The sequence below is a fragment of the Chaetodon auriga genome, chromosome 8, assembly GCF_051107435.1.
Source record: "Chaetodon auriga isolate fChaAug3 chromosome 8, fChaAug3.hap1, whole genome shotgun sequence".
Classification (NCBI taxonomy): Eukaryota; Metazoa; Chordata; class Actinopteri; order Chaetodontiformes; family Chaetodontidae; genus Chaetodon; species Chaetodon auriga.
Window position 1 is genome coordinate 20,826,997 of NC_135081.1, and position 72,089 is coordinate 20,899,085.

Sequence of the window (72,089 nt, forward strand, 5' to 3'; positions counted from 1 at the left end):
TGGCCTGCTGAAGATTTTTGGTTTTTGATTAATTTGGTGAAGTGTTTGTTCAGGAGGAAATTGGGGTGATCTTGCTGCTCTCTCAGACTTCCCCTGGAATGTCGAATCAAATCACCGTGACAGTCTGAGCATGTCTCGTCCAAGTTAAAAAACATTTTATTTTCACAAGAATGCTGCCAGTGATCCATGTTAACCCCACTGGAAGACAACGTAGAACCTTGGAGCCTTAGAGTCCTGCACTTGTGTACAGTTTCTGTGATGAATAAAAAATGAGTTGCAATAGGAAGGAGGTGGTATTTCTCAAAGTATAAGAGACTCTTACCAAATTACAGTCTTGAAGTTCAGCAGCAAAGATGATTTATATCAGGTCTATGCAGAAAATATATCTGCGATCATACACTCCAGTACCAGGAGTCTGTTCTGTCCTGTAGGCCATTGTGTGAAACTCAGTGCAGCCCTTTTACACCTGAACATCCATAAAATATGTGATCAGTCGCCTGCTGGTTCAGATCCTCTGACCAGCAGTGAAGATCTGAACAGGCGAAGTAAATGAGCAACTCTCTGCTCTCCCTCAGCAATTATCGCACATGTGCCCTTGATCAAGGCACTTAACACGAAGGCTCAAGGCTCCAATTACTTCGGCGGAGCAGCTGAGTGGCCGGCAGCAGAGGACTGTGGTTGTACCGGGCAGCTCCCAGGTGTGAAGCAGGGCATGTAAAAGAGCAGGCATGTGTAGCCAATCTTTCCTGGTCAGAGAAGGTTCAGCTTGCTTGTGGTAAGATTTGTACAAAAATAATCTGTCTGCTTTGTCTCTATAAGTCACATAATTGGGCTGCAACAGAGAGAGCGCAATCTCATTCTTGCTTTTTTTTTTTAAAGTCTGTTTCTTCCTTCAAGAAGTAACCAAGAAAAGTTGAGTACAAAACATGACTAAGCCTGACTCCCGCTAAGATGAAGCAGGTGATTTTAAAAAAAACCGAAGCATTACCACAAACTGCCATTGGCTACTGGGCTGCGCTGTGCTGTCGGCTGTAACCATAAAACATGACTCATCCCCTTGCATCACTTCAGCTTCCAAATGCCAAACTGAGTGTTACCAACTCGTTTGGTGCCTCAACATTTAAAGTAGTTTGAACCTTGCTTCGACATGGTGATGGGCAAATTTTCTTACCTTTGGACAGAACCAAACCAGCTGTTTGTAGTTTTTGTGCTTAGCTAAGCCACCTGGCTGCTGCCTCATATTTAACTGACAGGTATCAGAGTGGTATTGATCACCCCATCTAACTTTCTTCCAGAAGGTTAATAAGCATCTCCCCATAATGGCAATCTGTTACCTTAAGTCTGAAAAAGAACCACAAAATCAACTAAAGCTGTAATTATGGTAACGTCTCTGGGAACCTACGTAGAGAATGGTATTATGGGAAACCGTAGGTCACAAAGGCGTGCATCGAAGCTAATGAGCACAACTGTCAGATCTGAACAAACAGAACAGATCTGAACAGATCTGAGCTTCAAGCAAGCTGATTGGCAGATACAACATCTGCCAGGAAGCGCATTTGAAAGACAAGAAAATACTATATAAGTTGTACATACAAGTATAAAATGTACACTTAGAATAAAGCGTCTTGATTGTGTCCAGTTACCTCCCACCATGTTTCAGCCTTAAGCCCAGCTACAAACAGGAAGTTTCAGACCGTTAAGTTAAGAAGGTGTTAAGGTTATTATGGAACACGTTGCATCTCAAAATTCCTCAACCTTTTGCACAGCTAGTAAAACTATGTGTCGAATGAAGCCTTATTTTGTGACTGCAGGCCTGTGTCTTGCATTAGACCTCTTCTGTAAATGATCCATTGAACAGTCTGCTTCAAAAGGATTCAAGCAGATGCCTGTTGAGCCTTGACAGACTACAATGATAGAAGCTACATCTTTGTCTGGCATTAACCTCACTCTGTTGCTCATCTGAACTGGTCGTTTTCTCTATCTTTAACCCGCTTTGACAGGGTAAAAGAACAATTGTGCTTGTGCTTTGCTCTTGACAATGAGCTTGTGGTTTGACGCTGCCTTGCTTCTGGTTAATCACAGCTTGTTAGAGTTTCTGGCACATTGAAGAGCCAGACCACACCGCTGTTTGCCTGTCAAACAGTCTGCAAGAGCAGGGCAATTACAAAAGCAAACTTTGCTCACACTCCTTGGCCTTAATGAAAAGGAGGTGAGTGTGTGTGCATGTATGCACTTGTGTGTTTGTTCGTATGCCATAAGGGTGGAGGTGTTCTTGTTCTGGCAGTAAAATGTGATCCAGTCTCCAATAGGTTAGTGTCCATCTTGTCATGTTCAGTTCTTAAATCAAGTGTTTGAACTAATAAATACATCAAATACATGAAATTCACCGCTTATGTCTGACTTTGACTAAGGCACTGGCTGGATCTGTGAAGAATGCTCCAAGTAGACAAGTCTTTTGAGCTCTGTTATCTTTTGGACAAGAGAACAGCGAATGTTACACTGTTTGTGACTGGTGCAATGTTTTAGTGTGCTGAGAATTTACCATTAAATTCATCAGCATGTACATAACATGCATGTAAAGGATGTGTAATGCACTCAGCGAGGGCTTTTGACCACAGTGGCTGTGAATAATCCATCATGATTTAAAACATGCAACTCATCCTGGAGCAGCAGGGATTGTACAGCTTGGCCATTTCAGAGTTCAGTAGACATCTGATTGATTAGTATCACAGAAATATTTTTGACTCCATAAGCTTCCACTAAGTCTGATAAGTGTATATATTAAAAAAAAACACAACAGTAATCACATCTGCAAAGAAAAGAAAAAAATGTCAGGCTGCTTTCAGTAGTGTCACCTTTTCTTTAAACATTAATCGACTGGAAACAAAGGGTTGTTTGTGTCTTTTTAAGAGGCTGTATTAGGCACAGTGGAGCAGTTTCTCACTGCTAGCTGACACCGCTAAGGTTAGCCTGGCATTTTCACTTGATTTGATGCTTTTCACAGGTTGTTGAAAAAACCAGGAGGGGTAATAGATCAACCAAAATGGCAAAAATATCACAGTAATGGTAAGAAAAGACAATGTCTGAGAGAGTAGCTTCAGTGAAGGGAAGGACAACATAAAGCCCAGAAAAGTCCATAAAAACAATTTACATACTGCGTTTGTGGAACATTTATATTGCAGATTAGTTTATATAGAGTATGACTTTCTCTGGGGTGGAAATTCAGCAAAAGAAGTCAGTGAAGCTGTGGGGAAAACTTATTTAAACTGCAATGAAAGTGAGATGATGTTACAGAGTGTAGGCTTACATTTCCTGAAGCATAACTGCTAACAAACAGGAAGATGATAAAGACGGGAAAATCAATAACAACAACAAATTCTCACTCCCAACTCGTCACATACAGATGCTTGTTCAGGGACTGGGTACCCCTTTACGGACATTTTTCAACACGCAGGGCTCATCTGTCAGGTTAGCAATGATAAATACACAACGTCTGGTTACACTTTCAAAATAAAGCCTGCTGAGACTGATAATAAACATCTGGTTAATGTTGTGAAATGGTTGCACTTTGGTTATGTTTAGGCAACAAAACTGCTTGGTTAGGTCTTGGAAAAGATCATAGTTCAGCCCAAAATAATTATTTAATGTTGCATTAACTTACTGAACTTACAAAAGAAATCAACCTTTATTTTTGATTTCACATGGGACACGAACCCCGAGGTCCAGGGTGAAAGTGCTTTGTTTATCCCAGCTGACCACCCCGCCTTCCTCCAAATGTGGACTTTTCTTGCTCTTTATACTGCCTCATTTGTCCCGTTGGGAGTGAGAATGAGCTGCATGTAGTGCCACCCTGCATGCAGGACAGTGCATGTTCATGAACTTGTATATATCTTGATCTCAACAAGTTTTGTCTGCTTTGGAAACATTTATCCTGATATAGCTGTCCTGCTTGTGTGACCTATTATCAGCACCTGTTTGGGCTGTTTTCATGATTCATCCTCTCCAAAAGATAAAGAGAACAGCGAATATTAGAAAAAATATTGTTATTAGCGCCTTCGGTTATTCACTTGAAGTGGTAACTCACACGATTGATGTTTTGTTGTTGGTTTGTATGGCGGTGTGTTTGGTGCTAGGTGTTGATTGCTGTGGTGTTTCTGCACTGCAGCTCCCCAGAGATCACTTGTCACTCAAGCAGTGAGGTGTGCTGTTTGATTGACATGTGCTGGCATACTGTGATGTCTTTTGTTCTTTCCTCTGATGAAGTTAGGAGAAGGCAACAGGGTGTTAAGAGCTAATGAAGACTTTTCTGAACTAACTTTAGCATGAAGCAGTAGAAAGTAACACTGCGGTATGTGTAATAATGCATTAAAATACAGCAGATATTTATGTAAATGATCAATTACACACTTCTTTATTTAAGTACAATGTTAACGCAGTAACACAAATGACATGATCGCTTAAAGAGACGTACATAGCTAAGTTCTGTAGCTAAGATGTGATGTGTTTTGGCTTTCATACTGTAGTGTCCAATTCAGTTTCTCCCCTCTGACAGATGTGATTTTTAGAGATTTTTCACCACATTTAAGTCACATGACCTGGACCACACAGACATATGCCACACAAATTGGATCACATGGCGTACAACATGCATGCAACTCTGTATTTCAGGGCTATAATTTGAGTAGTTGCCATGACGGTAATTAAATCTTACATCATTCACATGAGACTGCGGTCGTAATTTTTGGATCATGGTAAACTTGGCACATAGCCTGGATAAGAATGAGAAAACAAGTGAAAGTGTTCTACTGAGTGTGTAGTTCAGACCAAACTCAAGCACACATTTCTATAGCTACAGCTGTTTTCTACAGTCATCCAGCTGTTTTTAACCTGACTGTCAGTGTATTCCTAATATAAAACAAAAGAAGATGTAAACACCAACTGTAGGACTGCAACAAACGATTCATTTCATCATAGATTCATCTGCTGATTGCTTTCTCAATGAATTGTTGAAAATAGTGGAAAATGCTGCAGTTTCCTAAAGCCACAGTGAAGATTACAGATAACTTGTTTTGTCCATCAAGGCACGAGAACCTGGTTCGAGGCATTGTTTGGCATTTTACTCTTAAAATGGTTACCTTTCTGTCAACTGATCAATGGATTTGTTGGTTTCAGCTCTGGATTTATGAGAATGTTTTGCGAATGCTTCCTTTTTGGTGATCCTGCAGCCTGGAGCAGCCTGTGCTGAGTGGGACAGTGGTGGAAAGACTAGAAGCTCAAGGCAACGGAATCAGTTTTATCTTCATTAAGGGAAATCTTTGTCAGTTTTGCAGTGCTGGTGTCTACAACTCCACTTCCTGTCTGATAACAAATGAGCGCACACCGTCACAGTATAAACCTGCTACCAGTGGCGACGCCAGGACCATGAGTTGTTTCTCATCCATATTCAATCCCGCTGAATTGGGGACGGTGACATATGGTTGGTACTCGCGCTACATCTCCCCCTCCTCTGTACGACAGATACAAATTCAGAATTGGATTTAACACTTCAATTCCCCACTGACCAACAAGGCTGACACAATTACTATGCTGGATATGCCACACACACACACACACACACACGCACACGGACGCACACGGACACACAAACACACACATTCTGGTGTAATCCAATTAGAAGACAGCCAGTGTTTATGCTGGTGTGTGTGAGACGGGATGTGTGTTAGAGACAGTTTATTAGGAATTCAAAGCTGAATGGAAAAGTTTTCACGATGTCTGTGTCTGAAATGGAATGAAATATAAATTGTACTCTAAACTGAAATATATGTTTGGTGGTCATGTGACCTTCTGAAGCGTCACTGAGCAAGATAGTGAATCTGAGACAGCTCCAAGGTCAGTGATCAATAATCAGAGCTGACCTCTGACCTTTCTCTCATGGCATTGCACCGTTATAGTAGAAAAATGTCCGAATGTGATGTGTTAAGTACTGTGGCACTGTACTGTAGTACTGCGCTCTGTACTGACAGCGCACTGTGGCCTCATTGTATTCCCAGTTTGTTGAAATCCATTAAAGTCTGAGCAGATTTCTCCGCTGCAGCATAAGTAATATCAATAAAACTTTCACTTCCAACAGAACAAGTGCAAGTCTTGAATGCTAAAATGATATATGGGCTACTTTTACACAGAAACAACAATGTGCATGTCTTCACTATTAATTATGAACAGATGCTTTGCTATTTGTGCCTTACAGTTCTCTGTATTTCCTCGAGGACATTACTGGAAACTTTACGACTGGAAGCGTCCTCAAACGTCCCCTCAGAGATAAACACTGAGAGATAAAGGAAGGGCTGAGGATCAATATTGTCTTTGAACTGATCTTTAGTAGTTGGTGTCCATGAAGCATCAGCTAACAGGGATCCAAATAAAGACTGAATGTGCTGATTTAGGGAGTTTTACAGCCTGTGCACTTTGTACTCTCTTCAGTTCATCTTCTGTCACCCCTCCTGTGCTGACTGTTGTTTTAAAGGAGAATCGAGCACCAATCTACAAGCAACGTGCATTTTGACAAACTTCCCCTCGCACGCACCGTTTAGAAGCCCAGGCTGTGTGATCTGTGGCCACTATGAAGGGCGTCCAGCTCAGTTCAGTTCCCCGCTGGGTGATAAAAATCACACTGTCTTAAAAGTCACTGTGAGGACACTGTTCAGGAAATCTGCCACCGAGGCATCAGCTTCGGTTTCACAACATTACATCACCTGTCTAATTGATCCGCTTGTTTGGGCTCATTTCATACCTGCAAGGAAGTGCTGATGAAGGGGGTCTGGTCTCCCCCCCCCCTTGGCTGTGTGTGTGTGTGTGTGTGCGTGCAGGGAGGCAGGTATTAGCCCTGACAGATCGCACTGTTAATTGCTAATTGTGTTTCTCATTAGGAGCAGGGGTGACAGGTGTTGTTAGAGTGTTGTGAGTTCTTCCAGCGCTCTCCCATGAATTGTGCTCGCTCCCTGCACTCCACATTGCCGATCCGCTCGCTAATGGTTCCCCTGAGAGCTCCCATCAGCCCCTGGGCTCAGTGCAGCGAGGGGTCGCCTTTAGATACTGTGTAGCAGCAACAGCCGCATTGGGAGGTCTCCAAACAGAGAGCTTTGTCAACTAGCATGTCCTTTTATCACACTCGGCATGGTACTGTGTATGTACAGTATGTGAAGTGTATTTGCTCTGTATTTAACAAGGTACTAAATGAAGTGAAAGTACAGAAAGTTACATGTATCAGGAACATTTCATAGATGCTACTGTGAGGTGCTGACATTATCTTTGTTTCAAGGTTTTGGACATGGCCTTACATCGAAAGGGTAAATAAATCAGTGGAAGACTGTTAAATCAAGAATTAAGATACCTGAGCTCAGGAAATATCCTGGTATGATGTTTGCTAAAACTGCTCTGTATGAAACGGGGCTGTTAAATTTTCAAAAGACACCAGAATATGACAATAATACATTAAAGAAATAGATTAGGATGAAAGAAAGGGGCTTCCAGTCTCCAAATGTGCTGAGCAATAAAATTTTAACTTACAGGGGACAGCTCAAAATCTCAGTGGATAACAGCTTTTTGCTGTGTGTACACAGAGCTCACTCAGGATGAATGTCTTGATGGAAAATCTATCATATCATGTCATGTTACATATCAATCAGCAGCAGTAAGCTGCCTTTCATCTGTTGTTCCTGTCGTCTTTCTTTAAAAGTTTACTTGGCGACAGAAGATGTTTGTCAGAATGTGGAGAAATGAGATTAAAATGTTCAAACATCTTCTGTGGGATTAAAACACAGTTAGAAAAAAGACTGGGGGTCACTTCCCCGTCCTGTCTACTTTTGTTTAAAACGCGTTTGATGTCCTTAAGACCACATTTACTTCCACATTACAAGACAGAGAGGATTCTAATGTAATGCATGTCGGACGTGTTGCATTCATATTTAAAACTACACTCAGCCAGTTGAGCATAGCAGGTCAATAATTCCACAGCTGAGTCTTGTGCACACTGGGGACAATGAAATATGAAAATGTCTGCTGTTTTATTGGATGTGGTAATTGCATCTTAGGCCATCAGTGAGGACACAAAATCGCGTCTTAGTAAAGGCCTGATATGTGTTTTGAGGAAGGATAATGGGCTTCTGCCTCATTTTTGTTAGATGGCTGCTAAAACATTTGCACTTGCTATGCCGTCATTTCTGTTTTCATCGCTGGAAAAAAAGCCATGTGGTGCAAAATGAACAAACAGTGGCACATCCAGATGTCACAGAACATTGGTAGGTTTTTCTTCATTTCATCAAATTTTGTGAAGTTGCTAAATTTGGTTATTATTTCACACGTATCACAGTGTTATTTTTCTTCAACCTTTATCGTAGAAACAAGAGATTCATGCAACACTGAAAGTAACAACATAAAACAGACGATGCAGAGTGCAAAATCATCAAGCCGAAACCAACAATTGGTTAGTCCATCTCAATACCTTTTGACTTCAGCATGCCAGGCTCTCCAGCTCATTGGTTCCGACTTAACCAACATAAATCTGACATAAATCTCTAAAAGTGGGCACATAGTACATTTGCTTGGGACTGTTTTCAGCTGTGAATTAATACACATTTGTTGCTCAAGTGCGTTTGCACGGCAGCAGGACGGTGTGTGTAACACAGAGTAAACCGCAGTGCCCGTGTTCGTCGTAATGAAGGAACGTGTCACCCAGTGCAACAGTGTGGCTCACTGATGTGTTTTTAATAGTTTTTGGACAACAATGGAGCTCTATGGCACAGAGGAGTGAGTAAATCACGCTTTGCCAACACAGGCAGTACTAGCTTGTAGAATAATTAGTTGACAATGAGAAAATGTAGAATATCGTTAGACTTAAAAATGACCATACAGCTGAATTAACACCTCTGACACTATCCCAAAAAACGAGTGTAGGCTTCATGAAGCGCCATAAGTGCATTATATTAGATTAGTATGAATTATCAGCATGAATAGAATTGTCTGTTTTGTGCTCATTGTGGCTGTTGAAGTGTCTTAGTCGGTTTTAGTGTGCTCTACTGTGAATGGTTTAAACATTTATTATCTTTATCACCGAGTTTAGGCTATTGTCAGAATTTTACTTGTTTAAATCACGCTGGTCGCCTGCACACACAGATGTGTTCACACGTTGTCACCACATACTCGCACGGAGAGATTGTTAAATTACCTGACTAAGATTGGTCTGAGATCGATGCGTCCATTAAAATAAATTTGTTTTGCAATCAGTGTGCAGGTGTTACTCTGTTCAGCGATGTTTGAAGAAAATTCATTGTAAAAATGAAAAATAATACAACTTGACCAGAGAGAAAAATACATAGCTGAGATTACACACAAGTTCTGACTGTAGCTACAGCTAATTTAACACTCAAACTAACCATAAAATAGGATTCGCACAGAACAATTGTTGATCTCCTTACCTGTATTACATTAGATTAGTTTTAATTATCAGTATTAATGAATTTTTTACCCATTCACCATGCTTTGAAAGTTTTGTGCTGTTGTTTGCTGTCGCTGAATTTGGCCACAGTCTTCACTAAAATCTTAACACAGTGTATGTAATAGAATATTGAGCAGTGGGGCTTGATTGTTTTGGTGACTGGTAATTATTGTTGTTGTACAGACCCTTGTGTACCTGCTTGGCACGCTGCTTTTCCTCTGTTGAGCCTTGTTGTTACTGGCTACTAATTACAGCCTGAGGACGAGGCCTCTGGACGGCCAAGTTTGAGTGAGGCGCGTCCCCATGGTGGCACCTGCCTGTCCCTCACCGCTGCTATTAGCTCAGCGTTAGCTCCTCTTGGCAGCCATTATTAGCCTGGGTATTAACGTCGACCTGGCTCACTCTGATACCTAGATGAGCGCCTGTCACATCACCCATGTGGATCTTCATTGTTCTGGAGACCTCGTGGGGACGCGCTACAGCTCGGAGTGTTAATAATAATAATTACCCCTCAGAAGACAGTTGGGTCCCCACTTGGCAGACATGTTTACAGTCAACTGCGTCTGGGTCCCTGAGCGCTGATAAGGCGTTGCTCAAGGGATGGTTGACACGTACAGAGGAGTCAGATTGATGTCAGTGTACCGATATTGGCCCTTGAATAATGGACAGTAAGACTTGTCCTGATTCCAAAAAGTTGAAAAAACAGAAATCAAGCAATCAACAAACAAACTGTGTTCACTGAGAGTTTTCCAAAGTGTTCCTGAGTTCATGTATTAATATCCTTCATCCAATCATGTGGTGAACATTGCTGCACCCTCGCTTGTGAATGACTGGACCTTTCCAGGATGCCCCTTTCATACCCAATCATGACACTATCACCTGTTACCAATTGCAATCATAGTCATTTTGCAGACCGTTTATCCAAAACGACGTAGATATGAATTCACACACCGATGGTACAGCATCAGGGCCAGTTTTGGGGTTCAGTATCTTGCCCAAGGATACTTCGGCATGTGGAGGCCAGGAATCGAACCGCCGACCTCCTGATTGGTGGACAACTGCTCTACCTCCTGAGCCACAGCCGCCGCTGTTTACCTGTGGAATGATCCAAACAGGTGTTTTTGGAGCATTCCTCATCTTTCCCAGTCTTCAGTTGCTCCTGTCTCAAATTGTTTGAAACATGTTGCTGCAACAATTTCAGAATAAGCAGATATTTACAAAAATCAATGAAGCTGATGAGCTCAAACATTCAATATATTGTCTTTGTGCTGCGCCAAACGCTGTGCAGCGTTCAACAGTTTGAAAGTCCACGTTTGACCTCTCTTAATGCGTCTGTTTCATTCACGGCTTCCTTTTCCCAAGTTTCTTCTGCTACATTAGCAACTACACCGCTGAGAATACACACACGCCCAGCACACGCACCATCCCACCATCTCCCAGCTGGAGGTGTGTCTGGGTCTCTCAGGGTCTTTTTATTTTCCAGCACACACAGCAGATCTGTCCGGTGCCAATTATCTCGTTATCTACGCTAACAACTTACGCACTGGTTGGCTGAGTGAGCGACGTGCAGCCGAGCTTTTGTTTCAGTCTGAATCTGAACGGGTGGGGTGGCTGGAGGCTTTGTGAATGATAGCCTGTAAGCGTTTGTATACCTGTAGAGCTGCACTCTCTTCCTGCCTGTAAATAAATCGGCAAACAGAGCTGATGATGAACCATTTCAACCTTTGGGCTTTTAAATAATGCTGAGTTTTTCAACGCGTCGAGCCTGAAACGGTGACGCTGACACCGATCCTTACATGAGCACCGCTGTCGGCCCGTAGAAGGTTCGTCGCCCCTTAGTGAACCGTCCTCGAGCAGCGGCTGGTGTGAACGCGCCGCCCTGATGATGGGATGTGACAGCAGATCCCTGAGCAAGGCTGAAGTGTCCACACACATCTTTGTCCCTGTCACACACACAGGAGTGCAGTCACACCACACAAGCAGTCAGCTGGGCTTACGTTTCTGCTTCTGTGCATGCTTCTGTCTGTCAGCGGGAGCATGTGGGTGTCTGCATGTGCCTCACTAAATGCTTGATGTTTTACAAATTAAATTAACTTGACATGCATATTATGGACACTAATACCACAGTACCCCTGAAACTGTTGACGAGACAACTTTTCCTCGCCAACCGCCTGTTAATCGTTCGGTCGATCAGCAGAACTTTACCTGATAACTGAATCATTTTTTAACCAAATACTGAACTTTGGCTGGTTCCAGCTCGCACATTTGCAGATTTGCTGCTGTCAAATACTTCACTGCCCGTTTGATAAATGAGCTGCACTTTGGCTCCATCGTCAAGAGCCTGAAGACAAATGCTTCTTTTTAGATGTTGGAAGCTGCAGAGTTTAAGAATATATTTTCATATCCATTCAGGATATGCCAAATGATTAAAAACAAGGACAATCCTGGCTTTTAAAGAAAAAAGTCAGTGTGTTTGGTTGGTAGTAACACGTGGAACTGTTTACAGGGCTCATAAAAAGTCCTTAAAGTTTGGAAAATGCTTTATTGTAAATACACAAAGTGACTATTGATCTCTGTAGGTATGATGTAGTTGTAGAGACTTTATTTTTTGCCATTACATTTATAGTAACAATGCAGATATAACGATAAAGATTTGAGTCTGAAAGTATTTGATTTAGGTAACTTTGCTCTTAAAAAGCTCTAAGAACTCTGTTTTTAAGTTACCATGGAACCAAAATTCAAGAACTTCAAGTTTTAAGTGAAGTTACTCGAACAGTTAAACAAATGATGGAGATCAAATTAGACAGTAAGAAGTATTGTTGCAGAAAACGCAGATGTAGAATCTGTGATGTTCCACATGATTCTGGAGGTTTTGAAGTCTGAATTTAGGATCAACGGTTGCTGCCTTCTTGGCAGGTACCGACTCCAAAAATTCCAAATTTTGGCAAAAAGGGAGGGAGCTGAGTGGCCGTTTGCACATGGCAGTCATCATAGCTGAGTATCATTTGCTGAGAGACCTGTCACTCAAGGTGTAAATAAAAAAAAACGAGAAGTGAGAAGCGAAATGCTCCCGAGTCAAAGCGCTCAATCACCACTGACCTTAACTTTTCATCCAGCTCCATCAACATGTCTAAATGTATATTTTTCCAGTACTTTCTCCAGTCCTGACCAAATACCTGCTCATTAATATAATTCCCATCAGCCCCGGCTGTACTCTGTGTGTAGTGGAAACTAGCAAAGCATGCTAACATGCTACTGAACAAAGGGTTTGAAATGTTTATGTACCAGCACAGTCGTTTAAACCTCACTGAACCTCGCTCTTTAAAATGCAGCCATGTTTACTGTAGTTTCACTGTAACACGCCTGAAGTCACTGCCAGCGACACCGTGAGGCGTCGAGTGTCCAGAAACATCAGCGCCAACAAAAGGCTTGAAATGTTTGATGGCTCAGAGCAGATCCAGTTTCTTGCGCCTCCTCCTTGTTTTTACCTGACTTCACGTGTCATTCATCGTATCGGTCCCTCCTCTACCCGCCATCAAGCAACAGTCCATCTAGATTCCATCCTCTCTCCTCCCAGCAAATACTGTTTAAACAACCTGGTAAACATGTCTGTCTTCATTCATTACCCTGCTTCTCATCATGATCAAGCCTCCCGATTTAATGAGGCAAATAGATATTTCTGCGGTGATTGTCTCGCTCTCCCACAAAGTATTAAGACTATTAAATGGACACATCTGTTTTTAATTAGGAGCTAAAGTCACCTCGACGCTGCCTTCCATGTTAATGGACTCTGATTCCATCAAGGCTCCCTCAGCCTGACAAACAATGCTGCGCCGTGTGGTTTGCAGTAAACAAAGGGCCGAGGATGTGATAAGAAAGAAAGGACGGGATACTGTAACTCTCCTCAGTCCACACAGAGATAATCTACTTCACCTCAGAAGCCTCCACATCATCTGAAATATCTCTCACATTTATCAGAGGGATTAAAGATGATGATGATACTCACTTATTCAAATATTCTGCTTGTTGCAGCAGCCTAAAGAAAGGTGGTATGAGGCCCAGGCTTTAGCAGGTGTAACACTACAGCAGCAGATGTTGATCTGCAGTGAAAGTGGCCAATCAGGGTCCAGCATTGTTGCCGTTAATTCATTCAAGAAATACACTTACGGCCGAATTATGTTTGTCTGGGCGAGCCAGGTGTGACTGAGACAAATATAATAGATAAACAAATCCTTCTCTTGTGGATAAAGATTCAAAGAAAGCAAAGATCTCATGTTTTCTGTTTTAGTCAAATGAATCAGGATAACATCCAGCTGCGCAGCTTCTCTCAGAGGAGTGATGGTTGAAGAGCTTCACTTTTATTACTTCTCAACAAGAAGTTTCAAGTCCCGCTTTGTGCATGTTTGCATATGAAAACGAGCTCCCCCGAAATCCTCAAAGGCAAAGCTTGAAGTGTCTAAAGGTGTCGGCTGACGCTCCAGAGCCTTTGCCTTTCCTCGCTCGCCGCCTGTCAGCATTTACACACAGCGTTTCACCGTAAAGGTTCAATTTTGACTTACTTTGTTTTTGTTTTTTTAAGAAAATGCCATATGCTCACAGCACCACTACACTGCCTCCTCACAGAGGGGAGCTGCAGTGCATTGTGGGAGCAGGTTACTGCATTCCCCTGGCATGGAGGCAAAAAGGAAGTGGGCAGGTGTGATGCTCCCGGAGGCAGATCCCAGCAGAATAAGACATGATTAGAAGGAAAACTCAGGAGCAGCTTCAGGGGAAAGAGGCCGAGGCGGCGAGTCCCTGAGCTCGACCTGCCATCTAGTGGAAAATATATCAATGTGCACATTTAGATACACATTACTCTGATCTACTCTGAATACACATTTTTATACACAATCAATCAGAAGAGGCATTGTTTGTCTCTCAATGGACTCAATCTATAGAAGAATAATCAAGGACAAAGTTTTAATAGGCCACAAGAAGAATTTCTGAGTCATTGGTCAAAGCAGGATCTCTGTGATGCCTGTGAAAGGCCACCTGCGCTGCAGACATCTGGCTGCATCTAAAATATGCTGACGGTGGTCTGAGCTTGCCAGGAAACAGCAAACATTAAACATTAAAACAGGTCACGGCTTCATTTAGAGCAGGAAACGCTGATGTATTCAGCTGTGCATAAGTGTCTGACTCCCCCTGCGACTGTGTTACATTTACAGTACTCCTCTGTCACCACTGGGTGGCAGTAGACTACCACTTTAAAGTGCACACATCCCCAAACAACACTGGCCTCTGCAGTGAAGCCTGCATCACAGGAGGCTTTTCAGGTGCTTCTTCAGTACATTTCTGTTTTGACTGTTGACAGTAAAATGGTTAAATGCAATTTATCTGAGCAACACGAAACCTCACAAATACTCATTTTCTTTTTATATGAATATGTGAGCAGAAGTTCTTTAAGTGGCACTTGATCGTAAAGATCATAACCTCGTAACTAGTTCTTATCAAGACTCAGTCAGCATGCTTGAGATCTGAAACTGCTCCAAACTAACATGTATGAGTTCAAGGGAAACAGGCCCTCAGCCACAAAGTACAATAACATACTCGTGATTCTTGAGCAAAGTTTTAATGAGAAATTCTTGTGTTTGCTGACATTTTTTCTCAAGTCCAATAGAAACAGTGTCTGAATGAAATTAGGAGTCCAGTCTCTTTGGAAAGACCTTCGCCAGGACAGTTGTTAATGTTGGACCGCGAGAGCTCTCAGGTTTGATGTGCAGCGACGACTTCGCTGAAGGGGAGGCGGCAGTATTTATCAAAGTAGAAAAAAGGCCATTTGGTTGTTAGATAGAAGCCGATAGCCTTCACGCTCAGCCACACCTCGCTCTGTCTGTTGTGCAAACACGATGTGCTGGACTTCCTCTTTTTCTCTTTCTTAACAAATGGTTATTGTACCATACCGTTTCCCTCCTCTCTCTGAGTCCCCTCTCTCTGCCTTTTTCCCCCCAAACAATGGATCATAACGGAGACAGGAACCAGCTGCTTCAGCAATTACATTAATATCTGTCCCGGAGTTTATTAGTTCGCCGACCACTCTAATCAAGTCAGAGGAAACGAGGCTATCCCTCTTCGTAACGGATAGCACCCCCTCGATCTGCTTTGACTGAGAATGGATGTCATTCCCACGCCATTAGTGCTGTAGCGTACAGCGTTCCTCTTAACCATTACATCCAGGCAAGGCCAGCGTGAGTTATGGTGTCAGACACAGGCAGCGAGGAGAAATCAGCGGCTCCAGGCCCTGCCAGCGTGCCTCTGAGCAAGCCAGGCGAGACGAACGGCCTCGGTGACCGCAGCGTTACATCAGCCGCTGTCACTTTACGTACTTTAGCGACCGCATTGTGTGAGAAGAAGGCTCCATTATGTGGCAGAGGGAGGCAGAGCATAGTCAGAGTTTGTTTGGGGAGCTGGCGAGGGGAAGCAAAATCCTCACAGTGCAGTTATGGCAGCAGTCCAAACAGAGCCACAATGTTCAATGGCAAGAACAAGACGTTATTGTGTCACACTCTGAGAAATACTGTGGGCCGCAGTGTGACATTGTCCGTGACAGCAGGTCATTCAGCGCCGCTTCCTTCACGAAACCTCGGCCAGCTCAACTTTGTCGCTTTTTTTTAGCCGCAGCAGCACCGATCAGATGCACGATGATTGTTCCAAAGCAACAATTACCCGGGAATGGAACATGTTAGGTTTATTTTGGGCAAAAGGCAACACCGGACCCTTCAAATTTAGACTTTTGGTCAGACATAAAAAACTCCACAGTCCAGTTTGACCAGTTTGTGCCACCAGCAGCCCCAAACCAAGAAGAAGAGAACTGCCACATTTTGCTCAAACAGCTAATTGAACCTCTAAATCTAAAACACCTAAAGACCATGACAGCTTTTTAATGTTATTTTATCCACCAAAATGCTAAATTCTCACCATTAAACCATCAAACATTGGCATATTGCTCAGACTGAATCTGTTCAATGTCCCAAACCTTGTTTGCTTGAGGAGATTAAGAACCAGATTGTTTAACAAGGCGACTTGTAAAACTAAGTGCTCTGATGGCTGTTGGTGATATAAATTTTCCTTCCATTAAGTATCTCTGGAGATGCGCGTGCCAAACAGCATCTCATCCTTCCAGCTGAGGCAGGCCGTGTTATTTGCTGCTGTATAATCCACGGCAGCTGTGCCTGAAAGAAAAGGCCCGTCTTTCAGCCTAAAGACGAGCGCAGTGTGGATGTCTGCGTTCAGTGAAGCTCGTCTGAACGCCGCCCGCATACGCCTCCTCAGCCTCTCCTTGAACTGCTCGCTGGGGCTCATGATCGCAGCGGCGTTCAATCTGTGGCCACGGCACAAAGTGCTGCCGAAGAGCGACCACTTGCTTCCCGCAAAGGGGAAAGGCGGCGCTCTGGGACGGGCAGTTTAGCGTCTAGCAGAGCATGAAATATTCACAAAGGTAACCGTGCCGCAGAGTGCGCGTTGTTGATGCACGCTGGGCCGGGATGCCTCGAGGCGGAGAGGCTGTCGAGTCGAAGGCACAGAAACAAGCACAGATGTAGCAGAAGTGTCCAGCGATTCTCAGGCTGGTGTGATGAGAGGCTCATTTGGAAGATTACACACGGTGTATACACACACCTCAGACTGATCACAGTGTGTCTACAGGGGACTGACTGTCAGTGTTTTCTGCTCTGTATTTCATGTGAAAACCCCATTAACTGACATTTTTAGCACTTTCAGCTCAAGGCCGCCGACCACCGAGGGCAGCTGCACGGCACGGCCTAAGAATAATCTGTTGATGATGTTGTGAAGTGTTTCTGCTTGTCAGTAGAGGTTGATAAAGGTTATTGATCATTTAAATGCTCCCTCAGAAGGAGCTTGTCTTTACTCAAAGACGGACGGAGCGTTTTCAGTGTATTGGCTTTCGTTAGCGTTTGTGGATTTAAGGTCATCTTTACATTTTAACTGCATGGAGTAGTTTTGGTTTAGTGTGCAGAGGCACTGACGCATCTGTGAGGCATCTCATCCAACACAATGAAGGTGAATTGATCCACTCAGTCATCTTTTTATGAGTGCTCAAACAGAGAAAAGCACCTGAACGTTTGTTTCCAGACCTGCTGGATTATTCGTCTGCAGACCTCCAGTCAACTCTTTCTCTGCACCTTTAAGAAAATACTCTCTGGATTATTCTTACTTATTCAGTGTCTTGAAGAGACTTTTTTCGAATGTCACTGTTTCGACGGCAGCAGCTTAAGTCCACCGCAGTCGAAGCTCGGCAGATAAAAAGGGAACTATCTGCATGTCCAGGTGCCACATGGGGCATCAGTGAGACTTCAGTCCACGTTGTTATTGCACTCTGTTCTCCGCGTCGTGCTTGGCTTTCCAATCATGATGAAGTGCTGCATGTCACATGTCAGCATCCGTCTCTTCAAACCCATGAAGCCTTGTGTTATGGGGTTATTTCCTGTAGCTGCAGAACACAGAGGTAGTAAACCATTAACCACCACGTCTAAAAAACCGTAATACATTAATTCACTTCACCGTTTGGCAGCTGTGGCATCGTTGCATGCGTGAACCTCTGGATTGTTTCCCGAATTCATTAATTAGTGAATTAGTTTCTTGATCAATCACTTTGTTATTAACATATCAAACGCTAATCACGTTTTCCCAGAGCAGAAGGTGTGATATCTTTAAGACGCTTATTTTGTCCAACCAGCAGTCTGAAACCCAAAGATATTCAGTTTACACTGATGTGAAACAAGAAAAGAAAATGACACTGGAGAAGCTGAAACCAGCGAAGCTTTGGCCTGAAAAATGATTCACCAATCATTCAAATAGTTGTCAAATCCTGAGAAACGTTCTCTGATTTCAGCCTCTCAGATCTGAGGATTTGATGCTTTTACGTGTCATTTCTGACAGCACACTGGGTTTTTGGACTGAGGGTTGAATAAAACAAGGAAGCTGGAGAAGCCACCTCGGGCTCTGGGAAGTGAAAATGGACTTCTTTCTCTATTTTCTGACTTTTACAGACAAAAAGATGAATCAGTTACTTGAGAATATAATCAGTCAGGCTCCCTGCAGATAACGTCTAACGTTATTTGGCAGTTTTTTCCTGCTGAGCGATGTAAAACAGAACTGCATGCACCTTTCACCGCGGGCCTGTGCTATCCGTTTCCATTACTCCGACCATCTTACAGGTCACTGGCAGCTCTGTACACTCACTGCTGGCCCCAAATGTCATTTCACTCCCAGCTGATGAGGCCAAACGCGGGCCACGCATCTGGATGAGAGCAGTGCGTTTGGCGGAGGGGACGGAGGACGGATCAATAACCTGAGGGAACGAGAGAAGAAGAAGAAACAGGGTGTTCGAGAGAAGGGGCGATGGAGGTTGAGTGTGATACATTCACTGACCTTTACACCATTTGGGACTTCATTTGTAAAAGGTACCTGGAGGCTGTCATGGCGCGTCAGCCCTGTTTGGCTCCAGAGAACTCCACCGGCAGCAGGGACACGCCAGCGGTGGAGCTCCAGCAGGATACAGAGACATCGACTCGGATGATCTAAACAGAAAACATCCTCGCCGAGAGCGTGTGCTTCGCAGCCCTTTGCTTCACTCGTTGTCCAAACACTTCCCATAAACACCCACGCCGTGATTTAAGTTCGGACTCAGCGGATCCATCCGTCCATCTATTCATCATCGCTGCTGCTGCTTAGATCTGAGTCCCTCAGCGTTCGGGACGCCTCGTCTGCTTTCTGTGACGGCGGCTGATTCGTTCCAGACGATGTTTACTGTCGAAACTCTCCAATAACTCTCGGATTGTTTGCAAGACAGACTCCTCTGCGATTTCTGAGCTCAGACCTTTAAATGGTGATAATGCTGTCTGCTGTCTGCTATCTTGAATACCCAAGACTCACTGGGGCGTGTGTTTTGGCATTGGAACAGCCACTATTATTACACTGTCACATTTCAGCTGATGCACCGACGCCGCTGAACAAAGAGCACTTCAGACTTAAAGTTTGCTAAACTACACCTGCACTTTTGCCATTTCTGCAACAAGTCTTTGGATGAATCAAGTTTTAAGCGAGAAGAGGTGATCTGCTGCAGCATGGACAGTACAGAACAAGGATTAATGATTCCCAACAAGAGCCACCTCTGGCTCGAAAGGTGCAAACTGAAGCCCTCAATTGGAACTCTTCTTACGGCTAATAAAATCCATTTGACTGAATCAACAGTGTGTGACAGATGACGCTTGTCAGAAAGCTCTTTAAAGAGGGCATTAGAGGGCCATTCTGGTCAGTTTACATGTTGTTTACACACATTTAGCTGATTGCAGAGCTGTCTGTTGGAGCAGCAGGAACAGCTCTGTGTTTATATGTTTGCACAGCTTATCTGACGCTGATACGACAGGCAGGCTTTTAACTCTTGATAATAGGAGACATCATAAAAATCTACACTGGCTTCCAGTTGATCTAAGAAAAAAGCCATTTCAGGACTTTTAAGTGATTACTTTTCAAGAGGAAAACTGGGTCAGTCACAGCTTATATTGAGGTTTTTTATTTTTTTCTTGACTGTTTCGGGGTCTGGATTACAGTCAAATGATGATGATGATGATGGGGCGTTTGCTGTCAGGGCCCCTACATGTAATTTACTCTTTCCAACTCCCTCTACAAATAGTTCATGTGTGCTCAGCAGTAACCACACAGCTGGCATGTTCATGAAGCAGTGCCTGCTTTTGCCTGTCACCTCTGCGCGTGTGTGTGTGTGTGTGTGCGCGCTGAGGGGAGATCCATCTGAAGCTTTATTTCCCCAGGCTCTCTCTGCTCCACTCAACACACAGGGAGCTAATCAATATTGATGCATGCAATCCTCGGGAAAAGCAGCTGGGAGAGTCACAACTGCAGGCATCACATGCAACAAACATGACTGATACACATGTATATAGATCTACATGTATATTTTGCATTAAACGTGCGACTAACCTTGGGTTGATTAGCATTTCAGGCGCTTGGGGAAAGTGTTTTAATTGAAGGTGACTGAACAGAGCTTTCTAGATTAGAAACCAATATTCAGGCCGGTTAGAGTCACAAAGCCACAACGAGGGACAAGAAAATGGATAAAATATTGCTTTGACCCAAGAGTGACACATTATCCGAGAGCAATTTTCTTATTCTTTCAGTCGGAGCAAGTGGAAAGAAGCAAAGTGATTCAGTGAGACGCTGGGATGGGAATTGCTTTTCATAGCTGCCTGCGATGGGGAAACGGGGAGTTCAGGAGTCAGGGGCAGGCGGAGCATCGACCGGGCTGCTGCAGGGACGAGGGAGCTCATCAGTGGGCAGAAAGAGAGCAGATGAGGGGATTTCACGCAGCCAGTGTGACCTGGGAAAAGTCTGTTTAGTCAATAGAGAATGTAAAGCGATGAAAAATACAACATTACTAATTCATGCCGCTTTCAGAACAAATAGTTGAATTATACAGCACAGAAGGCCCACAGATCTATCCAACATTGTTTATTCAGAGGGGTTTTTTTTTTTTTTTTTTTGGACTTGACAGATAAAGAGTTGAGACTGACAGCTGAAATGCTTCTTTTTCTTCCTCTCAGCAACAATTAGAAAGACGGCGACTGGCACAGCACTGAAGTTCAGAGATGACAGTTTTTTTTTGTCTGGTCATGGGTCATTTGATCAGCAGTGTTTCAAACCAGAGAGCACAAAACCCTGAACGGGGGGATGAAAGAGCTACAGAGGAGGGTTTGAAAAATGCCTGGGCTGCGTTCAACAGTCCAAATACCTTTAGTCAGGAGGAGAAGAATTATTGTATGTTTGGACTTCCCTCAGTGGATTCAGATAGTTGAGTTCTTGCTGGTGATGAATATTTCTGTCTAATTTATGTTAAGAACATGCCAAAAAAAAAAATAAAATAAAAATAAATAAATCATCCATGGAAATACCTTAAGGCTTGGCCACAGTTATGCCGACTTTACTTTTTAAGGCTCACGTGTACAGACTTGAAGGCCTTTAACTGCGGATCTACTCCCCTGTTTCTCTTTTGGATTTATAGCTACTGTTCAGCGCTGAACAACTACTGCAGGAGACCTTTGAACACATCATAACATCATTTCATCGGTTTCAGCTCGATCACATTAAAAACTAGTTCCGAGTGGCTCAGGACGCTACCGTGCACAGCTGCCAAACATAGCGTTTACGTAATGCCCGCCGGCTGTCATCTGACGACAGCTTCGCCTCTGGGGGCCGATGTTTGGGCCTCTGGTGGAGCCAGACAAGATGTCCTCGTGCACTGGTAACTGTTTACGGTCTGACTGGCAGCTTGAGACACACAGACAACATTTCAGCTCCTCTCTGTAAACAGATATCAGCATACGAGTGCAGATAAATAAATAAAACAATTAAAAGCTAAATTGTTGTGATTCGATAGCTGATGGCTTCTGGGACTGCGTTCTGCTTCTACTGCTCTCCACATGCCCAAAGCCTGCTCAAACCTGATTGGTCAGTGCTATTTGTAGAAGCCAGATTACTTCCAATACCAAAATATTGTTCCTTGCTTACATATTTTTCCTCCATATGCAGGCGTCTGTTTACAGAGATCAACACAGTGCTAAACTGATGAATTGTCAATTGGTCGACACCACGTAGAGCTCAAATACAGGCCTGTAGTTCAGCTGCATTTTAAACCCCAATTGCAATTTGGCTCAGAAAAAGGTCAATTCAGTCACTCACCAGCAACACCAAGTAACCATAAAATGAAATCAACATCTCTTTGACAAACACAAAACATAATACCCGTCCTGAAGGTAGCACTTATTGCAGGGCTGCTGTCTCAGACTGGGCTAATTTTAGCTCGGTGCAAACTGAGTGTAGCTCACGTCAAGATGGTAAACATGTCATGTACTGATCATTTTGAAGCATCCTTTGTCCAACCAGCAGAAAGCAAGTTAAACTTACTGTGAGGACACTTTCTTATGAGATTTGAAATAAAAGACACAAATGTGGACTGTTGACATGAACAGCAAGCAAGCAAGGACACTGTTGAAGCAGCATGTGACTCAAACTCTTCTCTGCCTACTTGTCAGCTGATTCAGTAGGTTTTAGTTAGCACTAATATGGCACTATTACTGTAAATCACATGGTACTTGTGGATGTACTACTTCACCGGGAATGGTTATGAAGCTATTATTATTGTTCAGTTCCTATTCTTCCCAATCATCTCACCAGACCTGAGTTTAAATGCTGACGAAGGGTAATCAAAGTGTTGTGACTTGCTGGATTCGCTCACAGGCAAAACCTCCAAAACACTGCAGGTGGATGATTTGTTGCATTCACTGACTAACTGATGATGAAACACAGCAAAGCTCAGGACAGTGAAACACATCTTTACAATGAGTAGCTTGAACTGCACCATTAACATGAAAGCAGTCTTTGTTTTTGTACATGGCCTCCCATTCAGTCTGCAGTCCAGATGCATCACGTGGGCTTCCTGCGAGACAATTCAACCAAATGAGTACGAGTAAACACGGAGGGAGTTTTAAACCAGCCAGAGCTGATTTCTCATCGGGGTGTTTTAAATAAAGGGGGAAGTTGTTTGGGAGCACACCTGGAAGAAAAGAAAAACCGTGGCGTCTTTTTATACGATGCAGACTTCGAAAAGTAACTGTGAAATTACATTTATTTTATTTTTTTCATAGTTGGAGCAGTCAGAGCGTTACGGCTCTGGCTCTCCTGAAATGGGAGGACCATGCCCCAAAAATAAAGGCCGAACATTTTCCCAAATGAAATGCTGACATATGAAAGTGTGTCAATGTCCAGACTGTCTCTGAGTGCGTCCTCGACACCCAGTCGGGGTTCCTCCTCATGCAGTTGCTGGTTGTGATTTTTGAGACTTTGCTGTTTGTTTGTATGAATACATTCTGTTATTAGTCCTTCTGTCTCGCCGCGAAGGAGCTCTCCACGGTGACAACCCTCGTTATCGGATACAGATATCTACAGACAAATAAAACTTTTTGTTTCTCCACAGACATGTTCATATATCTTTTATAAAATAAATCTTATATTTCCAAGTATACAATAATAAAATGATGCACTCTGCAGAAAAAAAGGTAACAGGAAACTCCATATATACACATAGTATATTATACTATTTTGGCAGACAAGAACATGGACAGTTCAGTATTGTAAACAGCTCTTTACTCTCATTCATGAAGTTTCCATCCACTCTTTTCTTTTCTTCTTCCGTTCCCTCCTCGCTTCCACTGTCCTGTTACATTCATAACTCCAAGAAATTGTGCTTTAAGAAATCTCTTCCAACAATCCAAGGGCTCTTTTTTTTGTCTCCTTGGTTAACACCCGGTCTGCTGAGTAGAAGTGCACTGTCTCTGAACAGTAGGTCAACGTCTTGAACGGTCACGTGGCTGGTCGTTCGCTCGGCTCTTCCAACTCACCCAGGAAATGAGAGGCTTGGTCAGAGGAATGAAGGGAGGGCAACGAACGAATGCATTAAGACTGTAGGTTAATGAGGTTTATGTGAGGGAAAGCTAGGACTTCTATCTGGCACTGATGATCACCAGCGTTTCTACATGTTATCCCTTTCAGCATTTTCCCCAAATGTTATGTTTTTTGCTGGGTGTATTTATATGATGTGTGCGCATAATGGCAGCATCAGATGTGTAGCAGATGTTTTTTAAAAAAAGAAAAAGCTTTCAGTGCAGCTTCTAAACATTTTAAGACTGAGAAATAATGACAGTAATTTTCCAAACTTCTCTAAACCTTGTGTGATCTGAACTTGGGTAGGATTTGTGTCCTAGAGTAGTGGTGGCATTTTATTGATGATTACAAGGCAGAAGTCTGAGAGCTTACAGCTGTGCTTGGGATACAGGAATGTAGACGATGGAATGTGGAAAAACACTGGTGTGTGTTGAGCGACGATTCCAGGATAAAGACACAGAGAGCTTTGGGTTCTGAGCTCAGGCGGCAGGAACGGAGTAGAGGTCTGAAGGTGGATGCCAGGAGAGCACCGGAGCAGGACCATGGATCTTTAGTTGTCGTCGTCAGTGAGCTCCTCCTCCCCGGTGGCCTTCTCGGGAATGGCCTCGAGGCTACGTCTGCTCTTGGACTCGGAGCCGGAGGAGCCGCCTGCTGCTCCGCCTTTACACAGGTTACAGGTTAGTGCAGCATAGTGGATCTGCTTGAGGTTCTCCTGGACTTCACTCCTGGCGTGCTTCAAAAGGTCTGCCTGACCCTGAGGGGTAATTATAGACCAAAGTGTTACAGCAGTGCAGTACAGGAGACAGATCTGCTTCAGCCCCTTTCAGACATGAGCCTTGATATGTAAATGTGATGGCAATCGTACGTCTCTGTCATGTCTGTGCAATCGCTGAAGAATTTTTATGTCGGAGTCAGGATGGTAATCTTATTTGATCAGACTGAGTAACATTTCCAACACAAGTCTGAATTAAATGTCATCACATTAACGTTAAGGCCACAGCAGAGCAAGGTTAAATACAGAGAGGAATTAAATGCACATCTTAAGCACTGTAAAAAGTGATCATTTCATTACATTTTATGCACAAAGAAAATCAATTCAATAATCAAGAAAATACCCTAAAAAGCCTGTTTTAAGGCAGTCCTTCTCATGCCACATCAGTCTTAAAATGTAGTTTCGCACTGCATGAATAAAATGTGATGATATGATATGAAATCAATATCGAGCAAAATACTCCACAAATATGAATTAATGTGAGTCCCAGTGTGTTGTCATTCGGTGCGTGGGCACGGTCGAACACTCGACACATCCACAGTGGTCAGTAATGAAGGCTGAAGGCACAATAAGTTTTAATAACCATCACTAAATCATTTCTGTCTAACTCAGCAGTTCTGCTCTGTCTCTCACTACAGCTGCCAAATCTAATAAAAAATAAAGGTCCTGCCATGTCTGCATTATGGATGGAGGAGTCTGGGTCTGTGAGGGCTGTCGCTGGGCGGGCAGCTTTTGACTACCTGCATGCCTCAAGGTAAGAACCTCTTTCAGCAGCGTTGTGATGACCTTAAAGCTAAATGACGACATGTCGAGCTAAGAACTGTTAATTAGCCTGCTGAGGTTGAGTTGTTTTGATTTAGGGAATGCTAAACATCACAGTTTGATGATTTCCATAAAGTCTAATGTTAGCAAGCGTACCTGTTACTCCACATTCCACGTGTTTAACGTTACTGACGTTAGGGCTGTGGGACCACTCATTTAACATTACCCTTCTGCTGGCGATTACGACACAAGTTGAGCTCCTTCACCACAGTGCTGATGCCTCGATGGCCCTAAAGGATGCTGTTACAGTCAGTGTACCACGGGGCATGCAACAGACACCAGTGTTAGTTAAGCTACAATTATAATTAAGCTTCACTACACTGAAGCTTCCTCCTGAGAAATGTAGCAAGCTAAGCTACGCTACGCTACAGCAACAGGGCAAAAGTAGTGCACTGCATACAAGCTATTTACATTGAGCCAACTGCAATCTCAGCGATCACTCAAATGATCAGTCAAACAGATAGTGTGTGCACGCACCTGTGCCTGCATGGGTATGCTCAATTTAGACTTGGGCACATTTGCAGGACAAACTCAAATTGAACAACTCAAAGCACTGTAGAAAAAGAATAAAAATCCCTCAGGATCAATTCCTCCACCATATTTCCATCAAGTAAATTCAAGCTAAGCTGGTGTGTCTGTATTCCCCAGCAGCACAGACGTTGTAGGCATCTGCCCAAAGATTGGTGCGTGATGTCTCTGTCATATAGAAGTGCTTCTGTCGGCCACACATACACGTCTGCGTGTGGCGGTGGCGTCACTTTGTGATCCTCAGCAGTTTTATTTTTGGGAAAATGCTGCTTTTGTGGATGCTGCCACACTACTTGATCGATAAAAGAGCTGAGCCACTGAAAAACTATTTGATTCAGAAACCAGCTATGCTACTGAAAAATGTAGTTAAAGTAGTAACACCGCTACTTTTTTAGTACCAACCAACACTAACACACACACATACTGATGTGGTACGCAGCAGAGACGCTCCTGTGGCGACAAAACCAGCTGCTCCTCTGGTTATTCAGTTCCCTTCAAATGAGGCTGAACGTTAACACAGATTTTCTTGCTTGTCCCTCAATATTAAATACACCAACACTGCTCCAGCATGTTAGTCTACAATGATGCTACTAGCCACATTAGCCGCAAAATGTGCCAAAGCCAAATTCAACAGGCTAACCAGCAAAATAAGTGGTTCCTAACGTTACCTTCCACATCTCTGTGTTACTGGAGTAGGTGTTATAATGAGGTAAATAGTAGTTAGTGGATGTAACTCCTGTTCTGTGAGTTGCTCTACCTGCATTTTATCACAGCCACAGCAGAGCGATTTATTTTTAATATGCTAAATCTTTTATCACAGTGATGACGGTATTGCAAAATTTATGTGTTGGCATATTGTGACACCAGTGATGGTGACGAAACTGGTATACCCTTTTCTTTAATCAATGTGTTGGTGTCATGTCCATGTTTATTGATCAAGGAATTAAAGAATCGACTAATATGAATACAATGAATGACTGAGGCCACATCAAACGACAGCTCTCAGGGGTGGTTGCTGGTAATTTATACAAGTGAAACCTCACTCATAAACTGTTTCGATGCAGGATTTACTAACTATTATTTAACACCCACAAGGATCACAAAACAGACTTTGTACACCCCACAGGTCCTCAGTCATTCTGGTTTGTTTTCAAGCCCTCATGTGTGCACTTCTCATGACAACTGTATTTGGAATTTAGTCTATTGCCCAGAGCTAACAGGAGCTGTCATAACTGAACTAACACTGTTAAAGTCCTACAACACCGACTGGAAATGTTCACAAGTAAAACTGCCTACGGCCGTTGACCCCTACCTCCTCAGATCATCTGTGTGTGTATATCGGGCATATGAGAAGTAACACATTTCAAATTATAGTGTGCAATGTGGCAAGTGGGCTCTACTTACACAGACTAATACAAAAACAGTGTATTACATGTTGGAGTAGCACAGTGGTCACTCGTGTATGGCCTGCTGAGAATGGAAAATCTCACCTTCAGTATGGTGATGTTCCATGTGAAGCTCTCCACCGCCTTGTGCAGCTTCCTGCCCTTCAACCCTTCCTTCACAGCCAAGTTATGGAGGTTCTCGTGAAATTCCATCGCTGAGAGAGAGAGAGACAGATGAGAACGAGTGTCGAGTCAGTCTTTATGGTTGGAATTCATGGTCGTTTGTGAGACAGAGGAGTCGCTGTGAGGTGACTGGAGTCTGGGAGATGTGACTGGGTGCTAAGCCTGTTGTCACTGTGAGGAAACACATTAGAGCAAAGACACTGGCATGTACTGTCAACATTTCACAGTCTGCTACTGCTGCAGAAGGGCTGAGTATGTGGAAGACAGTACAGAGATTCTCTGGCTGTGGAGGATTCCTCTCTCCCTCCTGAGCATTTGCTGTGTGATAATAACCAGGACCAGATAGCTGCTGTTGAGGGTGTACTGCATGTCAGTTCTGAAAAAAGTAGACATCAAGTGGGAACTTCTGAACAAATTGAGGAGACAACCTGTGGATTAGATTTAAGATGTGAAGAAGTCAAACTGTACGAGCACCTGCTATCAAAATACTAATGTTTCTCACCATTTTCTGGATGGCAGATTTGAGTGAGACGGAAGACATGATGGTAGAGAAAGTGTGACCAAATTAATTTCTAGCAAATGCCAGCTAACACGGGAAGATGCATCCTGTTTGTTCTAACAGTCCACTCAGTGTTGCATTAACTGTCATTGTGTGTCGTTCAGGAACACTTTGTTGAGCATGTATGCCATCCTTCAGCAACCCCTTGTTTCACAGTCATATCTGAAATGCAAGTCCTGGAGGAAAAAAAAGAAAGAGAAAGCAAAAAGGCAACGTAACTCAAAGGCAGAGGAGCAAACAAAAAGGAGAGCTGAAGGAAGCAGTGAGGCAGGATGAGAGGGAAAAGAAAGAGCCCCGGAAACGGAGGGAAAAGCAGAGGAGAGATGCAGTGTAGGCAGACAGACATGACGTTCTTTCACTGTGGATTAGCATCAAGGCATGGAACAGAGGAGGGATTTGTCTCCTGAGGAGCGTTCCCACCTCCTCTCTTCCTCTCCCTCTCTGAATCTGAGTAAGGGCATGTTTAATGTTGAGTAGGCTTTACAGCGCAGCACTGACACTGCAGCAACAGGCGACCACGGCCTGTGAGCTAAATAAACCAAAGGGAGATGAAGCAGAGTTCCTACGTACGAAGCCCATGACTGTGTAACACACTCTTGCACTGGAGACTCCTACAGAGGACGCGCACGTTTCCGCTGGAAGCTCTGATATCAGCTAGAGTCGGTCCTGGCCCCTGTTGGTGCTGTTGCCATGGAAACGTGGTGCGCAAGAGAGACCCCCTTCGTGTGAAATCGCCATAATAGGTGTGGGGTTGGGCTGTTTTAGAGCCTCTCAGCCGAGGATGCAAGTCTGCTGCCAGATCTCAGGCATGACTATAACCTCAAACAATGGACAGAACGTACTGACGTTTGTGACACGTTCATCATGTTGGAACCGGACATCACACGCCGCTCACCAATCACACATGCTTTTTTTTTTTTTTTTTTTTTCTTCATTTCCTGTGTTCTAACCGACATGTCAGATTGTTTCTTGAATTTCAGGTCGGTATTCTGTAACTACAGAGCTGCTCGCGCTGCTGTGCACGTGAACCATGACTGTGCTGAAGAAAGTGCACAGCTTCCTCTATCTCACTCACACAGGAGGTTGCCTAGCAACATTTTATGGAGTCTGGCAGGCAATAAAGGGGAAGCTCATCCTCAGCGAGGTATTTCAGACGCTGATGTCTGTGAGGCAATGCTGCAAGACGGAAACTGTACAATAAAGGCTGACGCCCGTGTGCCTCATGGCATGAAATGACTACAATATGGAGTGGAAGATCAGAGGAGCATGACCTGAATCATTCACTGGGTTGATTATTGGTAAGTCTGTCAAAATGACATGATTGTAACTTGTCATACCATGTGACAGGAAATACTGAGGAAAAGCTGCAAACCATGTTTAATTAATAATAATGACAACAGCAGCTGCATCAATAATTTCTCAATTGACTAACCATTCAGTCGAGAAAATCTCAAAAGAATGTGAAACAACACTCACAGCCCAATGTGACAGCATCTCATCACAGTCCAAAACCAAACATATTCAGTTTAGTATCACACAGAATATGGTGCTGAAAAGCAGGAAATCCTCACAATGAGAAGCCAGAACCTGCAAATGTTTGCCATCTGTGGTTGAAAAGTGACACTAAACTGCTTATCAAAATTATTTACTAATCATAATATGTAGCATTTTCCAGGTAAAGATGAAGGTGAAATAGTTGATATCAGGAAAAACCACCTTGAAAACATGAAGAACAATCGGGTATATTAATGCACCGTCCTACATGCCGAATGATCTCAAGGAATCAACATTAAAAAGTATTTTAACTTATGTAACACAAACATTGACTGTTTGCTTTGTCCTCTGCAAAATGTCACTGCAGCTCTGCTCTGCACACCGTAATTTTTCACTTGGCATTTGAGGAGATCTTCTGCACTGATCTTGTTAGTCTGCAGCAGGTTCAGCCATCCAGCTGCCCTGAATGCTAATTGGAACTTAAGTAAGTGTTGGGTTCAGGAAGTGACATCCATGTTTGAGCTGCAAACACCTGACTGTGTTCTCTGACAATGCCTTTGTGTGGGGTTTTTTTTGTATTTTTTTGTTTTTTTTTCGAAGGGGAAAGTGGGCCCTGTCTGGGCTGATGTGATGGATTATTCACAACTTTAATAGCTGTTGCTGCTGGAACGTTCCGCTTGCTGTAAAGGGGGAATTGGGTTTGTACTGACCCAGTTTCTACACAACAGGCAAGTGCATGAAACCACACCACATGCACATATTGAAACACAAACATGTACATGTGCAGACGCACACACACCACCGGGATAAAATTATGTCAGTTCAGGGCGAAAAACAAGTCACTGTTCATGTTCATCAGTTTGCCATCTGTTGTGTCCTACTTCGCAATTGTTGGCTGTCGAATTTCCTCCAGCTGATTTTAGATAATCATATATAATGGTGCTTTGAGACCAGAAGCCCCACAAAGCTTCTGTGGAAGCTCTTGGAAAAAAAAAGGTTTGGACTGCTTGAGTTTTCTCACTGCTGAGTTATTCATTTGACTATTGTTTCATATAAAAGAATGATTCACTCTGACAAGGCATTTATCACTGAGGGCCTCAACTCACTGTGCAGCACAAAGGAAAGTTACATCAGATCCTTTTGTGCTTCCAAATGCACAAATCATGAAATGGAGTGTCATCTGCCCTCAGACAGAACCTACTGATAATGAAATGTCATTTTGTAATGATGAGTAAGTAATGAGGTAGAACAAGATCTACTACCATCTGGCAGACCTCCCCTTCAGGCTTAAACACTTCAAATTATCTCAAAAGAGTTATTAGCAACAGGTAGACCAGCAGACAGTAACAGCACAACAGTAGACAATTCACGCTTGGGCGTGAGCTCTAAGAATCAAACAATATATAATATTAATGTGTTGAGCCAACATATTTTTAGGATGTACATATTATGAATAATTTCTAGAATATTGCAGATCTGTAAACTGCTGGAAAAACAGCTCTTCAGAATAGCAGAAGAAACACGCTGATGAAGGCTCTACAGACCAACAGAGCGATTCTGATTAAAGAACACAGACAACTGACAGTAGCCATTTTCAACTGAACCAAACCAAGCCCTCTAAATCTGAACCGCATAGCAAGTGGCCAAAATAAGAATCCTCGCTGCACAGACATGAGCAAAGACTTCAGGGGATCTTTCTGATGCCAGACAGCTCAAGCACATCTTTATCCCAAAGCCACTGGCTGGTAATTGTTAAGGGCTGAAAGGTGGTTGAACTGAAAACACCAAGGAAAAAAAAAAAAAAAGAAATAACAGCATGAAGCCTTTCATCCACATTCGCTAAAAGACAGTCCTCCTCTCCAATGTGCCAAGACAATAGAAATTAAATATTTTATAAGTCATCCATCTGGAAACCAATAGAGCTGAGCCGTGGTAATGACGGTCCATCTTTCCTCACTTCCAGCAGGCGTACTCCCTGACAAATTAGCCTTCTATGCTACTTAGACAGAATTCATTGCCAGAAAGTGCCGCATTATGCAGCACATTAATGTCAAAACTGAGTTTCTTATTAACAGGTTTTATCCATACGTCTGCCTGGAATGCAACACTTAGTGAAGATTAAACAACAACTGGGGCAGAATAAAGAGTGACCTCTGAAAGTGATGGGAACACAGTTAAAAGACAGCAGCTGTCCTTCCTTTGACAACATCCTATGCCTGCATCTTCCCTCTTGAGGCCGAGTCTGTGTGCATATTCTTGAATCCATCACTGACGAGCTGCCAATCAAACTTTCCTTTGAAGAAAACCTGAAAGGGCTTGCTTTACCCCTGGCCATATAAAGTCATTATGATACCATGTGCCTACAAAGCCAGGATTGCATAAACACATGAAATACACATATGAGGGTCTGACTAATGTGTCTGTGTGGCCATAGATAAACTGCAGCTTTGATGTTGTCTGAACCTTGGACCAAACCTTACAATTAGAATACAGCACAGAGGCTATTTCGGGTGTGAATCAAACACCTGTCTGAACCACAGCTTTTCAAAGGGAAGCAGTGACTGGATCACATACTTAAAAATGATTCAAATGGTAATTCTACTTGTGCAAATAAGCAAAGTATAATCAGTTCTTCTGAATTTGCTATTGAGTGATCTCTATTGTGTGGCTTCAGAGATGGTGGGACCAAAGGCGAGTATTCACTACCAAACCAACAGGAAATTGCCTTTTATGGTTGTTTTCCTTCTGCCTTCTGAGCATGTCTTACCTGCTTTCTGAGTTTGCAGAATTCTGTCGTACACCCCTTCGGAGTTCTCCAGCAGAGTCTTGCTGGTCTGGATCACCTGAAAGGAGACAAACACATTGTTCATATTTGCCGTTTTTCCCACATCAGCAAAACTGGCATCCCACAATAAAGCAGGGAGCAGTCTCCGTCTGGTGGCCGGGTGTTTCTATCCAGGGAGGGCTCTGAAAAACAAGCTGTTATTACAGGCACGTCGGTGGGCGTGGTCGCTGAATTGCATTTTTTAAAGCCAAAATTAGAGGGAAGGAGACACAAGCAATTAGGGTGTTTATTAAAAGTAACATTTTTTTTCCTTCGAACAGGAACTGTGTCTTGTCTTCAGGAGAAAAACATAACTGTCAATCCTGATACTTGAAAGCATCTCTCAAAGCTTTATTTTCAAAAGAACGGGCGGATAATCAAAGTCATACAAGAGCACAACGGAAACGTGTGAGTCATTTTAAGGCAGACCACTGCCGTGTTATCTGTGAAACTGCAGCTGTGAAAGATGCTAAGTTTAGCTTCTATGGTGTTATTCTCAGCCTTAATTGAGTGCACAAACTCTGCTGACCTGCAGACTGTTAAAACTCTCCTGGTGGCCATTAAGGCAGACTCAAAGACTTTGGGAATCCATTTACATATTAAATGCCAACACCGCATCTTCCCCACACCTCCCTAACAACAAAAAAAAAAACAACAACAACTTCAGTTTCCTTACATAAGGACGGCTGCACAGTGGTGTTTTATGAGGTCAATGATGTGTATGTAGGCTCTCACTAAAAGACGCAAATAAGCGTGAGTGCTTATTTAAGAAAAACTAGGTTCCTGACAGACCACTTGGATCATTCTCTCTGATTATCTTAGAAATAGCTCAACTGATTCATGCGAATGAGATGAAATATAAAGCCAAATGTTGCTCTGCTTTTGATTTCAATTAGTGCCTGTTTGTTACAGGGGCCTTTGTGCATGCAGAATTGTGGTAATTGACTTGTACACTCCTCAAGTGACTTAAGTGCACCGCAAGGTTATGTCACAGAGCCAGGCTGCCCTGCTCAGCTGCCAAGACAGAAGGCAAGGAAAGAAAAACACCATTTTATTCAAGCTCAGTGTAACAAAGCCACTCTGTGAAAAAAAAAAAAGAGCAGTGATCAACATCATGTTCCTGAGATCGATCTCTGAACCATGCCAGCTCTGTGGCCAGTCAGCGAGGCAAGAGGGAGGGTGGCAGTGGGGGATGGTGGGTGTCAGGAACAGATAAACAGGTGCACAAACATATTAATTAGTAACACCTTCATAATTTAGTTTCATCAAAGGTGATATTGTAGATTTTTCTTATTGTGAAATCCCATGAAAAGGCCAAAACAAATAATGAATTTATCCTGTTGTTTTTTGTTGGTGATGTTTGCATTATTTGTCCAAGAACTATTAAAAACACATAATTGAGCCACACCGTTGCACTGGATGACATGTACCTTCATCACTATGAACATGGGCACTGTAGTTTGAGTCCATCCCACATACACCATCCTGTCGATGGATATACTCACAAGTTATGCCTGTTTGATTAACAAGAGATAAAAAGTACAGTTTTTTTGAAAAGTGAAACCACTGTCTATATTTATGACTCTTCCTTCACATTTATGCCATTATTAACAACCAATAGGCTTGAAGCAGAGCGCCACAGACTGGGTCAGGGAGTCAGAAAGTACTGAAAGTCAGGTTAACACGCTGATTTGGATCTTTTCTTTATATTTGTTGACAGTAAGGAAAATATAGATTAACACAATTGTAAAAACAAATCCATACATTTGATTGTGAAAATTAATATTCAATTTTAGAAGAAAAAGGAAGTAGCAAGAGTGATGGACTTTCTAAAGACATATATAAATATATAAACACAGCCTTTTTAAGCAGGGGTCCATCCCTTGATACTGTATACTGTATGGGGAACAGATACACTTTAACACACCAATACAGTGAATCACCATGTTCTGCTACAAGCAGTCATGACTAAGTGATTGTGGCTGTTTGTCACTCCGCAGCTGCAGTTGTGGCACTTAGAGCTGTCGCACACGCTGTGATTACTTCCCTGATGGGAGAAGAAATTACCATCTTGGTGGCAGACGCAGCATCTCAAACGTATTTAAAGGCACATTCTAAGGTAAGTGGGTGGACTTTGCCCCATTTGCACACTAAAGACCATCTCTCGTAAGTGATATTTTGTGTTCTATTATCATGACCAACATTTAACAAAAGACACAAATGCTCATTTATTTTTAAGGTGACGTTAGTTTAACGACCCCATTGTGCATGTAACTAGTAAAAACTTAAGGGGTATATCCAAGGAGGGTTGAATCAAGAAGAGCTGGAAAGGGAAAAAGCTGAATGCATCTAAAACACAGCAGGCCTTGATTATAAATTCAAAGCTATTGGAGATATGCAGATGAACAATACATTGATCTAATACTTTTATATAGTTATATTCACGTGCCAGAGAAGAAATAGCATTGAGTTACTGTCAAAACGATGACTAACATATGAGCTTTGTATTCACCTTGTTTCAGTATTCCAGCAATGCATTGTGCATTCCTAACTCGTCTCTATTTACAGGCAGTGCCCTTAGTTCATCTGTCGTGAACAAAAACAGAAATCAGACCATATTATCTAAGACCACAAGTTGGCATCATGCTGAGTCTCTCCACCTCTTCCTCAGCACGCATATGGGCAGGGATGGAGACCCAGATTCTATTTTTGCCAATTAGGAAGCAAGAGCCTGGTTACTCCCAGTGGTGGTTTTTGACACTGTGCCTGAATTTCTAATTGTACTGTTTCATACATTATTTACAACTCTTTAAGTTTGGCTCTCCTCGTTTCATTTATGCCTCTGTACTCGTCAGCTCCCCTTCGGCTGTGCACGTTCCTGCTCCCTGTCTCCTCTGGCACTCTGCTGATGATCAAGGCCTGCAGCCTCAAACCACTTAAGCCCTTGCTCTTAATTTATTCGATTTTGGTCCCCAAACGCCCGTCAATTTCTCCTTTCTTCAATCCAACTCAATTTTCCTGGCGCTCTTTCCATCAGGGCCAATTAACTAGCCCTCCAGTCCTGAGTCTGAATAGAGCAGAGGGGTCACCTCAATCGGTCTACATCTAAGTCTGTAAGCATCATCCTCTTTTTCAGATGTTCATTTTTGAGTCGAGAAGAATGAAGTGTGCCATAAAAATGATACTGATCTCCATGCATTGTTTTCATGACAGGTTGAATTACATTTCTATCAACTCTTTGCACATGTGTCACACAGGTGTGCACACCTCTCATTGTGTGAAGTGCATCTCAAACAATCAGAGTATATCACACATGTATCAAACAAAATATTTAATATGAAGCTTCCGACAGCACGTTTGCGCTCATTAATATGTTTTCACCTTTCAGTGGGTTCTGCCTCTTTGTATATTGTAAATGTGCTACACCAAAAACAGCTGGGCTCAGACACTGAAGCTAAACACTGAATCTAATCTTACAGGAAATTATTCAAAGTAGCTCACTTGTTGCTTCTGCCAGTGCATTTTTGCAGGGGATTTCTGCCTCCTGTGTGAAATAATGATGGAAAGTCCACTTGCTCATAATTTGTTGAGAATCATTGTTAGAGAACAGGATGTGTTAAGGATAATGGCCTTGTCTGGGAATGGCCTCAATTGCATGTTGCGTAACTTGTGAACATTGATTTTATTACTTAACACAGCTCCAGCCCCATTACCTAACAATCTCTGTGTGTTCCAGTTAAGTCCAGTAAAGGCAAGGTATTGATATGACCGCAGTCAAAGCTAGTTTGCTGGGTTGGGTCCTCGTTTCCTCTTTCATGTGTAGATGTATAGATAGATGCATAGATAACACCCCTGCCAAATCCAACTTAAACTACAGTTCATATGCTGAGAATGTTGTTTTTCTCTGTGCACTGCTGCCTCCACAAGAACTATAAGGAGACAGGAAAGAAAAAGTGCATTTCCTTCAAAACATCAGCAGTTTAAATCATTGCTGCCGATTTGTCTCTCAGTACCTTTTGTATTCATTGAGGTTTGTATAACTGAAGGTAAAAGTCTCCTTTCATATTTTGCATGCTCAGATCAGTAATTTGTGTCTCTTCCCCTCTTTTTTAATTGTGGTAATTTATTCAGCTGCTTGTATCACTTTTGCTTTCAGTTGTGCAAATAAAGTAAACAGCTTCTTCCAACTACTACTCACCATGTCATATGTGGTGACGACTTTCTTGAGGACCTCTGGAAGTAGACCTTGGGGCTCCAAGTTAGGGTACTGGTCAGTGAGGTTGAACACCAGAAGGGGGCTGTTGTCGGGTCCAGTCAGTCGAGAGGAAAGGGCCAAGATGCACTGCTTCAGGTTAGCCACTGCTGAAAGGCCACACAGCTCTTTAAAGGACACAATAGCATTCTGCAGAGAGAAAAAATAAATTACAGCTGGGCTTGCATGCAGGTATACTGGTTTATACTGGCACGCCAAGCAAAAATATGTCTAAAGACATAACCATCTGTAAAAGCCTGAAGAGAAAGGATCTTAATGTTCCATGTTGCTAAATTCTGGCAAGAATCTATGTTTAATGTATAATCATAACCACACAGAGTAGCACCCTATAAGAGGAAGTGGCTGGAAGTTCACTTATTACCTGTTAGAACATTTGGCACTTCTTCGCTACTCATAAACACTCAATCTGTTTGGCCTGACACTAGTATCACATGGAAATGGGACAAACACATATACACACCCCCACACACACGCACACAAATCGTACCCTTCCTGTGAAAGGCCAAATTTAAACCCTACATAAACAACCGGAGGGAGAAACTGACAGGATGGCCAAGATGTGTTATAGTCTCAAGGCCAGTGTCGTGTTATCACACAATGACTGAAATATAAACAGGGCCACCAAAATAAATCCTAATACAATGCCTGGAGAAACACAACATGAGCCCAACCACAGTGTTGTGACACTCCAGTACAGCATTTCTCAAAATGACATGTTTCTTTACAGAGACTTCAAATGAGGACTGAAGACCACAAATATGGCATGAATGTGACCAAGAAAAAGACTGCTTTCATGACTGCTGTGGTGGTGAAACTTGGGATGACACTGGATTTATCTGGACTGTGAGCCATTAAAAGTAGCTAGTACTTTGCTTAAAACATGTGAACAGCTTGCTTAAGTCCATGTTCGTCATCTGTTGTACCTGATTTTATGAAAAAATGTAATGCATCCAACGACACAGTTACCTCTTCCATTCTACTGTAACCTTTTCCTACGTACACATTAGAATATATGAATCTCTATTACATGGATCCACTATTCAAACAGGAATGTTATAATGTTTCTCAACTTGTCTCCTTGCATCTGTTTAGAATATTGCATAACACATAAGGATTAGATCAAATCTGATTCAGTCAAGCCAGTGGTTTTGTGTTTCTCTTTCCAGAGTGGGAGCCTTTCTTAGATGCTCCAGATTCTTTGTAGTAAATCTGGTTATAATCTACACTTGACTTGGGGTTACATTTTCTTCAGTCTACCCTTTCACAGAAAAACATTCCCATACTAGAAGATGGAAGTTATGTAGTTGCCACATATAGTATCTATGATAATACTGTTGACTCAGGAGTGCACACATCAGACGCCGATGATATTAGTGAATACAATAAGCCTTTAATGGAGTGTCTTTTAAATGTCTTACCTGCATATTTTCTCTGAGGTCTGTTGCTTCCCTCAGTGGCAGCAGGGCTGTTTTGAAGACATCATCCACAGCCTTGATCAATAGCACTCTCATGCTGGCATACTCTCTACTCCTCTTTCCCTTTCGTACAGAGAGTCCCCTTTTGTGTGGTTTGCCGCCCCCTCTTCGATTGGTTATGGCCACATGGACAAACAGCAAGGTATGTGGCAGAACCTCTCCTGTCAGAGACTGTAGCGGTACGTGGCGAAAACCCGGCTGGAGACACTCAAAGGGGATTGTATATTGGCCGATAAATTCATCACCAATATAGTCATCATCTAGCACCACAAAGCGCACCATTGCAAGCTCGGGGAGATTTATCTGAAACTCAAAGCTCTCATCAAACAGAGGGTTGTCCCCATTCTGGTTGACCGTTTTAGTCCTTTGTTCAGCGCAGTCAGCAGGGATGCCGTGTATTTCCACATACACATAGGGGTCTACTACGTCTCCTTTGGCACCTGAGCCTTTGGGTTTTGGGAAGTTTTGTCCACTGATGATCTTGATGTGTAAGAGCTGTGGAGAAACACCAGGCACTGAATCTTTAGTGTTTGCACTAAAATATGAAACCTGCTCCCTCATGATAGCTGGACGTAGCACATAGCCACAGTTCCCATTCTGACGGAACCAGCCGATGTTCAAATCCATCATCAGGCCAGGAGTCTGGTAGTTCATTGCCACAATCTGGCAACCACACTTCCAGAAATCTTGTGGATTCATGTTGCTGGAGTCAATCCGCATGGGGCTAGGGTAAACCCGTGCTAGGAACTTCTTGTTGTAGTTAACAAAGTCACCTGGGAAGTCACTGGCGCAGCGACTGGCAAAAACCTCATTGAATGAGCAGAGTTCCCATTGCTTCTGGCTCTGGAAAGATGTTGGGAAATCTTTAAACTCCACAGACTTACACAAGGTCACTAGATCAGAGAGGTCCTTCGACAGCTGGAATTTCTTGGGTGCAATAGTCTGTTGTTCCGCAGATTCGATGCTCATCCTTTGAGACATTTCTGCCCCCTCATCCTCATCTGTCACCTCACCTTCTGAAGCAGTGCAGTTCGTGCTCAGTTTCTTACCCTTGAGAAGGATCTTTCCCTTCAATTCAGAGGGAGAGGGGAGGTAGCAGTCCTCAGGTTTAGGAGGATCTAGTTGGATCTTGTCTCCAAGGATCTTCTTTAGGTGCTGAAACATGACTCTCTGCTGCTTCAAGGAGCAATGGTTTTCTAAACACAGGATCAGTGGAAAGTCGGATGCAACAAAGGCATACTTGTTGATGACGTCAATGACGCTGCGAAAAACAATCTGTGATGTCATCGTGTGACCAGTGTAGATAACAGGTTCGTTATCAGGCCCATCCCAAACATCAAGCTCTACACTGCGGCAGCCCATTTTGAGGGCACGGATATACCCCGTCACATCAGAGGGACCTCTAAACTGATCTTCTATCAGATATGTGTTGTGGGATGCATTAATGTAATAGTGGGACAAGGGTTGGTTCATGTCTTGGCACACAGTTTTTTGTTCAGGATCAAATATATGGCACTCTGGAGACATAAGATAGTTGGTGAACCCATCAAGAGAAAGCCAGTCCTTAAGCTGGCCCTCTTTAGACGGCTCATATTTCTTAATGACCTCTAAGCTGGTGTCTTCACTGACTTGTGCCATACCCTGCTCTGCCTCCAGGAATATCATCAAGTCCTTGGTATCCAGAAATTCTTTGTTACTGGAGAACTGAACAAAGAGAAAATAAATTTCTGGTCTGGTACAAAGATCATGAAAAACCTCAATGAACTCCTCTTTTGTCACATCAGAGCCTGTTTTGTCCTTAGCTTTGTGAAGCTCCTTGAACTTAAGTTCTATTTTTACATTTTTAAGTCCTGGATTCAACTTTTTGACTAGCTGCACAGCAGCACATATTGTTATTTGTTTGCTGTTGTTACCGTCTGCCTCATCAAAAAGTTCACCTAGCCAAGATGAGCGCATATTATTTTGACTGCTCTCTATCATATTCAAGGTATGTTTCCCATAGGAGATCAGGTACCTCAGTCCTGTAACCCATATGTTGGCTACATCTGCAGTGTTTGCCACCAAGTCCAGGGACTCGTAGTTCTCCCCAAAGATGATTGAGAAAGCACAGTCCTCTGATATCTGATCATAGGTTCCATTAGTTCTAAAAGTGTCTGTATTTTTTCCTGTCCGAACCTCCTTGATGGATTTTACATCAATTTTGGCCTTTTCTGATTCCTTCTTTGATGGCTCCCATCTCAAAGACTGCATGTCGGCATCGAGGAGAAAGTAGCGATGGTAAATGCGTGAATTGGATCGCACTTTCTTCAGCTCAGAGCCATCCACCATTGCGCTTATACAGTCGCTTGCACTGCTAATTTTCTTCTCAGTGGGCATGCTGCTGAATGATACAGTCTTCTTTCTTTCTTTACGCTGTCTTGAGCCATCCTGCAGAGAAACAGCACATAATGTATAATTAAAAATCCTTTCATAGATATTGAGTGATAAAGTCATATGAAATATAAAACTAACACTTCAAACAATAAAAAAAAACATTGAATGAAACCCTTGAAACAGTTTTTAGATTCTGAATTAAAGGAATATAATGAGTGTCTGTTCAGCTATATAGTCGCATAGTTTTCTTGCTTCCTGAAAATTTAAGAATTTAAAGAGAGAAGGGTTTTGCCCAACAGTGCTTTGCTTCCCATCATGACAAATCGATCAAGTCTAAAAAGAGTTATGTTTGGTGCACCTTATCTTTCACAGCTTAGGAGAAAGAAAGACAAGACCAACTTAGCTCATAAAAGAACTATGTACATCTTCTCAAGTGCAAATTTGAGGTACATGTACTTCAGTATTTATAATTTCTATTTGTTTGTACTTCCAGTAAATTTATTTCTCAGCTATACTTATACTCAGATCAAGGTTGTGTATGTAAACAAGATGATCAGTTAAGCAAATCTGCATTGTAACTACCCAACAGTATATAAAGTTGTTAAAATGACTTTCGAATGCAGGACTTCTACTTGTAAATCACCATTTTATTGTTGTGGTATTGATATTTAAGTAGAATATCTCAGTACTTCAGGCACCACTCCATATCATAGCCCTGAGATTACTTCTCATTCATACTCATGCACAGCTCTGCCTATGCATTGCTTGTGAACTGGGTAAAAAGAGGACACTTGTTTGTTTTAATTAATGACAGAACGAAATGCTGTGCCATGTGCGCTAGCATGATCACCACAAGTTATTTTTTCTTTACCAAATCTCTGCAGAAATGGATATGGTCAGTACCCATTTTGCCTTGAGCAAAAGTCCAATTTCCCCTCACTATTTTAAGTCTGAAAAATGTATTTTATAGTATGATTCAGGATTAAATATTCTGCCATCTAGTATTAACATAAAGACCAAGGTAAATATCCACCTTGCGGAACAATACAACGGAACACAACATGCAGCCTGCTCTGATACTGTTTTCATGTCATGTCATGGCCTTCCTTCCTGGTCCCTCATTCTTTCCTCTGATCGTTTTCAGAGCAGAACTTTGTTGGGTGACTTAAGGTACCTGTCACTGTGTATTATAGAGTTACAACAGGAAATCTCCCTGAGGAGAGTATCGCCCACACAAAATCCAGTCATCTTCAGCAGCCACATTCCTGACATTTTCAATGAACCCTGCTCTTTCTGCTGAAGCAGGTTCCTTCAGCACAAGGACACATCATTTTCTATCTTGCTTTATTCAAACCAATTTCACAAGTTTAGCACCAGACAAACCCACACCATTGTTAATCATTGTGTGGCAGCTTAATAGTACCACTTTATACAAAAGCAATGCGTCATTTGTCAACTATGATGTTGCCTAGCTAAGAATTCCTTATGTTGCACTTTGGTAGAAACTCTTGATCGTTATATTCCTTTGGGGTTTAATGTAATGATCAAAACATTCACAGTATCTTATGTAATCAAGCTGAAATGTGCATACCTCGCATACTGAATGAACCAGTACTCACAAACATCACTGTGTCAAGGAAAGATGGGCAAAGTCATAAAATCTGAGTCAAAAATAAGAGTGTTTATGATTTACATGTATATATCCATATGTGTATAAATGCATACAGGAACTTTCACACATCCACCCTCATCTTCCCCATTTACTTCACCTCTTCAGTTGACAATTCATAATACTAAATCAAGACTAAGAAAAACTATGAAAGTGTAGCTGCCATTTTTCACAGTATTTCTTTTGTCATTTTTGAAGCAGTTTCATCGTAAGTCATTTTTGTCTACTGTTGGTCTTCTCACCGTTTCCCCTACCATCTCACCACACTACCATGGCTCAGCAGTTGGTCTTAGAGATACACAGGGATTATCTGTGCTACATCGTGTATATAAATGTTTGCAATTGGAAAGGATGTAGCAAAAGCAGTGGGCACTGACTCACATTGCAGCCTGCTGCTGACAGCACAGTCTCAGTGAGATTGTTTTTGTTTGTTTGTACAATGAAGACAAGAAATACAATAATAAAACTAAATGGATATATACAGAGGAGGACAGAAGCTAAGGAGACTTAAATAAAGCCCTCCCCAAAATGCAAAAGATCAAACACAATCTAGTGAAAAAATAAACATCTTGTCTGTCAGTGGGCAATTCTGAAATTACAGAATGCCAAAAAATATTATGTAATCATTTTTCAAAATGAATTATTCATTAGAAATCCCATCTGTGTGTTGGAGTATTGCACAACACACAGACCTGCACATTTATTAATTGGTAGAATCTTACACCTCTTCATGTATTGACCACATAAAGGAAAATGTAAACATAATAACCACATTCTTTTCACAGTGTGCTGTGAAGGAGAGCTCTAAAGGGGATCTTAAAACCTAAATGCATGACTGCAGATAATCCTTATGATCTGGGCAAGAATGTGGACTTGCCTTCATGTTAACCTTGACTTCCAGTCACATTTTACTGAAATGTTTCTGTTTCGTGCTGTAATGCCAAGGCTGCCATGCCAGGCATTCTCCTCAGGATTTCCTTTTGCTTCCTTTACCAAAACTAGAAAACAATACTGCACACACCCATCTCTGTCTTAGCATTTGTTATTATTTCCTGAGGACACCATTTCTTATGCAATAGTCCCATTGCTGCCTCTGGTGGAAGTCAGATGGGTGTTTTCTTTTACCATAAGCAGAGTTTTATTAGCCCTTAAATGGTACTAAGAAGATGAGCTCACCATCATCAGATTCTGTATTTATAGTTCTATCAGATATTTGCTTTATATGGTACATGGTCTTCTACACATAAATACCACTTATCATTTCTATCTCAGTTCAACAATAAACTCTATCTTCAAAGGGAACTGCCATTAAGATTTCCTTATTAGCCAGGCCAAAGTATTGCACCAGAACACACTTTAAAATGGGAGTACCTGAAATGTCCAAGTAATGTCAGCAGACCAGGCAGAATTAAGACCTTGCTCTTTTCTCCAAAGATCAAGTCTGCTGTATTTTAGCAAAAACAGGACTGACTGAACTATGAACCTTTACTGGTGATCATCCAGTCAGCCTGTATAGTTTGGAGTGTACTCCAATTCCACAGGCAAGAGTGTTAGTTATAAAAGCGTGAGCTGGAAAGTACATTTCATAAGCCAGAAGGTGCAGCGCCAGTGTGCAGTACCAGAGAGTACATGCTGAGTCACTGGTATTGATCAGCAACCTTATCCAATCCCCACTTGATGTGTAACAATCATTTTGTGTTAATCAGTACTGTCACAAAAGAGAGCAGTGCCTTTCTGGTGGTAAACATCCACCACACACTGTCAATGCTGTCACCCGTCACTTCTTTGAGACTTGTGAAAATGGATTTTTTTTTTTCATATAATGTCAGGGGAATCAAAGTTAAAGTTTCTTTCATTGTTGAGAGAATTTTATTTTTTCACAACTATGGCTTAACAGTGTTCATTATCCACAACTGGGTTGCTCTTTCTTTTTTGCTATGTTCAGAGAAGAAAACCCCTGGTACATTTTGAAAGCTAGTCAGTAGAACATAAAGAGGGTAATGGATGTTTTCATGGTGTTTCATAATAAAGAGATAATAACAAGGCTAATCCCATCAGGCTCACCTTGACAGGGGAAATTACTTTTATGCCTTCATATACCATCTCAATATGTGTTTAGTGTTTGAGAGTGTGTGCTGAGGGAGTGAGTGAAGGAGACAGAATAAGTCAGAGAGAGGCAAAAACAGGATGAGACAATGAGAGAGCAAAGGAGCAAGTAAGACAGAGTATATCCAACTGCTCACAAATCCCATAGGAACCTGAATCCTCTAATGGACTGAATGCTGCATTTTTTCTGGCCCAGTGGTCAGTTATGAACATTCTGTACAGCTGAGGACCTAGCAGGGGACCGATTATTCTCTGCTGTTCTACCTACATTCCCAAGAACGGTGTGAATCACCTTCAATTTGCAATAGTACAAATATGTTAAATGAACAGAATTTCATCAGAAAGCAAATGTAACAGAGCAACCAGACTGGGACAAATATGGCCCTTTTATTAGCCTAAAATACATCCCTATTGTTACAATTGTACAGCTACTAATAATGTTCATGAACGCTCCTACTCTGTAGAAGCCTGTTTATGATTACATCATGTCATGTCATGACATGTCATGACATGACATGTTCTGTTTATCTTCTAGAGTCCGGAACATTAATATGTACCAGGACACACGGACCAGAACGGAAACCCTGATCTGTTGCATCAAAGTAAGCACATCATCATATAACAAGACTGTGTTAACACCACCTGAAATGTCCAACAGGCAGTGTGTGAAAGAGGGTTGTGAGAGTAACGGTGACAGAAAATGCTCTGGAGGAGAAAACGAGAACAAAAATGAGTCACAAAGAAACACTGCATTGTAATGTAAATGTAATGAAAGCCAGTTCTGAGGAAAATGGTGACTACAACAACAAAAAAATCCTTTACTCAACCGTTTGTTGGGATTGATTATTTTTTGATAAATGTCGTGAAACTGGACCATGTAAGTAATAAGAATGTAAAATCTATATAATACACACAGTATGTATTCAGCATTCAATATCCTAAAGCCTAGCAAACATTCTATTAAAAGAGCTTGTCATTTTATTAACATAGCATATGGAGACTTTTTGTTCACTAGCTGCACTGAAGTCAAATCCCACGGGACATTAAACCTGGTAAAGTGCCCAGCTGCTTCTATTCTCTGTTCTGTTCTGTACCATATGATATCAGTCGGTCAAATGAAGTGTGAAGAGGGCAACTACCCTGGGAGTTAACTTTTTAGTGCTGCCGTTTCCTCAGTAAATATAAATGAGAGTTACATGTCTATTTCTGGAATCCATCAGTTCAATGCAAACTGACATCAAAAAGGGGATCTCAATGTATAATCCATTGCTCTCAGTTCTTCTGTCACATTCTTTTGGTTTGTTAACTGGTTGTCTTGCCAGTATTCAGACAATGTGTTTGTGAATATGAGGGGTTTTTACTGATGTAATATATAAATATAAATATAACTGACAAATGGACTAACATGTACAGGTACATCAAAAGAACACCTTCCCTCAGTCACTAGATTGTCTGACTTCTTTGGACCACACTGTCTGCTTAATAACACTGGTGAGTGCAAACACACGAGTGACACGAGCGTGCAACAAAATCAGGATAAGCAGTTAACTGAAACAGTTAAAATGTCAAGTGGGTTGTCCATAAGGTCCAGAAAAGTCCAATTTCTCAGTACAAACAGCTTTTCCCAAAGCTAGAAACCAAAGACTTCACTGAAAGCACTGAAATCATAAAATGTTTCCCCAAAATTTAAATATTGCTTTTTTAGCTATCCCAATGCTTCAGTTCTGAAAAAGGAAAATATACCATTAACCAGAGAAAAATTGCCTAAAGTGTTCTCAGTTAATTGTTCACCACCATGTTCTTCCAAACTGTTCTCTATGGACCTGTTCCAGGACTTGCATCATCAGCTCTTAGTTTTTGGCTCTAGGCTTTGAGAGAGAGCCTCTCATGTTCTCAAATATTGATTGAGCCATTAACCACAGTTACAATAAATTAATTTGTTAATTCAGTAACATTAATAAGTACCTTTACACTGTGCCGATGCTTTATTAATTTGCAGACTATGCCAATGCCTAAAACAGCATACTGAATACCTTCTGACGCCAAAGCCAAACTTTCCATGTTGTCACAAGGGCAGGCTAGTCAGTCGATGCAGTTGCACAACACACACCCAGACAAAAACAGGTTGTTTCTACTCTTCACAAAAATATTAATTTGTTTCTTTCAAATATGTTGACTAGTTGTTATCAATGAGCAGCTGATGAATATAAGCCTGTGAAACTCATTGGTGATCTCTGGCCTGTAGATATTAGCTGAATGAGAAAAAAACAGTCATGAACTTTCTACTCTACCATGGTGTGCCACTCTCTGCCTCTGCATACAGCACAAACACCCATATATCAGATAATCTTCCATAAGACCATCCTGGTGTTATGAGCCACTGATCCACACTGCAAAGGCAAAGGCCAATGTGATATTGGAGATGGTTACACTTGAGGCATATGTGCTTTTTAATTTCTATAATGAGATATCTGCATATGAATGCACAATCTGTAGGAAAAGGACAAGATTTTGATATCAGAAGCAGCATTTGGTTGCATGCAGGTAAACAGTCTATGCAGACAACAAAAGAGGCAGAATGCATCAGCCAAAATGCAATCACAGAAACCACCAGCTATCGTCTGGCAATGACATGGCTTTTTATTATCTTTCTTTAAATGTATCTGTATTCACATGCAGGTATCTTTTTATAACGTTTAACCTGAATGTCGAATTATTATCAAGTCAAGTTGTTAGTGGCAACAATGACCAGCGCACAAAGAGGAAGTCTTGGCCTATGTGTCCATTTTTCAGTTATCTGCTGACTACACTGGAATGCCCTAAACATTGGCTGATGCCCCTAAATCGTCATCAAATAGCTGAATGGTGATGGTTCCAAAATTGTGTGCTTTTATACTACATTCTCAATTTGCAACAAAAGTGCACTTATATCCTCAGGTAAAGACAGTGATAGGGCTTGAAAACAACTCCATAGATTATCTCTTACTTATCTTAACTGAATAAGTTATTTTTTCTGTGCAATCTTCAGTACTATCCCTGTCCATGCATAAAGAAGAGAGAGTCACACTCAGCAATGTATTGCTCATTAAGTTCATTCAGTCATTTGTCTGGTAATAAGACAGATGACTGGGTGAACTTATTAAACAATGCATTGCTGAGCACAACCCTCTTCTTTATACTTGGAAATTGAAAAGTCTGCCAGACAGCTGAATTCATCTGCTGTCACATAAGACTGACCTAATAGAAAGTTAGAGAGCATGTGATTGCAATTCAGTTTGCAGTCAACCTTTACGTATTAATTCTGGATGTCTGACCTTCCCAGTTCCCCTTCTGGGTTCAACCTCCACAAACAAACCTCAACCTGTGACAATTTCTTCTTAAGTGTGGAGCTGTTGAGGGAACTGTTATTAGTATGTGGGTGAACCTCACACTTTCACAACACAAAATCAAGCAACACTTTTTTGCAAGCTTCAGCCACCCTTGTAGCCTAACAGGTATCACCATAGCTTCATGTTAAACAACAAAAACTGAAATATCTCATTTCTGATTTCTTGACCTGGTATGTGCTCTCTCAGCCATGAGCCTTGCTGGTAACTGCCAGGTCACGGTTTGTGACTAAGGGTGATCAGGCTTTTGCTATTAGAGCCCCAACACTATGGAACTCCCTGCCAACTGAACTCAGACACTAGATCTCTAGCTTCTTTTAAATCTCTTAAAACTTTTTCCTTTGCCAAAGCTTTTGGAAATGTTTGATACATGTTTTATTTATGTTGTTTTGTATTACTGTAGTCCAATTTATTTGATCTTATTCAGTTCATTCTATTATCTTTACTTCCTATGTGCTCATGTCCTTGGCAAGAAACTGTACCCATTCAACTCATGAGTAATGTAATGTAACAGCTCTAAGACACAGTGTACACCACTCAATTGTTCAATCAGGTCAGACTTGGAAGCATTTATACATTATTCAAGTCAGGTCAACACTGCAACTGCTAAAAATGATCTTGTTCACATTCTGATCAGACCTCAACCAGGGAATGATCGACCAAAACTGCCATGTTACAGTTGAGACCAACAGAAGAGAGAGTGAGCAGCATCAGCATCTGATGAGGCATCCATGATGAGACAGTTTCAGAACGCTGGCACGCTTCAAACACTGTGCCTACTCTGTAAGTACAATTAACATTAGCTGCCAATTTCATAAGATTTCCACAGCCAACATTGGTATTGCTGCAAAACAGCTTAGCTGATTCATCATCGGAGCCTCTTAAAGTTGAACAGCAAAGCAAGACACTGCTAAGCACTAGCAACAACAACTAGCTGATACATTTTATTTCAATCAAATCAAAAAAGGCCATTTTCGCTAAGCAAATTAATAACAATGTCACATAGGGCTATACAATTGTTAAAATGATGGTACTGTTGTATTATTTCAACAGTTGACTCAAAGTACAATTGATCAATCTGATCATCAACTGTGTCCAGTGTTTTGATCATTGATTGCGTGGCTCCTACTATGGTTTAAAGTTCCCCAAAAACAGTTTGTGATTTCATTTCAAGCTTTCCAGTTTTAAAGTCAACAAGTACAAGATAAGAGATGAAATTACTCTGTGAGAAGACTCAAGTAAACAGTGTTCAGGATAAGTTAAACACTGGTTTATGGTTCTTAGTGATTCTTAATTATTTAGTGCACATGCAGGAAATAACAAATGTCTAAAGAAACTGTCCAAATGTATTGCTGCTGCTTGCTCGCCCTCCTTGTCCTACCACACACTCTTTGCTAGATCCTGACCCACAGCCAATCACCAGCGTTCATGTGTGATGTAGACAGGTCTCACGGATAGCCATGTCCTTACAGACATATAACCTCCGTTTGCAATAATAAAGGATTAACCTGTTTTGGGACTGATAAGAAGAACCAAAATTAACATTTTTTGAGTACCCATTGGGGTATTGGAGTGAGTTATTCTAGTGTAAGATCGTTCATATTCACTTGAACTAGTTCAATTTGAAGTTTAGTTAGTATCTCCTCATGGTTTGCCAGCAGTCCATTCTGTGTGTGCGGTGAAAAAAACATCAAATTTTTGTAAACAGCCCTGGTTCTTAAATGGAAAACAAACAAAGTAGCTTGGACCAAGCCACGCGACGCTATTAAAGCCAATCAGCAACAGGTGGCATTCATGCTCGTACTCAGGACAAGAAGGGAAGGGTAGATGGAAGGGGAGAGAAAGAGCGATGGAAAGTCTGTCATTCAAACATGCAATTGCATTGTGAAGAGGGGATGGCTATATCAACAATCTTTCTCCAGTATGACTCACCCCACCTTCAAGTCCTCACCACTACCATCAGTCCTAAGACTCGTCAGATGGTGAATGGAATTGGTTTGGGATTGTGGCCATCTTTGAATCCACCACCGTACGTATCCAGTACATGCATGTGTGTTTTTATCTTGTGGGTTTGTAATCTTAAACATACAGTGGCTAAAACTGTAAATCAGTGCCCTCTGTCTGGTCTTCATCATATGTTGCAGTATCAGCTTTGTTTGAGCTTGGTATGCCTCAAGATTGATAGGCATAAGATAAGAGAATCTTTTTTTTCCCCCCCCAATTGCACAGCAATGAAATTTGCTGTGCTACACGCTTGTGATATCTTTTGGTTTGGTAGGTGAGGAACTAAAGAAATAGAAGTGAGGAAGTGGTAAACTGTCATTTAGTTTAGTGTTTGCAGGCTGGTAGCTTATGCTTCTAGCTTTGTTAATTTAAGCGCTACATGTCACGCTTTGTTTGGTTCTGTTGTTGTGAACTTCATTGTAGCTTGGTTTCCTCTCTGTGTTGTACATCTCGGAAGAGCTTAGCTAGTGAGACATTGTTTAGAGAAACCTTTTGGGGTACTGCTTTGGGGTTGTGATTATGTGTCAAGTTCATGAAGACTGAGAATTTTGAGTTTTCTTGGTCTAGCTACAGTCCTTCTTGTTAGACTTGTGATGGGTTTAGGTGGTCATTCTGTGATCAACATTTTGATGTGTAGTTCTTTTCAAGGGTTTGAACCTCGTTTCCTGGTGACTACACTCCTCTTCCTATTACAGTAGAAAATTAATTCAGCTCCTCACAAGGGCATATAACTGTCTCTCCCATTAATGCGGCAGGACTGTAATCACTGCCAAGTCATTTGAGCTACCCTTGAAATAACTGGGTGAGGCAAGCAGCATTTGTGTAAATCAGTGACACCTGAGCTGATGAATGAATAGGCAATTATTGAGGTAAGCGACTGAGTGCTGCTGTGAGTCGCCTTGAACACATGCAGCCACAATGAGTGAATGTGAGACAGCAGTGGGACCCTTCATCAACACTGGTTATCAAAAGAGCTTTAATATATTACCCCATCAACTCTCTGTGGCACAGGTTTGGGCAACTGGATTAAACTCAACTATGCGAGCTCATTATGGCTCAACAATATGCAAAGCAAATCATATTGCAACTATTTTGACAGATTTTGTGATTGTGATATGAGTCACATCATAGTGGGAATGGTAACTTCTGCATTTCATTTCACTGAAAAAAATATAAAAATGATAATGTAATTTCCTGCAGTCTGTAGCAAACAAGCATGTTCCCTTATGTCTGGAGAATATGACTTTTAGGCCAGGGCATCTCTGTAGCACCACAAAGCTTAATTTATAAAAGGGCATGTTGTGACACATTTTACCTTTAACAAAAAACTGCAGGTCCTACGATCTGGATATTGGACTTGGCCACACTGCGATTTTGATAATATTCCAATGAATTTTTCAGTCTTGAAAAACAATGCTTAAAGATATATCCTGCAAGTAATAACCTCTCAGAAGTAAGGCACAAGATGAATTTGGGTTAAACAGCAATCTGTGGTTGGCAGATTTAAGCTAAATGATGGTAAGGAAGTCAGACATAATGCTTAAATGGCAGTTGTGGCAGAGTGACATTATGAATAATTAATTCAACAATGCTAGGCAACATCAACAATCACCACATTCTTAATGGGAACTTAATAACACACTGTGAAGTAGATTTATTTCCATCTCTTTGTAAACCCAGGGGAATTTGCTGAACATGGCTGCTCAGAGTGAATGTTATAAAGATAAGTTTCTTGCCCAAGGCCACTTTAACAGTCACTTCAGGAGAGATGCTGTTCCACATTGCATTCCCCCAATTCATTTTCCTTGCTTCAATCCTCTATTTGATTGAATGAAATAGGGCAAGCAGTGACTACATTTGCCCATTGAAGTGTAGGTACTCACAAGGACAAATGTACTGAAGCATATTCAGCAGTAAGTATTTATCGCAATTAATCAGAAGGCAGGATGGAAACATCAGTGTGTGAAAGCTATTTATAAACATGGTGAACAATGATGACAACATTAACAGCGTGCAGCAGAAAGAGTTTGATAAACAGCAGACATATAGAAAGCATCCTTTAACTGGAAGTGACGATATAAATTTTATCACTACGATACTTTGGCTCAAGGAACAACACTCCCAAAACATTTGAATATCAATATATATTTATACCAAGTATTCATACTAACACTGACCTTAAGCTGAGCCAAGTCTTAAAGCAGCCAGAGACTTGACCTAAAATTATTACTGTCAAATTTAAATGTCAGTAAGCTCGATGTAGCATGCGAAAATGTGCCGTGGGAACTTTCTGACATCTGACATAGAAATGAGAGACTTTCTAATTTTTTGTGGCACAAAAAGCAAAAGTTGGTAGTGCAGGAGTTCACCTGTAAAACACATTGGAAAGGTGGATTCAAAAGGGAATCCAACTCTCAGTCTTATTTCGAGAAGAAGAAAAAAAACACCAATTCAGTATGTGTGGTTAATTTTGCTTTTCTTTTCCATCACTATAACAGGAGCAAGCTTTATCCTTTTACAGATGCTGCAAATGAAGCTCATGAAATTGAATATATAATTCTCATCATCACACCTTGGCTGTGATGCAGTGGTCTGGTAATGCAGGCAGAATTGCCACTGAGCCTAGCTTAATGTTATGATACAATATGATGATTTTCATGGAGAAACTTATCTTGGACTCACAGCAATGGTGGTCCACCATAATCAATACCATATTGCTTCCCTTTTAACAGGGTTATATCACAAACTGAGCTTGTTTTCTTCTTCCATCAGAGCTGTGAAATAAGTGTTATTTACCAAACAATGGAAAGATCCTCTTTCTCCAAGAGGATATGAGGTGAGACATGAGGTGGGAAGCAAAGTGTAGCCATAGACTCATTATTTCTCCTGCCACCGGCCACCCACATACAACATGGTTACAATTTATTGGTGAAGAGTTTGAAATGGACAAGTAAATGTCTAATCCATTACCCAGGCTATGCATGAATGCCTTCGTATCTCGTAGTCACAATGTAACCTAAACATAAGCTAGGGTATCCAACACTCACCCTGTGGTGGTTTGAAAGATGGCTGCTAAAAGTTGATATTTTCTTCTTTTATAGAGAGGATGTCAGCATTGATTGTGAACTTGAAATCATGTCAGTTAAAATGGTGTCCAAATAATCAAAATATCCATGAATAACTCTCTAACCACTTCTGAAGCATAATACTCTAACCCATATTCTAAGCATGTCCCAGAAAGTCATTACTTTACCAAAGAAAAAGATCTTCTGTGTTTAACTGGGGATGACACAGACAGTGTAGTTGACAATATGTTTAAAACAACAGTTTATAATATTAATATCCAAAGCATTCAGATGGACGGAGAGGGTTTAGAGAAGCTAAACTATGGATGTCACCATCTATGAGTGTATTGATGCCTAAAGACTTGCCACCACTGGAAGGATGAGTGGGAGGGTAAAAGCAGAATTTGGGTGGAGTACCACACTAAGTATTCAGCAACATTTCAAATTAAAAGCTCTACAAAGGGGTCATTTTGTCTACCAAGGACTGCAAGCCTTACTTTTTTCAAACACACACAATTTTGGTAGAAAGGTCTCAACATGCCAGTTTAGATATGCCATTAGCTTATACCCGTTCACCAAACAAACATACATACACACCCGCACCACCAAATATGTTCAACAGAAACCATTATAGAAGTCAGGTTACTGTCAAGCACTAAGTGTTGCAGCTGTTACTATGAGAATGTGGTTGGTGCTGTACCGACCACATCCTCCCATCAGTTCAGAGAAGCAGTTTAACAAGAACTGAGGGCCCTGACTGACAGTGTGAAACAGGCTGCCTTGTTAACACTGATCCAACCCTTCACAACCGTCTCAGTGCAATATTCTATCAGTCATAGCTGTCAAAAACAAAAACAAGAAAATATTGGCATGCAGACAAGGGCAAGGCGTGCTGCATACTTGACTTGTTTGATAGACTTCAGATAGGAAATTCTGAGTTCTGCCTTCACACTATCAATGGTTAACCGTTAATCGGTTAACCACCAAGATTCGCAGCGGATTCGCATGTCAGTCAATAGGATGGTGGACAGCAGTCGCAAAAACACAGTTCTGTTTTCTGCTAATTAATGTTTGTTTTTCTACCAGAAAAGTTTTGATGAGTTTTACTTTGTTTCTGTAAAGTTTGAATAAAGTGTTGTACGATGATGAAATGACTGTTTCTGTAAACAGAGTCTGGGGGCTTTGGTGAGAGCATTTCTGTTTCTGGTTAAACAAAAAGGATCTTACTCCTCAACAAAAAGGTCAATCTCTGGAGGGATCCTTTCCCTATTGCTGTCAGACACTTACAATAACAATCTGAGCCTGTCACTTTTTGTGGTTGTATATTGGCAGTGTGCAACCACACAGGGGGATTACATTGCAGCCCCTTTTGCGGGCAGCACACTCGTTCAATACTGGACAAATTTCAAGAACTGTTGTCACCATTAGACACTTACACACAAAAACATGGGAAAATTGGGTCCATAAACAGATCATATTTGACTGGAATTTCACCCTTTTTGTCCAGGACATTGAAATGTTCCAGGACACAACTGACTGGGAGACACAGGCCAGCTCGCTTCGACAGTTAATAGCTGTCAGGCTATCAAAAGCAAAGTTAAGTGATTATAACATCATACTCTTACTTTCTCTAGCTAAAAGCACACTTACTCATCATGCTACTTATATTTTTACATTAGTGAAACTTTACATGGTAATATATGTTCACTGTCTCCACACTAATAATAAAGAATTTAGCTACCATCAGAAGTCCAAATCACTTCAGGGCTGTCAATGAAAAAAAGCACCGCCCTGGCAGCTGCATTGACAGCGCTACATGAGGGACAGAAGTCACAAAACCAGTTTCTATTGTCTAGTAATTACTGTTTTAGGTTTCTTTTTTAACTGGGAAAATCTGTTGAAGTCCAAGTTAGATGGACATATGGACACCGGCACCAACTGGAAACTGCGTGCAAAACGTCACTTTCACTGACTGAAAATGAAATGTAGGTCAAGCTGAAACAAGCACATAATTCAACAACGAGCTATAGGAAATAATTTTATTTGCTTATTTTACAAGGTGTGGGTATGTAGATTTTTAAAAGAGGCTCATATTAAAATATATACAAGCAGTATGTCTCTCATTGTATTGGTTTTCCCTCTTATGGAAGTAATTTGCAAAAATACATATTCAAATGTTTCAAACCTATGTGTTTTTTCATATTCAAACATCATCTGTCGCCAATTTTAACAGCCATAAATCACTTTCAAGCCAGTCAATTCAGAATATGAACTCTTACTTTTTGGTTTGTTGGTGTAGGAGTAGCATTATTTTTTTCTCCCTTGATTGAAAGTTCACGTTCTCTTAGTGGTAACATAACCTGACATTCAATTTGGCTCCAACCTATTGGAAGTCATCGTCTCTGCTGTGACTCACTGTGTGTTTATCCATCTGTGTGCTGTGTTGCTAAGCAAATGACACAAAATTATTTCAAACTGACCTGTTGTGAATTTCCCTTATTTCTTATGCCTTGTCATGAAGGCGTCCATTGTGTAGTCTGATATAGCATTTCATTGAATTGAGGTCACTGAGCTTTTCAGAAAGATTTCTTGGAAACCCTGGCACTGGACCTCCATGTTTGCACCAGGTCATTTAATTTGATGGGGGTATTAATCTTGACAGGAACGTGTTATATGAAGAAACCTTTCTGTCTCCTCTTTAACAAAAAGTTTTGAATTGAAACCAAAATGTCTTCAAAAAGGAGTCAAAACTCTATTGACATTTCTCTGATTCAAATAAGCCTCCACCTGTTTTGACAGAGCCTATTGATCACAGGAGTGGACATACCACTAAAATATATTGCACTCAAATGGCCTGGAAAGTGAGGCAGGTCCTTGTGTAGTGAGAGATTGCTTGGAAATTTACATGGCAGAAATGTCAATATTACCCCATCAATCTCCAGGCAGAGGGCACGTCAAAATTCAACACCCACAATGTGCCAAGAATGTTTTTTTCTGTAAAACCAGCAACAAAAAGGTGAGCAGCTGAGTCCTGTCCACTGTCAGAGAATGTACCCAAAGCAGAGAATTATTGATTGTGCATATGGTAATATATGATTAAGCCAACATATTCATTCAAATACATCAGACACTGCCATTTAAAAAGTGCTTCTCAACAAAATCCTTATGCTAGCTCATGCATTTTAAATCCAGCTGGCCCTTGAGGGAATGAAATCTCTGAGTCAAAGTACTAATTTACTGACCTCTAAAAGTCAGAGGTAAACAACATCAAAATAAGAGGTGCACATTTCTGACAGCTCTTTCGGGACCCATTTTGGATCTATGCTATAGTCGTGTTCTGTTGGGGGAGAGCACAATTAATGTGAAGATTAATGTAGTAATATAGCGAATATTAAATCCTTTGTTCAGTATAGATAAGTAACCCCCTTCACCACTTTCAAACTTGTTCCTTTACAGTTCTTGTGGTTGACATTATGACAGCTACCGACACAGAGGCGAAACATTACAGAGTTGCTGACAGTGGCTACATACAATGCTTCAGAGGCTTTCAACATACAGTAGATTGATGAAACATGAGGAAGTGTCATCATCTTTTGTATCCCTTAAGCAATACTCCCAACGTTCATAACCGTGAGATGAGTAAAATAAAATGCAAAGCTTTAGACTGAAAGTCAGAATCACAATGAGCCGAGGACCAAACAGGTCAAAAACAATCATCTGTCAAAGGTTTGTTATTTGTGTGTCCCTCAGAAACATGTACACATTTCAGCATAGAGTCATGAGAGCCTCCAGGATTGTCATCTGGAGCAGGTTAAGACTTGAGCGTCTTGCTCAGGGAGTTTCCTCAGACTACCTCTGTTTCTTTTCCAGCAATATGAGATATTTTATTGTGTTACTCACTATATTAGGCTGACAGTGTGCAATGCTTTAACAATCTTTTAACCTGTACATATGTGAGGTCAACATACAAAACATCCAGGAGCCCTGCATTCTATTTTATTACCAGTAGTCACTATCACTATCATTCTTCATTATCTGCTGCTGCACTGAACAGTCTCTACTGTATATACTGCGATCCGCTTTATGGACACTCCTTCTCATTCTTGCTCAAGTGCAATATTTTATGCTATGCTATTTGCTGTCATTGCTGGTCTCATAAAAACACTATCCAATGTCAGTCCACTTTAATCCATGTGCGATCCTTCTTTCAGAAATATTTGATTTAGATACTGAAAGTAGTATCTTCAACAACATGCTTCTTAATGTACATAAGAGTTGTGTGTAGACAATTTCTCTGACATATGATATTTCACTGCTTTATTTCTATACTTCTCTGCTGATGTAAACATTTTTCCCCTTCTGGGAACAACAAAGATTATCTTATCTTATCCTGTCTCTACAGACATACAGTACACATAGCTAAATTAATGACATTCAAGATCAAATAAGAAGAAGATCAGCTAAATTCTATGCAAAATATTCAGGAAAAAGTACAAGATGTGCTTCTGATGAACCCATTACTGGCCTGTATTGAGGAAACCACCTATTTCAATGATATGTGTAACCATGTTACAGGCACGGTTCATGAAAAGCAGGCAAACGATGCATACAAAAGAGACCAATTAAATTAGAGCAGGGGTTATGCATTGTAACTTCCAACACCCTATGTTCAGTGTAGATGTGCAGGCTAGCTGCCCAGAATGAATGACATAACACAGAGACTTTCATTTCAGTGTTTACCTTGATAATGCTGCTCCTGCGTGGTATTTCAGATTTGCCATCCAATCCCACAGAGGTGTTGGCGGTTTCCACCCCGGCTTGGCTGCCAGGTGCGACGACGGAGCCAGAACCGACCATATTTTCTGATATCCCACAATCTCCATTCAAGACCGACACTTCGCAATGCGTCTTGCCAGCTGCTTCGTCGCTGGGCACGGCCGTATCCCCAAGATTCAATGGAGGCAGGCTGCCGTCCTCCCCAAACTCCGCCATAGGCACTTCGAGCACACACACTCTCACACAAGCTGGCAAGCTGATGGGTAGCAAAGCCTTATGTTTCAGCTTTACTCCTATTTCCTGCCTGGCCTATTGCCTCGCTGTAACATTTGCACGCAATTCTGCCGTATCATCTCTCTAGGCACATATGTGTCAGGTTCCTACAGACACAGGGGCTTGCTCCGTGCATTGTGCTCTGTAAAGAGAAACCACGGTGATTAGCATAATTAGGCAACATGAGATTAGTAACAGCATTCACGTTAATAGAAACAGCTATTCAGCGTTGTTCAGCCATGTGAAGAAAGCGTGAAGCCGACGCGTTCAGTGCTCACATTTGGTTTGCGCTGAAAGCGGATGTTAACTTACAATCAGTGAAGGCTGTCAGCGTATATGCAGCATGTGAAAACGCATTTGTGCTTCCTTTTACGTACAGGCTTTGTTATATTTTTCAACAAGTTCGCTGTTTCTAGCATATTTCCACCGTTTTGACACAGACCACCCCGCTGTGTTGCATTTTACTGTAACGTTAGTAATAACCCACCCTCTCTGGCTCAGCAGTGGTCGGCAACGTTAAGTTAAATAACATTAAAAGCATATAAAGTTATCAGTTCAGTCCACTCGTCCACAAAACTCATGGTTATCTTTATGTAACGCACGGTAGCTTTTCATGTACTTGCCTTGGGAAGTGCCTTGTTTCTCCATGGGAAGGAAGGTCCTCCTTTAAGTTGTTGCTGTAACTGAGCAGCCTGACTACCGTTTGCTGTCTGCGCTGCGCCGAGCTAGTTAGCTAGCTAGCTAACCTAACTCGCTAGCTAGCTGGGTGAAGTTAAGTCTTCACAGCCGACTCAAAAGTCCAGACAGAACAACCCGCGTTGTCAGACTGCTCAGCAAACAAAGGAGGGTCTTCTCTCCGCCATCAGTCAGTCTCGAAAGTCGGTATTTATTCCGTTTAAAGTCTTTGAAAAGCGAAAGCCGTGATTTGCCGTTAGGCGCACACACTTCTCGACAAACCTCCGCTCAGTGAAGTCGTTTCCAAAGAAACAAACTTGTGTACGTCTCGTGAGCGCGCGACATGCACAACAGGCTCTGCTGTCAATCAAAGCTAATTACCTCTCCACCAAGAGGCAAGGAACGCCCCCTCTTTTTACTTCTCTGCAGAGCCAATGAGCCTGCACGCCACAGAGGGTTCACAACATGAGATCATGTTCACAATTACTGTGCACATAAAAAGGAATTTTATGTGCACATTGCTCAAAGGCATGTGTCATTTGTGCAAATAGTCACTCAGTAGTCTGTATATTTGGGGGGGGGGGTCTATTTTTCAGTGTGTATTTTACTTTTATCAAGGCAAATACAGGCTATAGCACATGAGCCAATACCACAGCATTTCCTGTTTGAGCTACTTGGATGCCCATCCCTAAGTGAGCCTTTAAAATACATAAAACTCATCAAGAAAACACACACAGCACAAGACACAAAAGTCAACAAGAAAACATATACAGAATAATGTAAAACACAAACTGTTTTAATTTTAGTTTTGTGTAGTTTGAAATACCTCTGAAAATGTTCCACAAATAGCCCAGATGAAAGATTAATATTAAAAGAGGCCAACTGCTCAGAGACTTTCTCATGCAGTAAGTCCAGGAGGCTTAAGGTGCTCTTGCAGATGACAAAAGATTTCCCAGCGATGCATAAAGTTTTACTAAAAGCCTTCATTGGGTTAAAACGCCAACCTCATATATTAGGTTAATAGTAGCTTTAATCCAGCATGTCCGTCTAAATAAGGCATCCTTTTTTCCTGTTCTGTTGTAGCGCACCTCTACAACATGTTCTTTTCTATACTATTGATGTTGTTGCTGTTGACCTCAGCGTTATGCAGAAGCTATATGGCTTCTCTCAAGGACAGCCATTATCTTCCAGGAAGGTTCACATGAGAACTGTCGCTGTGCGCACAGAGACGATGGACTGATCACTGTGTGTGTGTGTGTGTGTGTGTGTGTGTGTGTGAAAATAAACCCACACAGTCACCTATGTGACCAGACAGAACCATCGCAAATCATCTTGGAGATGATGAAGAGCTTTGAAACATTAGTCATACATGGCAGAACATATACCTTACATGGAGCTCATACAGCCTCACACTAAAGCCTCCTGCACAAGAGACCCAGATAGTGAGTGATGAGGCGTGACATTGTTCTACATGACTTGTTGCATTTTATTCATAGGCCACTGATTCAGTTGAAGGCACAGAAACTCAATCATGTGGGCAACCAAAGTTGTACAACAGGGCCATCTGCTGGTTTACAAGGGTTATTGATTTTTTTATTCATTGTGTAACGCAGATTTTCATATTATACATTTCAATATCAGGGTAGTTGTTTCCTTTTTGCTCTGTGAGCCCTTAAAACAAGCAATGTCTACTTGTGATCTGTGCCAGTTGCATATGTCTCCTGGTTGTGAAAATGTCAACCAAAGACTGTTTTTTTTTTCTTTTTTTAAATTATTATTTATATTTAGAGGAAGGGGTTTAGAAGGGGTTAAATTATGCAATAATTCTCGAGAAAAAAGGCCGTAAAATGTATAATTTTCTGTTGAAGAAACGTATTTGATTCCTGTCCTGTTCGCTATCATGCAACTACTCAGATTTACTGTGGTGGGCCCAAACCCTGATGCAGGCTTAGCCCAGGTTTTGTGACACAGTGGCATAGCTGTTCATTTACTGAAAAGTGATATTTAAAGAAATGCAAATTACACTGCAGTCTTGGCGGGTAAAAGTTCAAGCTGATGAAGAGACCAATGCTGTGATGTTATTGACCCTATTTGCCTTCATGCATCATTGTTCATTACAGTATATCAGGATGTATGAAGAAAGGTTTGTTATGTTCCCAGATACTGTAGCCACTATCACAAAGTCTCAAATGATGTATCAGTTGTCAAATTGCACAAAGCTGGAAGAATAAGCAATCATGCAAATTTAAGCTGACACTGAGGGAAAGATTAAGAGTTTAGAAGTATATTATCATCTTATGTTTGGTCTTGCTTAAAATAATATTAAAGACATGGTATTGTGGTGTGTGTGTGTGTGTGTGTGTGTGTGTGTGTGCTTGTGTGTATGTGTGTGTGTTGTATGTGTGCCCACATATTCCTCATGTTGTGAGGACATAAATCTGTTTACATAGTCATGCTGTGGGGACTTACTGTACACGTGGGGACAAAATACAGGTCCCCAAGATGTGAATTATTTCATTTTAGGATGGAGACCTGGGTAGCGGTTCGGGCTCTGCTCTGTCCACTTTGACCGGTCTTTGTATAAAATATTGATTATTGCCCCTTTAACATTTGACACTTTGATAGCCATTCAAAGGAGCAGTCTGTAACATTTACACACTGAAGCAAGGATGGACATGAAGTGGTTCATCTGGTGTTGTCATTTTCTTAAGTGACCCTGTTGGCAGCGGCACTGTCAGTCACAGTCAGGTGTGATCAGCATGTCTTCATATCAGAGTATGCTTTCCAAGCCTACTAAATGCTCTGTTTTCAGCTTTTCTTTCCATACTTCCCCCACACAGAAGGACATAACAATGACACATAACATTATCGATTCAGACTTTTATGTAGAACATGCAGATGATACTTTACATTGAGTATTAATACTGGATATGTACATAATGTAGTGATTTCGGACCCTCCATATGTGTAAAGTGCAACCTCTCCATTTGAATGGAGTCCTTAAAAATCACGTCTGTTTGTCTACTGTAAATGTAAGAAAACACTCTAATGGACACCGGACACCTCATTCATGTTATACACAGAGAGAGAGAATGACCTTATTGCACAGTAAAGGATTTAGATGTTTAACTCTTTTCAGTCAGACCACATTGTACGACTATAGGTAGAATTAATATTTTGGATTCATATTGTCTTTTTCATGAGTGGATTAACAGTAAAACTGGGTTTCTTGCTTGTGCTGACACATTTCTGCAAGTCATAATGCTCCAGGGATTCTGCTTCGAGATTAAAAATTTAAAATACTCCCAAAACATCCCTTTAAGTTTACATAATCAACACTAGACCAGATTTTTCCATACGCACATTTGTTCTTTGTGTCATGGGTACATTATTACAAGCTTATAGGACATACATCCCAGTTACAGTAGCTTGCTTCACAAAACCAATAAAGATGTAAATCGTCTCAACAGTTTAATTCAGTTTGCATCCTATCTTTAGGCTATTTGAATGATTTTATTGGTGCAGTTGCATGAAGCAGGACACAAGCCATACACCAGCTTATTGCATCCAAACAAGGTTGGACAGTTGATGAAGTGGTTTCTATCAGGACAGGCTGCAGTGCAAAACAGACGAATCAAAGAAGGGGTTAACTTGTCCTTTTTTCCACCTCAGTCCACAATATTCCCTGTAACATACATCTTATTTGCCCTATGAAGAACTCACAGTGTGCATTTGTCATAATATCTGTGACTTACTGCAGAGTTTATCTTCACACTTCTCGGAGCAGGAAGCACACTGGGGTCCAGCCTGATAAGGTCGCCATGCCCTGAAGTTTCCTGAAATCAGACAATTATCAAACTCTGATTAAATATAGACACGGTTTCATAAGTAGTGTTTTTCCACCACTGTTGAGCTCCCCCAGAAATCACATGTAAAACAAAGTCATGGGCTTTATGGGTTTAGAGGGTGAACAGGTCACATAGGCTCTAAAATAACGGCAGCCGTAGAAATAGATGTTGTTTGGGCACAACGCCACTCCACAGCCGACTTTGAAGGAGCTGTTCCACACCACCTGACAACACAAACAAAGAGCGATTGTTTTCAGCGCACTTTAATTTGATAGCTAAATGTATTGATTGTGCAAACAGTGTCATGTGATTAAATTCAACTGTGTAGGTTTACTCGTAGTGGAAGTTAGAAAACTGATCAAAAACTGACTATTAGACATAAACATATCTTCCTAAAAGCACAGTAATGGTTATGATGGGAAAATAAGTGCTCTTTGAAAACTGCCATTTTGCTATCTGTCCATATTTCTTTGAAAGGACATGAATCCTTTGATGAACGTGGAACTGGTCACATTCAATTTGAACAGACAATTCACCATAAAATTAATATTTAAGAACACAAAGGATCTTTGTTCACACAGCTACAGAAAGCTACAATACACTTTCAGAAAGCATTGGGAAGTTTAGAGGGTTTATTAGTCCTTAATCTTGTGGACTTGGAATAAAACATTCATTTCAAATATCATCTTTTAAGTTGACATTTCAAACTTGTTGTCGAACAGTTTCCTATTTACACACCCATCAGATACAGAGCAATACAGGCATTTATTTGGACTCACGTGTCTGGTCAGCCGATTAAATCCATTATTCATCCTTCTTTTAGCCCTGGTAGTGGTCTTCACTTACTCCTGAGAGAAAAGTCTGGCTCTTTAGCTGCTAAATGCTCTGCTTTGCTGTGAGATCAGTGAGTGTGAACCAAAACAGTGAAGCTACAGGCTGTAAAACTAAAAAACTTACGCTAAAATGCGTAAATCTCTGTAGGTCCATCAATCACAAGCAACCCTTTTCACATACTATATATAAGAAACACAAACATAAGAATATGACAAAGCAGCGACATCACTGTGTCACTTGTTATCACTGCGATTGTAACATACTTTGTTTTTCTTAAAGAAAACAAACCAATCTTTGCAAACACATTATTTTTGTAGCAGCAGGTAAAAGTTACCTGTCTGTAGTGACCAATAGATTCTCCGTTGGTGGAGCCATTGGGACACAGGTGGTGATGACTTTGGAGTAAGGTGAGGATGATTAGAAGAGATTCTCACCTAATTCATATCCTGCTTGTTGGTGTGAAACCCATGGCAGCACTGATTAATGGGTGTCTGCAAATACACAGTTTTATTTTCATGTCCCAGTAGATTAAGTTATTAAGATAAAACAGGGTTCATTAAAGGGCCTGTTGACGATAATCTCTGTAACGATAACATATCCCACTCCCTGTAATTTGTTATTAAAAGAAGGTATTAAGACTGGAGATAAGATAATGTTCACTGTGACTCTGACCATCAATCACAAGGTCAGTTCACAGGGAATCTATACACTGACTCACCCGTGAGGTGTTATTTAAGTTCCTGGCATGTGACGGGCAAAAAGGTGAACAAAGGAGAAAGGGATAAAAGAAGAAGAAATTTAGCATTGAGCACGCGGGTGCTGGGTGCTCCATGAGCCAGAATACATCTGTCAGCCCAGGCCTGAGCACTGACTGCTGCCTCCTCATCGTAGCTCTGTAAAAGAAAAAAATGACCCATTTCCTCACAAGACATTGGTTTGGAAAACTGAATCATTTGTGATTTGACAGGCTGACATCATTTTTCAAAAGAAGTTCCACTTTAACCCTTAAAATAAGAAAAGGCCGTTGAGAGCACATTTCGTCTGCTCTTCCCCCAAAACTGAAACTGAACTCTAATATAAACATGAGATTCTTTTTTTTAGCCTTTGTGCTGGAAACTTACACATTCAAACAGCCAACTCTTACTTGGAGCCCATATAGCCTCAAAAAATCTTCTTTATTCTCCTTTTGACTGACAGATTTTCAGCTGTGTACAGCGGATTTGTAGTGACTGGGCTTGACTCCCTACAACTGAAAAGATGAGAAGATTTCAATTTCACCTTTAATGAACGTAAAAATGTCATTTTGGAGTGATGATATTTATCTACAACAGACCATACAGCAGTCAAAAATTTCATATTTCAGCATCTATGTTATGGTTTTGACCTGCTTTAACTATGAGGGGAAGTTTGCTGCATCAGGACAATAAGGCTGAGTGAGATTTTAAACATCAAACTGTACAGCCCTGAATTGGAAAAGCTGCTTATGACTGTTATGACTTGCAGGTGCTGTGCAGGCTTCACCCACATTATTATTTTTTATCTTCCCACAGGCGAGAGAAAACAAATGCTGAGAATTATTAGCAAATATTACTTGAGCCTCTTTTATTGTGCGAGCAGAAAGCGGGACTGACCATTATCAGCATGTCAGAAGGCTGAACCGTCCTCCTGAAGGCGTTGAGCAAGTCGACAAGCTCAGCCTGAACCACCGTGTTTTCTGTTCAAGACACACAACACACACACACACTTAAAACCAATAAGTAAACAACAGATTAAAGACATAATAAAGAGTGATATTTACTCTGATGGCTTAATATCCACCATAATACCCACAAAACATATCCTGGTTTAATTAGTCTGAAATGGCTCGACAGAACAAAAGAACATGCAGAAAGGATTGTACCAAATCCCATTACTTTACTGGGAGACTCAGAGTCGATGCTGGAAAATAAAATTTCTCTTTTAGTTAAAAATGCTTGATGTGGTTGTGCCAACCTTGCTGTGGACACACCATGGCATGCAGAGAAGTATAAATGGGAGGAAATGTAAGTGAAGTGCTCGTCAGGGGAGTGAAAAATGGTGAAGTCCTTAATGTTTTTACTTGATGTTAAATACGCTTCATTAAAAGCAAAGCTGGGCAATGAAACTTTTATTTAACTTGGATAAGATTTTACTTCACTTGAAGCTTAATTAACAGTACAAAAATAGTATCTAAAGCAAAAATTCTAATTGTAAATCAAGGTTATTTCACACTGTTACATATTCCTGCTAAACAGACCGCTGGCTGGTTTAAAGTAGGCCTTGGCAATATAATACATATTTAATTTGGAAAAATGGGATTTTTCATGACATTGTGGACATAAAATTCTGATGTTGTCTGAATTAACAGTACAAAACCTTCATGAGTTAATTTTCTCCCTGAAAATGTACGAATTTCAGCTGAAAATGTCATTTGGTTTAATGTCTCCACCACAGACCAGTGTGATTAAATCAATAATGCATATCTGAAAGGCCATTTTCCATACCATAGAATATAAAATGATATTAGAAGAACTTTTGCAGTTACCTTTTTTTTTTTTTTTTTTTTAAATTGCCCAGACCTGGATTAGACCAGTTTAACTAGCTCATCATTTATTTTGCATGTAAACCCTTATTAGGGCTTAAATTCTGTGAATATAGTTTCTAACCTATGAAAAACACTTGTAACATATAATGTACTGTATAACAAAATCCCAGTATTCAAAAACGTGTTACACTTCCACTCACCACAACACAAACAGAGTGAACTGATTTGATTTGTTTTGAACTGAACTGATTTTTCTGCTTTGCATTTATATCCAGCAAACACACACGCACACACATACATATACATACATATATATGGTGGAGTGCTGAATAACTCTTTAAATCTATGATCAAAAGATTAAAAAACATATATAATAAAATCTGAACTTTGAGGCAAACCTGCTCCTGGGTCTTCAGGAGGTGGAGGTGAGTTGACACTTTTCATCTCCATCCTTTTATAGACCCAGCTCGATGGCTCACTTAAATCTAGCACATTGCCCTCCGGCTGCCAATGATGCAGCAGTACCTAAGACTTTACACACAAAAACAAGTCTATCATGCCACATGGAAGAGAGTAAACAAGGAATTACGGAGCCCAAAGGTGTAGTGGCTTCTTGATATGTTGGCAAAAGTTTACACAGCATAGAATCCAAAGGTGCCTGAGTATTTGGTGGGTCATAAAACGGATCCGTATGGTCCTGATACAGCTCAAGTAGACTGAAGTCACCCACTGCTGGCTTTGGCCACATGCCAGAAGGTGTGCAGACCTTTCTCCTTTGTGCCTTGCCTTGAAATACTGTTTATTTTTTGTCTTTTTATTTGTTTGTGGGATTTGTATCATGGTGTATGTAATTGATCTGTGTGTCTACTGTGTAAACTGAAAAAATAGGTTATGACTACTATTGAATTGTACATTAAGTCATTCCTGCTAAAAGGTCATATTCATTAATTCACTGTGGCTAATAAAAACCCAGACAACACCAAAAGAGGCAAAGACCTCACTTCACAGGCATCGCTGTCCAAATGTCAGTTATCACTGGGAAACAGATCAACGAGTGCTGAAGATGTTAAAACAGAAAATCACAGTCACACAGATGATCGGTTAGGAAATGATACTAATCCTGTGGAGGATGACAGTACAGTGCAGCTACTATTAACAGCCAATCTGAACTCTTGTCAATATTATCTAAATATCTGACTCTATTTTTCCCATTTTTCCCATTAGCCTACCTTTATCCTTGATTTGTGTGTTCATATTTCCAGGAAGCATAAAGAGCGATTACGCGATTATTATTAGTTTTTCTGTGGATTAACTCTGATAAATACAGACATGACATGGATTGCTGTCAGTGTCAGAAACTCGAACAGATTTTTGTCTTTGGAGCGACCTTCCTCTTTCTGAACATAACAAACTCCTCGCTGTTGATTTTATTTGCCTTTATGCACAATAAGCATTATGCTGCTATCGCCTGCTTGCTGAATGCATCATTGTGTCATTTGTTACACAGAACAAAGGGCAGTTGGAGTCAGACAGTCTCAGCAGTTGAGTCTTGTTTTCTCAAATCCTTTGAAAACTTTTTTTTTTTCTGTTATTTTCACAAATTGACAATTTTGACTGCAAGTACACCTGCTTTAATGCTCCTGTGGTAAAAATATTGCATGATTTTCTGTTTGTACAGTTTTTGCGCTTTTCACCTTCTGTTCCAGTGAAATTGTTCAGATTTTATCAAAAAGAAAAACAAGAGTAGTCTACAGTGACTCTGTGAAACTGAAGGCCTGCTTTGGCACAGCTATTAGCTAAATGCTAACATCAGCGATCTCAAAATGACAATGCTGACATGCAGGCGATTAAACAGTTAGCATCTTAGTTTAGCATGTTTGCATGCTAACATTTTCTAATTAGTACTAAACATAAAGTAAAGCTGAGGCTGATGGAAATTTCATTAGTTTTGCAGATTTCATCAAAAGTTTGACCTGTTGATGGCGCTAAAGTTAAGAGATGATCATTCTCATCAGACTTTGATATCCAGACAGAGAAGTTTGAGGAAGCACAGATGGCGTCCCTCTCTAACACTCATTTATCTGTTTATTTGGGCTTCTAATTTTTTTCTTGTGAGTCTGAATGCAGTTATTGTCAGTTACTTTTCAGAAAAGCATCTGCCAAATGAATGTTATGCCCATTTCGTGGTAATGCCTGAATACTTCATTCAAAAAGCAAGGGGGTGCCAAAATAAGGAGAATTCATCGTGTGGGGACCTGAATTTCTGAACATTTTGTGCCTCTCCATCAGGTAGATGTAGAGAATAATTTAATGGAAAATTGGAAATATTGACCTGGTTGTGGTGCTAAAGAATGGGACCATGAATGTCTGTACATTACATGGCAATCCATCAAACAGTTGCTGAGACATTTCAGTGTAGGAAAAAGTGGTGGACTGACTAACCAACAGACATTGCCCTCTCTGGAGCCGTGCCTCCAGTGTGGCTGAAAATTAAGATATCGATTTTGGTACAAGTAAGAGAGTTAAATCACAAGATATCTGATAAAGCTACAGTGTGTGTGTGTGTGTGTGTGTGTGTGTGTGTGTGTGCACGCGCGCCCGCCTCCATATGAACTGCACAATGCAGTACAATACCAAATGCAAAGCAAAGAGAGTTCGCTCTCCACTGTCAACAGTGTTTAACGTTCAGTGCAGTGATGGAGCTCATGGGTGGTTCTTTATGTACCAATGGCTTTGTATACATTCAGATACGATTTTCTTGGAACAATAACTCTCACCATTACATAAGAGTGAAGGCACATCATTTAAAGTAATGATGGCCGTTAAAGAGCAGAATCTGAGTGCAGCTACAGACGGACACCCCGGGCAGAAAACTGACAGCCTAATGCAGCCGGGTTCGGCAGAAATTATGTGAGAAAGGTTGAAGTCTTTTGTTGGAAACCTTTTCGTGTTCACCCCTGTTGCGTAATTCAGGTATCTAATCACTGGAAAAAGGAAAAGTACGACTGAATATATGCACGCTGCCTCAGGGTTCATACAGCCAACAGGTTCCATTAAAACACATAAAGAATTAAAGGAGCTGTACTGATACATTTTCAACACTAAAACTGTTAGTAGCTTTTGTGGATTCATAATTTCATCCTAATTATGACAAAGCCTATGCAGACGATACAAATTTGGGACGTTTGACACAAGCCGACAAGAGATTCTCACTGACTCTCGTTGCAGCTTCCGTCCTTCAGAGCCTTTTCTGAAATCTTGTCAAGATACGTCTTGTGCCAATGCTAATGTGCTGTTGCTAGTCGTTAGCATTCTAGCATGTACTCATGAAATGCTAATTTCTATGAGCGTCTTCTAAACCGCTTTCTCATTCATTCATTCAGTGCATAATTTAATCTATATACTCATCGTTATTTTGCAGCATTACTATCAGTGTCACATACTTTAGCTGTAATTTTCACCTCTATCAAAGCATTAAGCAAATTAGCGCACATGCTATGAGCTCTGTATTCTTCATTTCACTGTGGGGACACAGTTTCCTCATTTTGTTTGCACACTCAAACAAAACGAGACACACCCTTCAAAAGCAAAGGACAACAAAGTCACAGTCAATCTGAGAGAGATTCTAACGGTTGATTTTATATTTTTCAAAATCCAAGTTGTTGTTTATGTATTTACATACTGGTTTATTACACAGTGACACACATTAATATACATTACTGAAATGCACCAGTAAGCCAAAAGGCCATTTTCTATGCGCAATAACTGGACAGATTTAACAGTCACCCAAACAATAATGCAAAATTAAAAGAGTTTTTTAAAATAGGATATAAGCATGCAGCGCAACACTAAAATGGGGATATTAATATTAGTGACTATAACATGTACCACACAGGACATATTTGAGTATGTCTATTAGGCACTAAATGAAATGTGCCACACAAAAGAAAATAATACAGAGGGTATACAGAGAGTACAATAAAAGCAAGGCCACAGTACAGAACACGTTCATGTTCTTCACCACTTGACAAATCATTGAAAGTTCACTTTCCACACTAACCACCGGGGGGCACTGTCACATCTCCAGTCACAGAGGAGCTACAGAAGCTGCTGAGGTCCAATGACCAAACACAACTGTCCCCTTTGTATGAATCCTTGAATATGATGGAGCCCGTGATTGAACAATGTTGTTATTTCACAGCAGAATGAGGAGACTCATTTAGGCTCCCTAAGTGATGCGTTTTGTTCCACTCACACTCCCGTCCAATCAGCTGTCTGTCTGAATCCTCAGCCACTCGTCTAAGACTGATGCTTCCACAAACACCAGCTTGCACAAACACTATGCTTGGCTGCCCATCTTTGCAGTTCGTCTCACATTGTTTGTCCCATTTCAGTTGTCCCACAGAGTCTCCAGTGGGGAAATATCAGCAAAAGACATTCAGCGGCGTGCACTAAGGTCAAGTTTCCACCAAGTTACAGAAGGTTAAACACACCCAATCTAGAGCTAAACAATAAACCCACTGAAGTATCAGATCTGAAGATGACATCATGTAAATGTCATCTTCCCACATATGTTTTTTCACTTTTTGGCATGTTTTTTTTTTTTTTTTTTAGCTAGTATCCAAAGCTAAAGCATGTTGGCAATTACTCTGTGGGTGATCATTACAGTCATTCAAGCCTCAGTGCCAGTCAGGATGGCTTCAGCATTTTATTTGATTTCACTCAGTTTAAAGGGCTAGAAAACCAGCCAAGCATCCACCCAACGTTAACAATTTCACTTTCTTTTGTTCTTTAATTCCAACCTCAGGTCTCTATCTCCACGGGTGTTTCAAAGATACCATTTGCCAGAACGAGCCTTTCCCCTTCCAGCACTGAATCCTTTTCACGGAAGGTGGTCTAATGCTGAAAAAAGCCCTTCCAAAATCGGACGCATGTTGCCGAGATTTAGATATGTGTTGGCAGGTTCCGCTTGTGCTTTCAGGAAGGGTGATTAAAGTCTAATGGGGCTCCTGGTGTGACAGCAAACAGAGGCAGGAAATCTCCATCTTTAAAAGAGACATATCATTAATTTGTGGCCTGGAGTTAGATTCTCATAGCAACGTCTGAGCAACACAATGAGGGTTCTCCTTGAAAAGGGAGCTACAAGCCTGCAAATGATGGAGCGAATCCCCTTTAAGGCTGAAAATGACTTTGAGAAGAGCCCAATGTCATGATCACATTGTGTACGGCTAGTAGGTCTATACCTGCAGCTCTAATTATGACATGTTATCAAAAAGAAAGCCATCCTTTGTCTCTCTTGTTTCCGTTCTAGCTTGTCAGTAGTAAAGTATATTTTTGCCAAGCATAATTTTTATTTGCTTTTCATTAAAGTCCCACTTCACCACATGCAAGGACAGATTACAGGATATCTACAAATCATTCTTAAAGGGTTTTTTTTAACACTGGTATATGGGGTGTTTTAAAAAAGACACTTTCACTGATCTCTCATACTCTTTCTAAGTACTTGTTTGCTTATAAATGAAGGAAAATGTGTAAATGTATTCCATAATTGTCCCGTGTTGATGCAGATGCTGCAGATTAGCAAGACTTGAGTGTACAGTGATGCAAGCTGCCCTGTCATGTTTTACCTACCGAAGGCAAAGCACTGCTCTAAGCTGAATGCTAACATGAGCATGCTAGCATGCTCACAGTGGCGGTGCCAACAGGCTTATGTTTGCCTGATAGAATACATAGCATGTTCATCCGCATGCTAACATGCTAATTAGCACTAAACACAATCCAACTGAGTCTGATGGGAATGTCATTAGTTTTGGAAGTATTTGGCCATAAACCAAAATACTGGACATATTAAAATTTAGATCTAATGAATGAGCTCCATGAAAATTCGGGGTATCAGCAAAGCTATCATTCATTAGCTGTGGATCACAAACAGCTGTACAAAATTTCACGCAATCCATCCAACAGTTGTTGAGGCTGGCCCAAAGTCGTGGTCTGACAGGCAGACGCTGCTTGCATGTCTAAAAATGATCTTAATATTTTCTGTGTAACAGCTGTGTACTGCTGTGTAAACAGCCCCTTTTTCTCCCCAGCTTTCTCAACATCCTTTAGAAACAGATGTCAAGGCCCGCTCGAATAGCTGCTATTGTCAAAGATCCTCATTCAACACCTATTCTGAATCAGTGACCAGGCCAACTC

General features: G+C 41.2%; 2 protein-coding genes across 3 annotated transcripts; both read right to left on the minus strand.

Annotated features, from left to right (window-relative positions):
* Positions 1–23,174: 23,174 nt before the first annotated feature.
* plcl2 (phospholipase C like 2) lies at positions 23,175–58,954 on the minus strand. Of its 2 annotated transcripts, XM_076737044.1 has the most exons (7): positions 58,598–58,954; positions 57,666–58,116; positions 38,266–40,749; positions 36,773–36,976; positions 32,518–32,593; positions 27,620–27,729; positions 23,175–24,761 (listed from the first exon to the last, which is right to left on the minus strand). In XM_076737044.1, the coding sequence occupies exons 2-7, from the start codon at positions 57,915–57,917 to the stop codon at positions 24,558–24,560; spliced, it is 3,330 nt and encodes a 1,109-aa protein (XP_076593159.1). In that variant the 5' UTR covers positions 57,918–58,116; positions 58,598–58,954; the 3' UTR covers positions 23,175–24,557. The 2 variants fall into 2 exon arrangements, with proteins under 2 accessions (XP_076593159.1, XP_076593160.1); XM_076737045.1 differs by lacking the exons at positions 23,175–24,761; positions 27,620–27,729; positions 32,518–32,593 and having other exon boundaries at positions 36,781–36,936.
* A 3,189-nt stretch (positions 58,955–62,143) lies between these two features.
* Positions 62,144–66,344, minus strand: LOC143324361 (cysteine-rich venom protein). Its single transcript, XM_076736750.1, is given in 8 exon segments — positions 62,144–62,262; positions 62,405–62,507; positions 62,629–62,721; positions 63,666–63,730; positions 63,733–63,778; positions 64,135–64,224; positions 64,963–65,045; positions 66,293–66,344. Coding segments are annotated over 8 exon segments (651 nt in total).
* Between the last annotated feature and the right edge of the window lie 5,745 nt (positions 66,345–72,089).

Excerpts from the sequence above, each read along its gene's own strand:
- plcl2 (XM_076737044.1), bottom strand. The coding sequence starts at position 57,917 with ATGGCGGAGTTTGGGGAGGACGGCAGCCTGCCTCCATTGAATCTTGGG. Across the intron at positions 32,594-36,772 it reads TCGTCACCACATATGACATG|GTGATCCAGACCAGCAAGAC; the intron begins GTGAGTAGTAGT and ends GTCTCCTTTCAG. Across the intron at positions 27,730-32,517 it reads TCTGCAAACTCAGAAAGCAG|CGATGGAATTTCACGAGAAC; the intron begins GTAAGACATGCT and ends TCTCTCTCTCAG.